Source organism: Pararge aegeria, chromosome 2 (assembly GCF_905163445.1).
Source record: "Pararge aegeria chromosome 2, ilParAegt1.1, whole genome shotgun sequence".
Lineage (NCBI taxonomy): Eukaryota > Metazoa > Arthropoda > Insecta > Lepidoptera > Nymphalidae > Pararge > Pararge aegeria.
This window is the reverse complement of record NC_053181.1, coordinates 12,535,169-12,607,257: the sequence shown is the minus strand read 5'-3', so window position 1 is coordinate 12,607,257 and position 72,089 is coordinate 12,535,169. Positions and strand designations below refer to the sequence as shown.

General features: G+C 36.3%; 5 protein-coding genes across 7 annotated transcripts; 2 read left to right on the top strand and 3 right to left on the bottom strand.

The window, feature by feature from the left end:
• Positions 1-17,370: 17,370 nt before the first annotated feature.
• Positions 17,371-29,301, bottom strand: LOC120634714 (agrin-like). Of its 2 annotated transcripts, none has more exons than XM_039905491.1 (15): positions 29,244-29,301; positions 28,158-28,394; positions 27,461-27,676; positions 26,961-27,173; positions 25,568-25,780; positions 24,999-25,099; positions 24,451-24,565; positions 23,625-23,864; positions 22,939-23,264; positions 22,392-22,533; positions 21,166-21,426; positions 20,236-20,382; positions 19,010-19,273; positions 18,113-18,671; positions 17,371-17,708 (listed from the first exon to the last, which is right to left on the bottom strand). In XM_039905491.1, exons 1-15 carry the CDS (start codon positions 29,287-29,289, stop codon positions 17,549-17,551), a joined length of 3,240 nt encoding a protein of 1,079 aa, XP_039761425.1. In that variant the 5' UTR covers positions 29,290-29,301; the 3' UTR covers positions 17,371-17,548. The 2 variants fall into 2 exon arrangements, with proteins under 2 accessions (XP_039761425.1, XP_039761430.1); XM_039905496.1 differs by having other exon boundaries at positions 28,314-28,394.
• A 1,533-nt stretch (positions 29,302-30,834) lies between these two features.
• On the bottom strand, positions 30,835-71,090 carry LOC120631418 (chromodomain-helicase-DNA-binding protein 1). The gene is given in 32 exon segments (XM_039900996.1): positions 30,835-31,809; positions 32,352-32,744; positions 32,913-33,133; positions 33,219-33,518; positions 33,596-33,814; positions 33,939-34,311; positions 34,391-34,553; positions 35,124-35,295; positions 36,124-36,293; positions 37,244-37,364; positions 37,445-37,612; positions 37,787-38,038; positions 38,516-38,890; positions 38,966-39,323; positions 39,419-39,699; positions 39,813-40,091; positions 40,168-40,418; positions 40,561-40,890; positions 41,183-41,367; positions 45,255-45,431; positions 45,524-45,883; positions 45,959-46,044; positions 57,410-57,560; positions 59,022-59,172; positions 59,596-59,707; positions 62,916-63,108; positions 63,953-64,161; positions 64,615-64,726; positions 65,215-65,437; positions 66,652-66,735; positions 70,018-70,187; positions 70,946-71,090. Coding segments are annotated over 32 exon segments (6,933 nt in total). The 5' UTR covers positions 71,032-71,090; the 3' UTR covers positions 30,835-31,601.
• Positions 51,242-53,952, top strand: LOC120631402 (CD2 antigen cytoplasmic tail-binding protein 2 homolog). The gene is made up of 3 exons (XM_039900971.1): positions 51,242-51,588; positions 52,285-52,603; positions 53,341-53,952. The coding sequence occupies exons 1-3, from the start codon at positions 51,397-51,399 to the stop codon at positions 53,832-53,834; spliced, it is 1,005 nt and encodes a 334-aa protein (XP_039756905.1). The 5' UTR covers positions 51,242-51,396; the 3' UTR covers positions 53,835-53,952.
• LOC120631397 (protein ALP1-like) lies at positions 59,826-62,190 on the top strand. Of its 2 annotated transcripts, XM_039900958.1 has the most exons (3): positions 59,826-60,226; positions 61,068-61,466; positions 61,638-62,190. In XM_039900958.1, the coding sequence occupies exons 1-3, from the start codon at positions 59,937-59,939 to the stop codon at positions 61,948-61,950; spliced, it is 1,002 nt and encodes a 333-aa protein (XP_039756892.1). In that variant the 5' UTR covers positions 59,826-59,936; the 3' UTR covers positions 61,951-62,190. The 2 variants fall into 2 exon arrangements, with proteins under 2 accessions (XP_039756892.1, XP_039756882.1); XM_039900948.1 differs by having other exon boundaries at positions 59,827-60,226; positions 61,068-62,190.
• Positions 60,217-62,381, bottom strand: LOC120631409. Its single transcript, XM_039900984.1, has 2 exons — positions 62,186-62,381; positions 60,217-60,935 (listed from the first exon to the last, which is right to left on the bottom strand). The coding sequence occupies exons 1-2, from the start codon at positions 62,355-62,357 to the stop codon at positions 60,241-60,243; spliced, it is 867 nt and encodes a 288-aa protein (XP_039756918.1). The 5' UTR covers positions 62,358-62,381; the 3' UTR covers positions 60,217-60,240.
• Positions 71,091-72,089: the final 999 nt, after the last annotated feature.

The following is a 72,089-nucleotide window of genomic DNA, read 5'->3' as shown; positions in this document are numbered from 1 at the left end:
AAGGCATGTCAATTTTGATATCAAGAATTGTTTTTGCCACGTGTCAAATTTCAACTTTTTACCAGTGTCGTTAAGTTAACATCTCCGGAAAACGTCCGTAAGTACCAATATTATGGAAAATCTGTGCGAAACACACTGCAAAACATGCATGTCCATCACACAAACATCTTCCAGTTGTGGGAATCGAACCCATGGCCCTAGATTCAGAAAGGACTTTCAAATATAGCCTGTTATAAATAAATAAATAATAATATATAAATAAATATACTACGACAATATACACCACCATCGCCACCTAGCCCCAAAGAGTGCGTAGCTTGTGTTATGGGTACTAAGATGACTGATGAATAATTTTTATCTTCAACTGATTAATAAATAATATACATCAATTCTTATAATATACAGGATAAGCACCCAGACACTGAAAAACATTAATGTTCATCACTCAGAAAGCAGGGTCGCTGCCCACTGCGCCAATCGGCCGTCACCAATGGTAATATAGTGTTATTTATGTATCATACGTAGCGGTTTTTGTGGGTCATAACAAACAAGGTTTATTTTTGATTGTAATTCCTAACTTTTAATCATAATAGCTTCTCGGTTAGTATCCCGTCTACGATTATTCTTTAGTCTGTGGATATATGGAATTTTATACTTTTAACTGGCCTCTGTCAGTCGCTGCTTTAATTGAATCGCACGTCAGCCTCGTGACATACGAGGGCCGATCAGCCGAGTCAAAACTCACGGAAAGCAATTTGGTCCGTTGCGAAAAATTTATCTCGAATATTTATAGTCCGAAAAAGCCTGGTTTACTTGGCCGCCGATTCTTTATAATGTTAAAATGGTACGTAAGTTATGTGTTTTTTGACATCTAATTTTATTTCATTTGATACACCTACATTCTGATTGTACGTCGCAGCAACTTTCAACAGATTACTTGGAAGGAAGTTTCTGTGTTTTTATACTACTTCAATTCAAAAATTAAAAATATCAGAAGTAGCAGTAGCAGTTTGATTTCACGACTTGCATCCATCAACGTTTTTCATCCAATCGTCTTCTTTTCGTTATCACAAATTACTACCAGGCCTTCCTCAGTCTCTATTACTTAATTATGATTATCTATGATTTAATCACAATGGTCTCTTTGTTACTATGTCTAGTGGTTACTATGTTCAACTATGGATCATGCGGACCTCGACTCCATTCCCGACGGACTCCTGGCTGGGTCAAAATTTGTTACATCTTTTTGGCGAAGAGAACGTGGAACCGTTGACCCTTGACTTATAATAGGCCGGACACATTCATTCGCTGGAGACAACACAGGAAGTCTAGAGTTCTAATAAACCATTCAACAAAAGGGCCGCATGCACAGGGTTTTTCTAAAAAAAACAGTGCATCCTAGTGCGAGCGTTTACGGAGCACTGTGGGCTTAACAGGCACATGTTGAACCTAAAGCTGCAGGACACAAATCTATATAGACTCTGCAAGGAGGCTGCGGACACGCCGCTGCATTTTTCTGGTCCTGCCCCGCGTTGATGCAATGTAGCAACCTTTTGGGGTAGTATATAATACAACCAGAACATGCTAAACTTCGTCCGTTGGCGGCGGAGATCTAGACAGCGGGATCACAATGAATCGTAACCGGTCGATGTGGCAACCAGGCGAACCTGAGCCGCAAGCAGAATAGGCCGCGTTGAACACGCGTGGTAGATATTTTCCCAGAAACAAAAGGTCTGCGCCAGAAGGTCTGTCTGCGGATGGTTATGATTAAATCTCATATAACAAAACATAAAAAACCAAATTGACTTTCATGTATTTATTCTTACGTCAAACTAATGTTAAGGATTACCATTAGTTCAATATAATAACTTAATTCAAATAATTGACGTCAATTAATTTGCTTCTGTCCATGATGAATTCTACTTTTTTTTCAAATTTAAATAAAAAGTAAATTTAAATTAGGTACATTTAAAAATTAAATAAAAAAAAAAATATATTGACGTTATTAAGTTGTTGCGATAATACAGAGTTAAATCTTTAAATAAGTCGCTTTTAAATGCTTAACTTTCTTTTGTAAATCTATTAACATATTGAGAATACAGTTATAAACTTAAAGAGGCTTGGTCTTACAAGCCGTTTTCTAGAGCTACTTAATGCCACTTAAGGATAACTTAAACCAATAACATAATTGGCAGGTAGCGGTGCGCAGAGATTGCTGATTGCGATCTGCACGTCGATGATCCATTAAGGGTGAACCATGTTTTACATTAGGCGCACGATCGTACAATTTCACTCAACTAATGAAAGCCGTATAGGGTTACAACTTAGAGTTTCTGATGGACTGTTCAATGTCCATCGATATTGGCATCACATGAAATGCTATATTGCAAGACTGAATCGCCGAACCTAACTCGAAAAGGCTGCTTTCGGGAAACATCATGACTCCCTTTTCTTCCAAAATACCTATCTCCCTCTAATAAACATGACGTCACGTCAAAATAGTTACTGTTTGAAACCAAAATTTGTAACAGTGCTTGTTGTCAGTGATGACTTATTGCTCTGAAACATGGTCGGTTTCTGTGTATGGGCCTAATGAGAAAACTTAAAGTAACTTATCGTTAATATTAGGTTATAGAAGAATATCTATGTGATCAAATCAGAAATGAGGAAAGATGATTGATTAATATATATGCTACTAGTATTTTTATATGTAAACAAAAGTTTTAGTATTAGATATATTCATTAGATTTATCTAAATACATGTATATCTATAACGAATATTAGATTTAAGAAAATTCTGAGCCTTGTCATATCAAACTTCATCATATCAACCTATTAACGGCCCAGGGTCTCCTCCTACAATGAGAGGGGGTTAAGGCCGTAGTCTACCACGCTAACCCAGTACGGATTTGTGGACTTCACACAACTTTGTGAACATTATGAAGAACTCTCAGGTATGCAGGTTTATTCACGATGTTTTCCTTCGCCGTTGAAGCAAGTAATATTTTAATTGCTTAAAACGCACATAACTCAGAAAGGTTGGAGGTGTGTGCGAACTCGGCCCTCCATAAGTGAAGTCAAAGTCCTACCCACTGGGCTATCACCGCTTAACAAAAAAATCTACTTTTCGTAAAACAATAAAGTTCTCTCCCGGTGACGCCGTAGCAACCCCTCAGGTGGTTATCGGCAAGTGTCCATCCGAAAATCTAAATCAAACAATAAAGTAGTAGATTGTTTAAACTTTGCAAACAGCATTAAAAGTCCTATTCTCCCATTTGTCGTGGGAACTTTAATGCTCATTTTCGGTTTTCACAAAATTAATATCGCGTGCCCGCAAACCGCGCAGGTAGGTACACGGAACTTCAACACATGAGCGAACTTTCTGGAGACACGAAAGGAGAAAATTTAATATTCCTGCGGCATGTACCCGTATGCAGTTATCTAACTCATAACACAAACTCACTCGGAAACTGTGGCTGAATATTACACATAATACGGGTCACATTTGAACTAAGGGGAGTCCACCGCACAAAAGTACTTACTTTTATTGTATTACTTCGATGGTATCAAATAATATCACACTTCCACTCATACTTGCACGACGTTGCTGCTGCGTTTGGGATCGAGTTTTTTTTCAAATATCAAGGATTACCACTGTAGAGGTGGATTTATATAGGTAGTATATTCGTACATATAAGGAGCACAAATAACCACTATTTCATATAACCACATATAACGAATTTATTTCCCCTCATTACAAAGTCCAATAGTTGCGATCGTACGAGGACGCGGTTTGATAGTGACTTCTGTATGCGTTTGCGGCTGACAATATTAACTGACTAAAGGTAGAGTCACTACAAACAGACAGACTTGACGTTTAAAAAGTGCTTATATTAGGCCTACTTGAAATAAATGAATTTAGAATTTCTGAAAGATGCCTACGTTGCATATGGTGTCTTGTCATGCATGTGTCCCTAAACTGTTCACTCCTGTGCCAGCAGTTAAGCTTGAATAAACTCAACTAGCTTTTGGAAAGAAACTTAGATGGTGAAAGACTGTTCCCACCATATGGCATGTTGTCTTAGTAACTTATCAACCATAATAATTTTAATATTTAATTGACATAATATGTGCCCTATAAAGCATACTGTTTTTATTTCAGTAAGTCATTCTCCATATCAGCTGTATCACGCACCATCAGGCGCGACAATCATCATCATCATATCAACCCATTACCGGCAGATTTCAGGACATGGGCCTCCTCCCACAGAGAGAAGGGGTAAAGGCCGCAGTCCACCACGCTTGCCCAGTCGGATTGGTGGAGTCCAAACACCTTCTAGAACGTTATGGAGTACTCTCAGGTTACGATTTTTTCCTTCACCGTTGAAGCATGTGATATTTTAACGTGCATGCTGGGATTCGAACTCGGCCACCACTCTACTCCATACCCATTCCGCTCCTATCACCGCTCTTTACAACACTACTAATTATCACTTAACAATACTAATAAAGTGACAATAATAATTACTAATTTATATATCTTTCTTATTTCTATAGGCTATCTCTTTCATAGGAGGTTTAGTTTTAGACCTTTTAACCCTCCACGCTGTTCCAATGTGGATGAGCGATAAACGCATATTATATGCATTCCATTTATACGGAATACGTTATAACATATAACCTTATCGGACGGCATAGCGTGCTCATAAAGGCACGGGGAACTGAGAACCTAGGGTAGGTACGGTACCAGAATGAAACTGAGAATAGACCAAAAACCTAGCTCGATTCTTGGATAATTAGTAGTAATACGTTCTAACTACTGAAACAACGAGACGCCAATGGAAAATGAAAAGTTATTTGTCATTGCTCTCTTCGAAAACGCAGACCTTAAGGTCTAGCTGCTTTATTAATTGCAGCAATATGCAAATGATTTAAAGCAGAAATATCTGCTGTCGCTAGCTTCGCCGCGCAATCAGTTCCTGTCACAAAACCGTTGACTGACGCCCCGCCCTGAGAATCATTACCGCCTACTTGTTTACGCAATACCTACTATGCAGTTTAATCAACTGCATTCATCTTGTATTTGTTGTGTCTGCTTATTTATTGCGATATACTAACTAATATTATAAATGCAAGAGCGTCTGCTTGTTTGTTTGTAGTTACGCCACGCCCTAACTAATCAACTAATTAACTTGATTTTTAGCATAGATTTAGTAGAAAACACGTAGAGTAACACAGGCTACAAACCAGGAAAATATACGGTACCCACGGGATAAGTAAAAAACCGATTTAACCCGGGCAAAAGGTGAGTTATCTTTATAATAATAAATATACTAGACAATACACACATCGCTATCCAGCCCCAAAGTAAGCGTAGCTTGTGTTATGGTCACTAAGATAAATGATGAATATTTTTATGAATAATATACAAAAATACTTATAATAAACAAATAAACACTCAGACACTGAAAAACGTTCATGCTCATCACATAAACATTTTCCTGTTGTGGGAATCGAACCCACGGCCTTAGACCCACAAAGAAGGGTAGCTGCCCACTGCACCAATTGGCCGTCAATACCTTAGTATATTAAACAAAATTGGATAGAAATAGTCCACCTACTAGGAACGGAAATAAATGCGCCTGCGTCGACACTATCATGTCAACCATTGCTGATCTTTTGAGGTATTGTGCCGCTTGCCTCCAGGAAGCCCCTGCGACCCTTCTGATGATTATTGTCAGCCTAGTAGAGGGTTTACCAACGCTGCGGAGTCGCCATATCAGCAACTTTGGAACACCGTCGCAAAGTTGCCTGTCTTTCGGTATTCTACAAGATATATTTCGGAGAGTGTACTCAGGAACTTTTTATTTTGGTTGCTTCTTCACTTTTCTACCAATGAACTGCAAGGCATCGTAAGGATCTACATCGTTACGTAGTTTATGTCCCTAGGACTCGTACAAAGCGTGTCGCTTCCTCGTTCCTTATTCGCACCGCAAAGATCTAGAACGTTCCGGCTTCCGTCTTCCCCGATACCTATAATTTGGTTTCAAATCAAGGGTGAACAGGCATCTCCTAGGCAAGCACGCTCCATCTTAAGTTTGGTTTCCCTACGGATATCTCCATTTCCCATTCGATCACAGTCTTATTTAATCATTGATTTTATAAACAAACTCACAATGGTCCATTACAAATGCTTGACAATAAAAGCTTCAGCGACCGTTTAATTGTTCAACATCGAACCCAATCAATAGGAACTAACAACAAACAGTTAAAAGCTTACCTTTTATCGCCGCTTCGATTACATCAATGTTCCGTAGAGTCAGCAAAACGGGTTCCATCACTAAATTCAATCCGAGCGAAGAGTCATCCCGATTTCTTACAGTCAAAAATATGGCGTAAGTTCGTACACGCAACGGTGGGCATTTAATGTTTTTAGAACTGTGCACTAAAACCGTGGCATCACTGAAACGTAACGATTCAGCTTTGCCGAACTTCACTCCAACACCCACATCATTCAAATCACCCTTTAACACCCTGCGAATAATCACTTTGTATAAACGTGTGCCATCCCCTGTACGTGATTGCACGTGGTAAACTTTACCGGTAAATATATATTTCGCAGTCAAGGTCACTTTTTTTAGTAGAACTTTGTCGTAAATGATATTCGCTTTGCAGCCAGATGCGCGTTGAAGTCTGTACAGTTTTGCCGCGCGGTATAATAATTGCACGTCCGTTTTGACAACGTTCAACGACAGCGTCAACAATATTAATGCTGCCACGAGCTGCATGGTGAACGGGTACAAATGAATGGAGATGATTAATTTAAACTTGTTATTAGGGTATCAGATGGGATTATTTACAGATCATGCGCGAATCGCATTCAATCGTGGCACTCGATTAAAAGATTAGAACCAGTATAGGAGCGTGCGCACGGGCGCAGACCGCGCCGGAGGCTGTTGCGCCTCGCAGGCTCTCACCCACTCACTCCAGACCGTTCACCTACCCCACATATTAACATACTGATTGGTCCCGCGGCAAATAACACCATACGCCTTGTAATAAGATACCAGATGATTGGAGAATACATCTATTAACAGTTCTAACTTGATTTGCCGCAGTTACTTGATCAGTAAATTATGAACTCCTTACGAACTAACGTGTGAATTAACGTGTTTAAGAGACTTTTATTTCATAGTCAGTCATAATGTATTTTTTGTGTAGTTATAAAAACCCTCATTTTATTTTATTAAGCTTCTATAATAGAAATAATATCTTGATATAAAATATAATATTATTTGAAAGTGACAAAATAGCGCTATCACCTTCTGGTCTTGTTTCAACTTAGTCACTGGCGTATTACCATCCTAGTTAAATAGGTTAATTTGGCTAATATATGCAATCAGTTTGCGTCAAGCGATCAAGACAACTAACTGTTTCATTCTTCCACTCCTATATTATGAATAAACTAAACACGAATTTCAGGCCATACGAAGTCGTTCCTGCAGCTAATTTTTCTCCATCATCTTCTTCATAGAGATCGTATTTCGAATCAATGCCTTAGTTAATTACACGTAAAACGTTGATTAGCTCGCTTAAGTTATGAATCGTCAAGCCGAATACCAAAATACTAAGAGAAGGACTAAAACAATATCTTTTCTTTTCTTTTTTATTTCACATCCATTCTAACTTAGTATAACGAATGAATCAATGATTGATTAGAAATGGTGTTCAAAACAAGTTACTTTACTATTAAAGTTTATATAAAGAATTAAATAAATATATCAACATAAAAATTTGATGATGATGAAAAATGTAATCATATACGTATAATGTGTAAAAGACGAGGCTACAGAAAAAGATTATACTTCGTAACATTACAGATGACCGATAAAAAATACTTTTTTTGATGTGCATGCAGACAACCGAGGCGGCAGAAAGTTATCACGGCGCGAGACGACATCAAAAATCAATTTGTTGCCTTTCAGAACGCCTGCCGGTGTTTTTTGCAGAAAAACAAATCTGTCTTGTTATAAACCTAATTTATTACAGCCAATTAGGGTCGAGTAGGCGTGACAGTTGATGTGATTGTGGGAGAATTCCACTTTGACTAAGTAGCCCAATGTTTATAATCTTATCATATGGGTGTGAGAAGATTGCTGGAATTACAAGTAAACAAACTTTAGCAAGGCATGTTATCCAAATTCAATATATGATTCGGTCAAACTAAATAATGATTTGACAAAATTATAACGAGCCTACACTTTGGAGCTTAGACGCCCTCTGCTCCTCCAATGTGATGTTTTAGATAACGAACAAGATACTGAAGATGTCAAACTGATCAAGTTAAAAATGCTTCGACTTTAAGCGATGTTATAAGACCCAAATTAAAAAGCAAGTACAGTGAAGTACCTATATTTTAATTATTTTTATTATGAAGTAGATGTGCCCTGCGGCTTCGCCCGTGTTAATTTTGAGACGCAGCCTACTCCTAGATAGTCTACACCTACCTCAATAAGTCAGATACCAAACCTTAAGTTATTTTAATCGCACAAAACCTATGGATATGAAGTGCAGATATAAAATATATAAATTTCAACATATTTATTGTATATTATTTGACATTGCTGGGTGGGTGGCCCTAGTCAGTAAATGGATGGGTGCCGTCTTTGGAAGTTTGAAAGATTATTTGGTACCTATCAGTCTCTCCTATAAATAACAAAGATTAATAATCGTTAAAGGAAAACCAAGAAATTTTCTAACATTTTTTATTTAGTGCTAGCACTGAAGTCCTTATAAATGTGGCAACATTTTATGTATTCAGTATCGTTAATCCTTAAGTGAGGTGCTTACTGCTGTCGGCTGAGGAGTTCTATCCGCTATCTCCAATTATATTGATAAGATCTTCACAAAATTTAGGCAGAAATAAACTGATGGTATAAACTATCCAGTACAAAAAATATTATTTAAATCGGTTAATATTTGACGGATATATCGTGTTAACTCGTCAAACACTTTCATCCCCTCTCCCAAAGGAACTAAGCTGAAATAAAAAGTATCCCATAGTAGGAACTCAAATCGTGCAAAGTTTAATTTGAATTCATTCAGTAGTTTCAGCGTGATGCGTAATGGAGGTAACAGAGAGATACGGACAAACATAAAAAAAACAATTACAATATCAATAATAGAGTGCCCTCCAAATAAATTATGTAAATATCTTCAATGTACAGAATTCGATGCGTTACAGTTTTATTAAAACTATAGATATAGATGTGCTCTCCGAGGACAGGTAAAGGCAAAATCTTGACTCTCATCTAATAACAGCCATAGATCACAACGCTGGGTAATCAATGCAATCGATTTGTGCTAGACCAAACCACTGTTTGGTATGACAATGTTTTTGACATTGTACTCTGTGCTATAAAGTCAATGAACATTAATTTTAACGAGCCACCAAGGCGTGCAAAAATGGACCTTTCAACGCGCACAAGGGTCGAAACGCACGTGGGGTCATTAAATTAAAATTCATGCCTACAAAGGCGCTCTAGTGGAGTTGCAATTAATATGAAAATCTCTGGACAATATTTATGACACCGACAGAAGCGAAATTATACCGGGTTTTAATATTTACTGAAGGCCCGTATTTTACACAACGAGGGGATTACTACGTGCAAAATATAAACGTAAGCTGCGTGATCCAAATTTAATGGACGCTATTTGACACTTGGTCATTCAAATTTCAACCAAGATCAAGTAGTTTCGGGTTACAGACATGGAAACACTTGCTTGCTTTTTAGCTTTTAACACCTTATTTCTGTTCTCAAAAAGAAAATTCAATTTTAATTCCTTAATGTGTTTCTAAATTTAAATGTACCTACCCGGTAATCCTAATGAACATTAACAAATGTATATCGTAACGCATTAAGTGTTTTGATATATAAAGTGTAGTAGGAATTAGAAAGCGTTTTGAGAGCTGTAGTATTTTAAAGAAAGTAGACTGTAATGATAGGCGAAAAAGAAAGATGTTTAAAGATTAGGAAAACACGTGAAGGACCAATCTGTATTAAAAGAAATCTATTCACGGTACCCCTTCGCGAATCCAGGGTGTCACTTATTTTCACTTAAACACAATAATTTCACCACCACAATATTCGTTATGCGAAACGATATTAATTTGTATAATTTTTTGTAACTGATACGGCCAAGTTTTTTGTTCACACGAATAGTACGTGCGCGCGCGACAGTAGTCGGAGGTCGATATTTTTATCATAAATTTTGCGAACCCCAAAGGACGGGTAGGTAAGAAATAAGATATAATGATAAGAATTTTAATGAGAGAGAAAGAGAAAGTGTCTAATTATTCATTTCTAATAGATGCGTTTTGTTTGGCACAGATTTTGATTGCCATTTTAAAATTGCGATTCCTATTATTATTGTTATAGAGATTTTAATGAAACATGTTTTTCGAATAATACGCGCTTTCGAACTTGACACGACCGTTGTCCATTGGGTGTTAACCAATGGGCGTCGAAGATAAAAAATCCTCAAGAAAGATAGACTAATGTTGTCTTTAGTCTATCTTATTACTTTACTTTCTTCCGTAACGAAATGTTCCGACGATGGATTTGAAAGAAGTTATAAAATTAGGACCATTTTAAGTTAAGTTGCTAAATAAAAATAAAAATTGACGTCGAGCAGCAAACATTTTTGTGAACGCATAATACAAAACTTCAACCAACAAATTCAACTTTTTTTTTTAATTTAGGGTTACTGAAGCCGGTAGAAATTATTATTTTAATCTCACCTTTAAACTGATAGCATACGCACAATAAGCAATTGTTTTTGGTTAGGAATGGAATAATAGGAGAAATTGGATGTCTCACGGCATCCGCACTCGTAAAATTCATTGAGTCGGTACTAACCTCTAATGAATATCAACATAAGGGTGCAATAGGCTGTAAGAATGTCCAAACACCCAGTCAATTGCAAATATCATCGATATTTCACACAACAGTAAATTGCAGCTACTGACTTTTCAGCTACTGACTTTCATCGGGGAAGCAAAGAGATCAAAACCTTTTTTAAAACGAAAACTAATATCTCACTATAGTCCAAATTTGTCTGCGATCCAATTTGCCTCAGTCTGCCCTATGGGTGTTTGCGTCACACTCATAACAAAGTTAATACATCAAAGTGAGTATCAAAAACAAAAACCGTAACGCATTCCATGTGTGCATTCCAAACCAGCTAATCTAAGCAACGGTAGGGTAGGTACGGATAGGAGGATTATTTCCAACATGTTTGCAGCGATTATTTTCACAACTGCCACCGGAGTGCGGCCGTGTGATATATGAGGGAAGCTGCGTTTACGTTTTCCAAATAATCTCTCCGTTCTGAAATAATAACCCACGAATAAACATAAAGGCTGCGCTGGAATAAGTGGAAGGTTACCCTGGCGACATTTGGTACGACAAAAAGCTTCAATAGTACTAAATAAATGAACGTACTCCGAAGCCAGACCTTTTTCAATTCCCACAGTCATAGTCAGATAACCTTACCCTTTTTCCCGTTCAGTGTCGTTGTTGACCTTGAACATACTTACAAATGATGGAACAATAAGCATAGTATATGCCACGTCACTTCCCATAAATAATAATCTGGAATCGATAAATTGGGTCTCAAAATAGTGCTATCAATTTCCAGAGGACACAGTATGAATGAGAACACCACTTTTAGTCCTGCCAATTTAGAGCATTGTGTACAACAAAATCGGCACTAATTCTCTCTGTGCTGTTTTAGGTTAAGTAGGTTCGTAGGTATAAACAATGAAATTTCAACTATTTTTTGTATCTATTTTAAAAATCAGATATTCGCTGTCTACACCGATCAATCTCTTTCGAGCCTTCTACGTCTACAAAACGCTGATAGTAGAGCCCAGGGCCAGGGAGGACAAATAGTTATGAAACAAAAACTCGCTAATGTGGCTTTTCACTAATTCCGCAGTGGAAACCCCGTAAATAATTGTCGTGGCTTTCGCGCTAATTCTGCGCCAAAAGAGAAATCTATGAGATCGCTCGCTTCCATGAGAGGTTGCTCGCTCCTATAAAGCCTGTTGCGCCACTTTATTCACAATTAGTATTTTATTACAGTGGACGTATAAATTAAAAACTCGCGGTAAAGCTACAAATCATGAGGGCAGGTTTCATTTAAAACAGTTATCTATGCCACTTTGGAACGCAAAGCTTTGTTACAAAATTTAGAATAGCACGCGTATCTTTTAAACATTAAAAGTCATACTTATACCTAAATTATTTAAGCCTATTGAGATTTTAATATGTTGATTTTATAAAGCTCAGTGTCTCATTGGGCGTAGAGATAGCCCTGCTCGGTGAATGTATGTTATCAATCAGATCAAAAATTAGGAGATCCGGATGAAAGACGATATAGCTTAACGAGAGTTATCAATGTAGCTCAACGCGTTGCGAATTTGGCGTGGCAATGGGCAGGGCACGTGGCTATTACTATTCCATAAGGAAAACCTACGCAGTCAGAAATATTAGACAGTTTACCGATGCCGAGACAGCAAGGCTTGTTTTTATAACGTACTTTCATGTTATGACTGTTGTCCGACGGTATAATGCTATGGGGCAAAGCTGCTGATATCGAAACTATAGTAGTACCTAGTAGAGCTTTTTGTGACGGAATTAGACAAGGAAAGGATTGCTGAGTTCCGGTCTGAGAGCGTGGTTTCCGGTGTAATAACAGACACATGAAGCACAGCACCTACCTACGCCTCAAGTTGATTGGACACAGTGCGGCACTTCGACGTGTTACTTGCATTCCCTGTAAAGTGCTCTGTGTAAAGACGACCATTTTTCTTTCACCATCTGCGTTGCCCGTCAATTGTTACCTACTATAAAAAAAAGTATTATTAAGTAAGCGCATTTTTAAAGGCGTGCTTAAATTCAAAAGATTTTTAACAGATTTTTAAAGTCACAGTTTTAACTAAAACCATCGGTTTGATGTAAGTATCTACCCATTATACCTAAGTAAATTCAAGCATGCGTAAAAAACAAGCAGACGACTAGGTGTATCGCAGGCCGCAACTCGGTACGCGTCAAGTGCCTCGGTAAAGGATGTCACAGCGGTAATTAAACATTCCACAGCTCCACTTCATATTAACTCGTTTGAAAATTCTAACAATGTCGTACCTCTATCTATCTAACAGGCGTTTACTATGAAAATGTTTAGCGGCAAACATTGTACACATAATAGAAGACAAAAAAATAGACAAATAGCTTTTGCTTTTATTCCAAAAATGTTGATGTTACAAACATAATCAATGTAACTAAGTGATTTTTTACCGTTGAACATCATCAAGTCCCTTTAATCTGTCCGATCTACAGCAACTACTAAATTGAGAATATTTGAGGTAAGTTTTGCATTTAGAGATTTGAAAACAGGTTATCAAATTAAGTAACTAGGTACTTACTAGAATATTTCTTTCTGCTGTATGAATCGAACGCAATAAATTGAATTGACACCGCAGCCGCATCGTGCCCTTACACTCGATATAGGATGCTTCTTGAACACCAAACTATTATTTTTTCATACATTTATTGTTTTTAATTTTGTCCAATGGAAAGATGGGTCAGGTGGTCTCTAACTTAATAGCTAAGTATAAATTGTATATGAGTTGGTGTTACAAAAAATGGCGACTAAATTTGTAGTGGGCTTCTTTTTCGACCAGAATGGGCTCTTCAGGAAAATTGTGCATGCCCTTTATTTCGTCCTAAACTCCGGATATTATACTTAGACATGGTTGTCTCGTGGCGCGCATGTTAGCCCTAATTGGCGCGTTCATAATTCTTCCAGTGTGATTTAGCGTTCCGATAAGATGTTGCGTAGAAACCGATTAGGGGTATGAGTTTAATACAACTGCAATTTAATACAACTCCCTAACAGATTAGTCTGCTATCATCCTAGACTGCATCATCCCTTAACACCGGGCATTGCAGTAAAAGGCTAATTTGAAGCGGAATAAAAAATAAAAAAAATCCTCCCCTATTGATGCCCCAACACTGGGCAGAGGCTACTGCTTTAAAACTAGGATTACAAGCTTGAGTCTTCCATGGTGCTCCAACCTAATTACCTTAAAAACTTACCTAATAATATAAGAAACATATAAATTCCCTATAAAAAAGGAACTACAGAAGCAAAAACTTTTGTTACTTAGTTTTAGTTTTCCGTGAAATAATAGCTGAGATAAATTTGAAGCTCGGCCGCTTTTATGAAGTAAATAGAGATAAGAAGGATTATAAAGGGAAGGGACGGAATGATAAGAAATAATGCGCTGACGTTGAAAAGGAAAACTGCTAAGTATGATTTTATTTTATATAAATACTCTATCTTCTAAAATTTAGTTAATAATTGAATTCATTTTAAATAAATACGCAACGACCTCCTGCATTAAGTTTTAACGTTGAACAAAGCAGCGTTTGTTCTCGTAACAAGTGAAAATACCAAATAACCAAATAGTTAATAAATAAGCCACCAAGCGGCCCTATAAAGTCCTATATATTTAATGTTAAGTTCATTCATTCAAAAATGTCGCTTGGCCATGCTAGCCGACCAGAAAGACGTCCGTCACTATGTTTACTATGCCCAGAATAGCATTCCGCAGCAGCTGCTGAACATGACAACGAGGAAGATGCGAGTAATTCACTGAGTTTCATTACCAGAATAGCATTTCGCAAGTGCAAACCGAAGTAGTAGATTAATTTGATCATGCTCGATGATCAAATTAATCTACTACTTACTAGCTAAGACTTACGCATTGCTACCGACTTATTTCAGCTCCATCCTAAGACTTGGAGGCCCCAGGCTCAGGCCTGAACCCTCTCATAATACTAAAAAAGCAATACAGGGAAAGATTTTCACAAATAAGTAGCTCATTTTATCTCGCTGACAGATAGAAAATCAATCGTTGTGAAGAGATTCCTATGTAAATCCAGAAACTGCATCAACCTCAGTCCAGTGTGTATATATTTTTTCCCTTCAATAATTCCGTCATAATAATATACAATAAAAAAATATCTATATGTTTGGTAAACAACCATGAAAAAAACACATCATTCCCCTGATGAAAATATATTGTATGTACGCTCTAAAATGAGTTTGTAGTTAATACTACAAAATGGTTTAAATTCAATCAAACAGATGAAGACCCTATTAACTATTACCACAGAATAAATACCTCCTCTCATTTTCACTTTGGGGATGCCGAGTTCGAATCCCAGCACGCGTAACTTTTCTCGGTTATGTTAAGTGAAGGAAAACATCTAGAGGAAACCTGCATGCATACAAGAAGATTCCTCATAAATATGTTCAGCGTGATGGACTACGGCCCCGACCCTTCACATTGGGGGGAAGACCCGTGCCCTGTAGTAAGCCGGTAATGGTTTCATATGATGGTTATGACGAAATAACCTTTAAGCACCATAATAGGTTATTTGGTCTAATTATTCGATGATAGAAGTTTTTTTTTTAAATAAATAAGAGAAACAAGATAATCAATAAATAGTATTCATTTATTATTCAGAGGATATATTATTTACAAAAGTCTCAAAATAGACAAGATAATATTGAAATGTAGACATAGTCAAGGTACCTAAAGTTTTAATATGTTCTTTTTAATGTTAACAATTTTCAAAGATATGCGATTATTCACAGTAAGTAAAGATAGACAATTTGAAGTATATCACAATTGAGTTACGTAATATTATTAATCAATAAAACATTCATGTTGAAAGTTAGTAATAGCCAAATATTTTTTTAAGTACATATTTTTACATATTTTCTTAGATAGTGATGGTGGTAGCAATACGTTATAATCCGACGATTATTTCACAACAATATTGTACATTATATTAAAACTCGAAACTAATGTTATGAGGGTTCTAAACTCAACGTCTAAGCAGAAACCTAAACAGTCGGGTAGTTGGAATGGACAGAATCTCACGATAAAGATCCTAAATAAGACTCAGAGCACCGTCAATCTTCTGACATAAAGCACTTGAAGAAAGCTCAGCAGTATGTCCCGATATCAAAATCGTAATCGCTGCGTATGTCTTTGAACACGTTATACGATGCATATAACAATGACATCAAAATAAATCTTACTAACTGGTATCCACTGCACGTATTTTTACCGAACATTTATATAGTAACATGGCTGACATTATATTTTGATGATATGATAATATATGAGGGCTCCGTATAACCGATTATTAACATGAATTTTCAAAACATTTATTGACAACGATGAAATAAAAAAAAAATCGCACTTTTACTAGTTATAAACTAGTAAAAGTGCGATTTTTTTTAAGCGCATAAAACTTTGTTCCGAACATGTAGAAAGATAAAAATATCTAAAATAAAATTTCTTAAACCTTGACAACGACCCAGAGATTTATTTATCTCGCAGTCTTATCTATATTATTGAGTTTATGACTCAACATAGTGATTTTATTAAACCATTCGTTACTTCCAGAAGTATAGATCTTTTTTTAACATATTGTTTAGCGTAGTTATATTTACGAAGATCGATTTAACAAGAAAGGTTGATTATATTAATATAGATCGGGTAACAATCTTATGAAAATATAATTATTAATATTTTATTCAGGTAAATTATTATATACGATGAACATTCAGTATTTTTAATGAAATTCTCTTCCTCATATCGCTTGTCAATCCTTTACGAAATCATGTTTTAAAGCGTTTTGTATTATATGTTGAAGCATGGAAATGCAATTATAAATTACTACGGCAAATCCAATAAATATGTATGAGAAATACCACGATATTTCCCGTAATATTTATTGTCTCACTTAACTGATTCTCGTTAAATATAAAAAAAATGATTGTATCTAAGAAACAACTGAAAACGCGCTCAAAATAAAAAACAACGATAGTTGATTGTTACGAAGCTCCGCTACTGCATTAGTGGTTTTTTTTATGACAATACTTTTATATTAATTCAACGCCGCGTATTTAAATTTTACTATTTTATTTTATTTAGAAACAATTATTATAAATTTACGACCGATTGGCCCAGTGGGCAGCGACCCTGCTTTCTGAGTCCAAGGCCGTGGGTTCGATTCCCACAACTGGAAAATGTTTCTGTGATGAACATAAGTGTTTTTCAGTGTCTGGGTGTTTATATGTATATTATAAGTATTTATGTATATTATTCATAAAAATATTCATCAGTTATCTTAGTACCCATAACACAAGCTACGCTTACTTTGGACTAGATGGCGGTGTGTGTATTGTCGTAGTATATAAAAAAAAAAAAAAAAATTACTTCAAAACATTAATTACAATGATAGCATCTGAACAAGCAAGAAGTAATCGAATCGATATACGCCTTATCAGAATTTGTGATAATGGTTGATTAAAATTCCTGATTTTATCATTTCCCTGCTTCATAAAAAGACACCCCCTATCATATTGTTCCAATGTGAACGAACTTTGAAAACGATTTCTCTCAAGGGCACACAATCTGAGCAAGGTTGTACGGAGTGCAAGGCCGTACCCCATGAGCGGTGATAGACAGGCCGCGAGAGGGAGGTATGACGTCACGCCCACTGACGCGCAATCGATGCACGCACCCCACAAATCCGTGAAGTGCGTGAGTGCCCGATAATCTGTTCAATACAAAATTATATACACAACCAAATATCTATAATAAATAAATTACCTCTTTTTGGGATCATTTTAAATATAGAATGTTTCAAAAACTTTTAACTGGCTTTGTCTGTCTTTGCACTCTCGTTTTTAGTAATCTGATTGCTAAGCACCAAAAACTTGACATATTTTATATAAGTTAAGCCAGGTTCATAAATTATATTCGGGTACATTCAACTTAGTATAAGTTTTGCCTACCTGTAAGTATACTACGGATATAAATAAATAAACAATTTTGACGAAATTTTTCAATATTTATAGCCTATTTTATATGACATGTATCGGCAAAATAAAAATTCTATAATTTCGGATAACTGCTAGATTATTGTATAAATTTCATAGTTAAAATAAAGAAATGTCTTACTTTGTGACATTTTCAGGTGGATGACCGACGTAAATGTATGGATCTACGTCGAGGGAACTCATCCGTCCATGCGTCGATCCTCTTACTGTAGTGGAACCTAATTTGAGCATTGCATCCTTCTTATACCTCCGTGCAGATATTTTGGACTTGACATCAAGTTTTAGCTTCCCCGAACGCAAGTCTAACGGCCCGTTTCCAGCGTCCCACCGCAATGCGGCCCTATCGTCTACAAAACCAAGCCATAAATAATCTCTTACACCTGAGGCACTTATTAAAGCACCCTTTCCACAAACGGCGGACACTTCCGCCCAAATATCGAATCGTTTAGAGGGCAACATAGCGCGAGCAATGATTCGAGCCTGCCCATCGAACAATGGCGTCTCGTATACTTCATTTTCATTTTCCTCAACGTATTCCTCATATATTGGATAATTTTCCTCGACCTCATTTGTTATGTATTGTTCCTCCTCAGTTTCATTTTCAATATCAACATGCTTTGGAATGTTTTTATTACAACCGCTTCCCCCTTCAATTTTCTTCGAAGTTTTATGTACTCTTTCTGTGAATTAATTATGATAAATATTATATGAGATTTTTTACATTTCTTGTTCCATATACTGCAAAGTCAATTTTTGTGTGACAATAACTACTGTTTGTGCAAACTACATTGTCCTAGCTAATTATAATTAATCTAGCGGTAACCAATTGGCGGTAGGATGTCGATGCAAGTCAGCTCGGGTTCAGGACTGTCGGGTTTGCCACTATCGCTCGTGTCTACTGAAGCGTCAGTGAACTGTATGTAATTGGTTTGGTACGTGCGTTCAAATTGGCCTACGGAATTATTGTTATCCTTTGGGTTGCGTGTGGGGTTCGAGCGAGCGTTTGCCGAACGGCTACCTCGCCTGACAGTCGGAGTGTCACCAACGCAGGGTCCAAATGCCTGGACCACGATGTCAGATTGGCTCCTACAAGCATGTGATCGTAGATGGCAAGCCGATAGGTAGGTCCGACCATCACTGCCACATACGGAGGGCGTTTCGTTCGCTGCACATTCTGGAGCACCACATTCACAAGTTGCTAGCCCACTGCGAATGACACAATATGCTCCGAAATAACACGTCATGTGTTCGCAGTCAGTTGCCGGAAGTTGCGTTGATTCCGCTGTTGAGAAAAAAAAACGCTGCTTAGCTAATTATACCGCGCAAGATTATTTTGCATAGTTAAAACAACATACAATGAACAAGTCTGTTATCATTTTAAACTAAAACCGCACGATAAACTTGTTAAAAATAACGGTTTTTCCTAATAATATGATAGGTTTTTGATTTAATAGGTTTCAATACGGTAAGAGAGTGAGAGTAACAGTTTTCTGTATTCTGGTGATTTCTCACCTTTGCAGAACTTAGCTAACTAGCTAAGCGACTAATAAAACTTTTATTAATTAAGAGAAAGTATATAAGTATAAAAGCGGTCATAGCCTAGTGGTATGGGCTAAGTTATGTGCTCTTTAAGCTATTAAAATATCTCTTGTTTTAACGGTGAAGGAAACATCTTGAGGAAACCTGCATGCCTAAGAGTTCTCAAGAGGACCAAGTGGAGTTTACCAATGAGCACTGGGTCAGCGTGGTGGACTACGGCCTAAACCCTTCTCATTGTGGGATGAGACCCATGCCCTGAGGTGGGCTGGTAACTGATTGATATGATGACATAAGTATATGAAAAATATACCTCTAGAAGGATGAGAAATATACCTGTCTCTTTGGTCAATGCATGTTTGGATCCCGGGTGACGTTAAACATTGTTTGGTATTTAGGTACTGTCTGTTACGAATTCTCAGTACCAGGCCGAAGTTAGGAAGTTGGCAGTGTAACCGCCATGCCTCGGAGAGTTGCTTAGCCGTCGTTCCCGATTATTTTCACTAACTTGGAATAATAGTCCTGCAACCCGCATTAACGAATCGTGATGGGTCAATACTCTAAAACTCTCTGTCCTATGAGAGAGGAGGTCTGCGCCCAGCAATGGGACTTTAATACGATGATAACACCTCATAATTTATAACATTACAAAAATACAGAATTTCGAAGCATTTAACAAAGCATGCACCCTATGAAAGGTAAACTTACGGTCGAAACATCCATTGGGACCGAGGGTGTGTTCGTGATTGGAGCAGATGGTACACTTCTGTCCTTGAATTCCAGACTTGCAGACGCAACGACCGGTCATTTGCTCGCAATCTTCCCGCACCGATCCAAAAGCCGAACAACCGCAAGCTGTCAAAAGAATACTAAAATATATAATAATAGTAAACAGGGCAGGAGACATAGGTATTAAAGTATAAGAATATATAATACCCTATGTCTTGATTAAATTGAAATACAATGTAGGTAAAGAATTTTTCAATAAGAGCAAGATTTTGTAACGAAAACTGTAAAAAAAAATCCTGTAAAGTTAACTGGTGTTTTTGGTGTTTTTTGCTCGACCGATGATGATGGTATCGTATACTAAATTGTGTTTTTATATTACACCTTGTTATGGAACCCATCGTGTGCAACGCTAACTCGCACTGAGCCAGTGTTTACTGGTATTTTGGTACCGGAAACTTAAAATCCAGTAACAGAAACAATAGTTATATCAGGTCCTTGGTGCAGGTTCTGCTAAATAAATAATAAACAAACATGACGTCACTACACACATGGCCATCGTGCCCAAAAGCAAACGTAGCTTCTGTTATGGGTACTACACTTTATAAGTACTAATATTTCCTTACTATTAATAAAAATAACAAAATTTAATTTTTGATGAAATAGACGACTACGGGAGCAAACATTCTTCCGCCCTAATGCGATGCCACGACAACAGGCGGCGCGGGCAGCGATATCTTAGTGAACAAGGCAGCGACTCGTCAAACAAAATATTTTGGAGGGTGTTTTAGCTGATTCACAACGACGACCTATATGGGTATCAAACAGCTACAGCATACGTTTGAAAATGTAATAAAAAGGATGCGGGAGAACATTAAAAAGAGGTTTCCAGAAAACTACACCTAAACTTACGTATACATCCAGTGTGACCCGTGCCAATCCTAGGCAAGCCCCAGTATCCAGGCTCACATCGGTCGCACTTCTGCCCCCCCACCCCAGGCCGACACTGACACTGCCCACTATCGTCACACTGCTCTGACACTGAACCCAGTCTGTGACATCCGCATTGCGAAGGGCACCCAGATCCCCCTGGGCCACGAGCCGATGTGACACCGTCAGCGCAGCACCCATACCATGACTCTTGACAATCTTTCTTTTCTATAACAGTTTTATCTACAACAATTAAGAAAAACACGCATGAAACATCAAAAACAAACCGCATCAAAGTGTATTACAGAGCAATTCGACGTATAGAAAGGTAGAATTTATCCTTTAATACACAAATTACTATAAAAACATATTTTTTGAAAAAAGAAAGAGATAAAGGCCATCTGTATTGATAACCACATAATATTACAATACTTTCAGGATCACCTCGACGCCACTATTTGAGCTAAGTTAAAATAAGAAAATAACATTGTCAACAATAATTAGTCTCTATCTCTGCTAATTCTTGTCATAAGGTAAATAAGTATCCCACGTACATTTAGGCGGTATTCAAACTTGAAGATGCACATGTTTTTATTATGACCTTAACATACCTTTTACGACCGACCGCATGTCTGAATTTAAGAAGAATAATTTTCGATGATAAAATAACTGTCACCATTCGGTTCAACGGAGTGGGATTGCCTTCTTATTCTTGTCTTGTGAAAACTTGATTAGCTAAACTCTATTTCTTTAATTTTTCTTATATATTCTGTTATTAGCTGTAAGTTTTCACAAATTAAAATAAATTAATTGCACGTTATATGGGATCTGCACATACTATAAACCTGAGGTTCACTCTTCACTAAGCGTCGACTTGAATAGTTATTAAGCATGTCGTAGCCTATAAGTTGAATCATTTGTGTTTCTAATATTTTAGGCTATTATCATTGGTCAAATACATTGACATGTGATTCTGTTGGTGGTGCTTTGAATAAATAAACAAATGAACATAGCAATTAATTAATACAATTATGTAAAATATATAGCCGTTCTCATCTCGCTGGTCATCTTAAGGTAACCTGCAAAATATACTTGCAGGAATAAGGTATTTATATATGCCATTTTCACTCACATACAGAGCTGCTTTTTCTGCTTCTTGTCTTGTGTTCAAAGTTTAGATTTATCCAATATATTAGCGACATACACACCTTTTCTACAGCACCGTGCAGCTTTGGCAGTATGATGGCAATAACTCCCAGCTGGACAATCCTTGCGATGAGGGCCGCCGCCGCAATCCATTGGACGACCTCCTGCGTCAGTTAGGGGTTCGTCATCTCCACAAGGCCGAAACTGGAACAAATATTGTGTAAATCACCTGTGTTTAAACTTTAAATAAATGTTCGCATGTATACACGTGAACAAGACTTTATAAAACTTTAAAAAATATTTTCTCGTCCTAAATCATTTCCCGTAGTTAACAGCTTCCTAAGTTAGCTGTGTGTGTGTGTTAACTGGATCAGACAAATGGACTGAACTACAGAAAATAGAACATTTTTAAAATTATCACATGAGAAAAGAAAATGAGTTAGTTATTTCGAAACCTGCATAATAGCTATAGATAGCGTAGATCGATATTACGGGTATGGAAACTGCCTAAGTAGAATAAATTAATGTAAAAAAGCACCAATCAAAGAAAATTTTCTTACCTCTGAGCTTCAGCACATGTTAAAGGACGAAGAATACAAACTCACTTACCTCCAAACCTCGGCACAACGCCAAAGGCCGAAGTCTCAAATCTTCTTGCCGTCGACAAGCCTCCAATTTCATATGGCATAGTGTGGGGTACATTCTTAAGTCAGATGCACAAACAGGTGCAGACGCGGCCGCGGCGGCCGCTGCACAGTCGAACAGACATGCGCACCTGGGTTGACCATTTCCGTCAACAGCACAGGTGGCTTCGTATGCACATTGTACACGAGCGCAAACGGCGGTCCCAGTTGTGGGCTCAGTTGAACCTTCGACATCATCTAGTGTGCGAATATCATTGCCTTGGTCCAGTATTTTGGCAGATTTGTTTAAACCTAAAAATTTGTGTGGGCCCATATTAATAAAACTTAGTACACTCATTACTCATATGAAACATAATTACAAACAGGCTATTTCACCTAAGACAATGTTATCCAGATTAATATGATCTTATACAGGTAATTCAAAATAGTATCGTAATCGTATCGTATAATCGCATGCAGATTTAATAGGTTATTACAGATCTGGGATAAGCAGTCCCTCTCTCAATCCGCGACGCCTATAACCAGCCTTCTTTGCTTGCGCGCTCGTACTCTCAATGAGTATACAAAGAAGTTGACCCACTATAAGCTCATAACTCATATGCTACTGAGAGGAAGAGAATCCTAAGGCTAAAATGCTATCAATTAACTTACCAGCGGTATCATTATTATCATGTATTCCAGTGCATTCCCCAAAATACGAAACTTGTGGGGCTGTCTCCCCACGCATGCGCGCTTCGCAGGCTGCTCTCTGGAGAGAGCACTCATTGGGAAAGGTGCGACGATTGTCAGCACACACGGGCTCCTTTGGTGCGTCTGCGCAAGTCGCGGCGCATGCGCATTTGCCTCGGGAGCACCACATACCGCTGGGGCATTGGATGCCGCCGCATGATTCTGTGAAAGTGCTGCTTATTTTTGGAACAATTCAAAATGGAGATTTTGGAGACTCTCCAAACAGTAGAATCGCCCAATATTGGACGTCGCAATGTGATACATTTTCTCTGATCTTCTACCACAAAAAGATAGGGAATTACAGAACTTTATCTATCATAAACCCAATGATTATTTTAAATAAGTATACAATACAAACCATAGTTTTAATACTCATTGATAGTATGTCATAAGAAAGAAGAGTCATGTTTATGAGAAATTATTACTGCTAACAAAGTAGTCATTTAGCTTGATTGTAAAATGGTCTAAGTACCATCCTGTACACTGCTAGTTTTAAAGTTAATACTTGGTTCCCGTCATACTTTTTAACACACGCACATGAGAAAACCACTTATGCACCAATTTGATTAAATATCTGTCAGGATTTCAATGCCATCTATAAAGAAATTAAGTAGACTATTTTAAAGAACTTTACAATGGAAAACCAAATTTCAGCTCAAATCGTTGAGGACATCTTAAGAAATTTGGACGTTAAGCATATAGGTGCTCTTAACCTTAAGATATAAATCTATAAGTTTATACAACCTACCACAAGAACCCATGTGTTTGACGTGAAGACCTGTTTTCTCTCGGCAAGCTACATCGCGGAGAGCACAGACGCTGCTATAGGTTTTATTATCATTGCCGCAAATTTCTTCAGTTTCCTGAAAAATAAACTAGCACTAAACTACGCCTTTCCAAACCTGGAAATTGGAAAGACTTAACATTAAAAAATTCTAGGTGTGTCCGCAAACAACACGTTTGCACCTTCTGCATAATATCTCGGAGCTAAGTTTTGTCTATATTGGTTTAGCGCACGAGCTGAACGCATGCAGCAAAATAAATAAACTATCCGACAAGCACTGCTATTAGCCCGGATATTAAAATTGGTAAAATCCCAAGAAAACCTCGTGCCTCGGAGGTACCTCGAAGCTAGTAATAATCTTTAAAACCCATCAGCTTCTACTGGAGACGTTTACACTTGGAAACATTCCTCCTGTAAGATATGAGGCATGTGTACTGTGTACATAAATAGGCTTGGAGGACATTGAATAAAGAACATACAGAATCCACATTCTAGATTATAAACTGACTTACAGTTCCTTCTTCACAATGTTTAGGGCAAACGCAACTTGCTTCTGAAACTCCATCGCTCTCGCAAACTGCGTAAAATTCGCACTTTTTATTTTCGCAGCCATCTGGGAATGCAAAGAAACAAGTTATTAGTTAAAGTACATTAGTTTTTTTATTGTGTCTTTACAGTGGCGTGTACTTAATAAAAGCTGCCGACGCTTTAAATTTTTACCCCCAAGTTAATAAAAGAAAAATATACAATATAAAACAAGTTAATATCTCTGGTTACCCTATTTGGAGAGTTTATGCACATCCCTCTGTCTATCCATCAATTGCTATTAAAGTCCACTGGCTGCTGGACCACTGGCTACTGGAGCTGGACTTAAGGCATCTCCCTACATGCGTAGTAGTAGCACAGAGGACGCTGCTTCCTGTTATAATAACGCCCGACTTATAACCTAGATTGCATCATCACTTACCATCAGGTCAAGGGATAACTTTTAGAGAAAAAAAAACTGTGAGAAAAAAAAACTGACCAAAAAAAACTGCAACTTAATTTATTTTTAAAAGATTGAAATATAATGTACACTTACTGCACGGTCCATCGTACAGCACTTGCACATGTCTGCGGTGGCGACATGCTTCCAGTTGAAGCTTGCATCGGTTTCCATACGAGATGCCGTCCGAGCCACAGACAGGAGCAAATTCATTTGAGCACCGCGGGCAACGGCAAACACCTCTACCACCTGACGAAACGCACTCTCCACCGTGAGGGCAAACGCGACCGGCGCACACGCCGTTCGAACCTGGTAAGAGGTATCAGTATGGTTGGAAGAGTAGTTTCTGTGATATTATACATGCGATACTTTATATTTATACGAAGCGGTGATAGGTATTAGTTATCAGTATCTAGATATAACATTGTGTTTATATGCCTGGAAGAGCTCGCTATCTATCGCCAAATTGTATACTTTGTGTTAAATTTGTAGGTATTTACAATTTTTCTGTATATTTATGTGGTGTACAATAAAAGTGTAAGTATTCATTCATTAATTCATTAATTCCTTCATTCATAGCCTAGTGGTAAGGGCCTTGGTTTCACTTTATGAGTGCCCAGTTTAAGTCCTAGCACGCACCTCCAACTTTTCTGAATGATGTGCGTTTTAAGCGATTACATTATCCCTTGCTTCAACTGTAAAGGAAAACATCGTGAGGAAACCTGCATGCCTGAGAGTTCTCCATAATTTTCTCAAAGCCGTGTGAAGTCTACCAATCCACACTGGGCTAGCGCGCAGCGTGGTGGCTACGGCCTAAACCCTTCTCATTGTGGTAGGAGGTCTCCTACCACAACACTACAGAACTGACTGCCCTGTAGACTGTAGTGAGCCGGTGGTGGGTTGATATGATGATGATGATGATGATGAATACTTTATATAGTGAGTTAATGGCCGCCCAACAGTGCCCTGGGTTTGCAACACGGCGGAGTCCTTCCCATACCTACGGATAGACCTTTCTCGCTTTTTTTACTTATTTTAAGAATTGTCTGTCGTCTGATCTGGTGGGAAACTTCAACCCGAAACCGATTGTTTATGCAACCGTGGTTAGTTACCACCTACTGACAAAGACGTGCCGACGATGCCACGTAGAAACCAATAGGAGTGTGAGTTTGATAAAAATACCACACCTTTAAAAGACTTTCTAACAGGTAGGATTGCAGTCAATGGCTAACTTCTTGTGGTACAAAAAAGCCTACATTGCAAAATGTGTCATGTTACATCCTGTAAGTATCCCCAAAAAATTAATGATCATTACCTAAGATATAAAAATGTATATCCTAGCTTATAAGTTAAAACGAATGTGGTTATCACCGTCACCTCAAGAGTGATTTCTAAACGCTTCATGAGCGCCTGTAATAGGCCTACATGAATAAAGAATTTTTGAATTAATTAATATTGAATCTAATTTTCAGTTTGAATTTATACTTACCACACGCGCCTGCGTGTACAACGTTCAGTTCTCTACCCAGTAAGCAACCGGCTCGTTTCAATTCGCACTCGCTGTCGTGCGTGCGAGCGTCAGACCCACATACTGGACGAAGCACAGGTTCGCAAGGCGGTGGGCATGCGCATACCGCACCACTGCCTTCTACCCTACACTCCGCTCCATGACGACACTCCACTTCCGCACATGGGTTAACACCTATAAAAGAAAGATGATATAATAGAGAGAGACAGAGTTAGAAGAGAGATATATTATTACATATTAATTTACTTCACCTAAAGTACAAAATTTAAGAGTTCGATTCCAGTTCCCGATAAAGTTTTTAAACCAATTAAAACTTCAGAGGGTGAAATTTCAATGTGCAAATCATAAGCCGGGATTTTTTACTGTTGCTCCAATAATTGAAAACAATGTACCTATGAATACCTATATTCCATTAGGTATTATAGGTATATTTCAGTGCCGTGAGGAAACCAATAACTTACCTGAGCTGCATTGTCCCTTGAAAATTATTTTTAACTGTTTCCTAGCGCGGCAGGACTCCCTGTGCATCTGGCATTCATTTGAGTACGTCTTTCCATCAGAAGCGCAAACTGGTGAAAACTCCAGTGGGCACGATTCAGCGCAACGGCAAGACGGTTCACGCTGCTCATCTAGTTGACACACTTCTGGGTCGGGACAGGTCACGCCCGCACAAGGGTCTGGCAAGAGAGAGACATTTTAAATATATACATGCTTTCCCTTCTTTTACAATCTGGATATCTTAAAAAAAAAAAGAGTAGATAATGATATTTTGGGCAAATGTTTATGCATCTATACAAAATCAAGGTCAAGCGATGTCTGATGGAAGTCAAGCGAGAGCTTTTGTACGCTTTAAACTTAAGTAATTTCTGAAATTTTGTTATGTTGAAACCATGTATATAAAAGTTGGTGGAGAATCTAAATCTGACAGTAAGCGTAAAATCAATAGGTATTCCCAAGGTTAGAAAAAAGCGTTGTCCACTCCAGTACATTGGTTAGGAAGAGTCTTGTGACCCATTTTTGCACGCCACCGTATGTTGTGCCTACTCCTTAGTTTTACCCTTGCTTCAGAGCTAAGCCTGTGTCTAGAGGAGAGCCTCTATCACTCGTAGGTTTACTCACAATAGTAGATAATAAATGATTTGAAAAAACGATACTCACCACATTTACCATAGTACTTAAAAGTTATATTATTGTTTGTTTCGCAGGCAGCGCGTCGCATCTCACAAATGCCAGGGTAGTCTTTAGCATCGCTGGCGCAAAGTGCTCTCGAGCCTTCGTGGTCCCCATAACTGGGGCAGGAGGAAGGGCACTCACAGTTTTGACCCTTCCCGTCCGCTGTCGGCCGACACAGCTCGCCGGGGCCACAAGTCACACCTCGGCAGGGGTCCGGCACGTCTGCCACAATATGCACATCAATTAGCTGCAACAATGGAAACGTCAATCTGGCGACACAACGTTTTATAGCTGGTTATATTACGATTGCATCGTGGTTCTAGAAGCTAGCGTGTTCTATAGCTTAAGTTTTATGTCATCTAACGCCACAAATACGATAGCGTGAATCTGTATTTTTATGGAGGACCGAACGTGAAGATTTCAATTCCATACATTCGAGCACAAATCCCTCCAATATTTTTAGTCATCTAGACCATTCCCCACGTTTTTCGGTTTTCGGTAGATCCATTGCCGGGGCCTTTAATGTGTCGTTAACACACATTATATTAGGTGCATCTTATGGTCTCCCAATATACTTTTCCTTGACATGGACCTATTGCAAATCTGACTTTCAGCCTATGATTCGATTTAGGACTTCTTGGTATGCTTCATAGTTAAATTCGTGTCATCGCTTCAAAGTCAAATTTGTTACCTGGGACAGACTAGGGCCTGTTTCTGAACGTGATCAGTGCTGTTCGTACTCAAGTTCAGGCTTATTTTAGAAAAATATATAATTTTTCGACCTTGGTGTCATTGAAACGTAGAAGTAACTACCTGGAGGTTGTAGCTCTAGTTGTTGGCCTTAATATTACCTATAATTTAGTAACTATCATAGTAACAATCATGTCGTAACATCAGACGGAATCTCGGTGGCCAAGTCGTGTCCCGCGGATTCACACGCTTTAAATAACAAAAGATCCTTATCAAAGTTCAAGAAGTAAAGCGTAATGTTAGCGTGTTCAAACATACAATACAAAAATAGTATACCTACCTACATATGATATGTGAGAAAGAGAAAAATAGTGTGCTTACCACTCGGGAATAAATAGCACCCAAATGCAGTTGCAACCAGCACCATACATGTGGTCGATAGAATAAACATTTTCTTGCGTATAATCTGCTATTCAAAATTTGGCTTGGCTGCCATATCCAAACCACTAAAAAGATAGAATTAACTTATAGGTAGAAACATACCCTACCTAAGTAGGTAGGTACTAAGTAGGTATAAACAAAATCAATAATTATTTTACTAACGTTATGAATTAATCTAATTTAGGACCGACCGTGACTAGAATTAATGTCAATCTAGGTACTGTAGATAAATTACGCTTGTGCCTACCGATGGGTTACCAAGAAAATATTACTTCGAACACTTCACTATCACAAAAGTTTCGAGAAAATTACAACAATATCGGGCTCCACATCTACATTTCAACTCGTTAATATCCACAAGTACACTACTAAAGTGTCGACTGAAGTGTGAAGCCCTTTGGTGTCTGAATTAAGGGGGCATGCGCAGTATCCGCCTTGTTCATTGAGAAATAAAATCTATAAATAGCAAAGAACGGAATGAATGAAAACTTACCATTAGTCTCGAAATTAATCAATCGTCAAAAACTCAATTATTTCTCTCATTATTATTAACTTCTTTGTCGTCAAATGTATATTTCTGTTAATTTTCAAAGTAGTAGAGCTCCTACAGATTATTAATAGCAAATTTCGATTTATTATAAGATGCCATTATGTTGACCTTTCGCTAGAAGTCTTTCATTATAAATTTAAGTAAGTAGTAAGAGATCAGTCTTAGAATCTATATCTACCCATCTATATCTCAACTCGTTCTCTCTATTCGTTGACTGTACGTGATCTATTGAAAATCAAATTCTATTCTAGGTATATGGTGTGTAATATATGAAATATATAATTTATGTATACCGACTGGAATTGATCATGAAATTTTATTCTTTACGTAATTCTAAAGCATAAAATTTTATTTAATTAATCATCAATCCCCAGTCACCGGCTCATACCTACTGAGCAGCGTTTTGGCCTCCATAGTCCACCACAACGATGGCCAAGTACGGGTTTGTAGAATTTACATATCTTTGAGAACGTTACAAAGCTCTCTCAGGCATGCAGGTTTCCTTACGATGCTTTCCTACATCGTTAAGAAAGTGGTTTAATTGCTCGTAATCGTAATCGGTCCCCCCGAAAGGGATACCGAAGCTCTAAACCACCTTTCAACGGCTATCACCGCAACCTATATTAACAGCAGCCATCAACACAAATAAATAAGCGGTTTCGCTATTTTGAAAACAGAAAGGCGAGTAACTAGGAGATTCATCCAGACACATTGGTACGAGGAAAAACAATTCCTTCTCGTGCCACTGGTGTAACAAATAGTGGCACGACGAGGAGCGAAAACATCACAGAAAACTGGCCAAATATTATCGAAATAGAATAGCGGATGTAAGAGCTACAAAATATTTTTACCCAACATGCTTTGGCACATAATATAACTTTACTATGAGTAAAGATGGCCGGGGACAATGAGACTATATCACTCAAAAAACCAACATGTTTACTTTCTGGATTACTAGGAGGAAGGAAAAAAATAACATACTTTCAACTTTAATAATGTTTATTATTGTGGTATACACCATCAAGACTCTCCCACTCGTATTACACTCATTAGCATCATGTAACAGAGAATAAGGCTTTACATAATTATGTATAAAAATAGGACTGTACGAGTCCCCACAAGGACTCTGAAATGCATGTACGAGAAAGGAAATACAAACCCAGCTCTTTCCTTTCCACTGCTAAAATGCAATGACAAAGTTTGTGTTCCTTTAAGCTATACACAATGTTCTGGATTGCACATGATTTACTTTACTATGCAAATCTACTAACGTATGCTATATTTTGTACATCGACTAAGGACTACGCATATCACCTGGCTGTCTCTTTCAAATTAATCACCTAAATTGAAGCGCTGAATAAATAGTAAATCAAGAGAAATTAGCAGATCACAATACCATTAATTCAATCCGGTAAAATTGGCAACAAAATTGGAACAATATAAAAAAAAAAATTTTATTTGTCTAACTTCTGTACAATTAACAAATAAATCGAACAGACTTGGTAATAAATAAATTCACTATACAGTCTCACTTACATAGTCATAATATTATTAAATGTCCAAAGTCGAAATCGATGACGCACTTCGCTTATCACGATAAAATCCACAGCACTATTTGTCACTTACACTTTACAGTTAATAGTCTAGATCAGCGTCCACAGAAAGAGATCTCTACGGCTATTTACATATTTTGTATTAATTAAAACTATATTTACAGACAGTTGATCAATGCTCATTGTATGAGCTAGTTAAGTTGGAGGAGCGCGTCGGTCGTAATCTCTTCTATAGACCTCGCGCTCGTAGTCTCGCTCATCGTAAGCGTACTCCGGCTGTGCGTAACCGCGCCAATCGTCCGGGTAGGGACGTACGGGCGGGAAACCCATGCTGGCTGGGACCACAGCGCCTTCAAAATAACCGCTGCCATATGGCCCTGCCATTGCTCCGTAGCCTCCGAACCTGCTGTTCATTAATATCTATTACACATCATTCCAATTACGTTATGTAGTCAATATAATATAGAATGTTAAATTCCTTTTCATAACATGCTTGAAAATTTCAGCATTATTTTGACAACCTTAAAATATATAAATATATAAATCGAAATTGCTGAACTGGTCAAATACATGCGAGCAGCGGCCGGAAAAATACAAATCTGTCGGGGATTAGCGGCAAATTCAATAACATAGAAAACTTATATCTGTCGTGTAATTTACATGGAACGATATTTTTTTCTGAAACATGACCAAGGAGGTAAATCATCAAAGGTTTTATTTAAATTTCAAGATGTGAAGATTAATAAAAATAAAAAAAACAATTTTAACGAAAAATTATCATTGTATTCTACAAAATGAGTTCAAGGGAAGCCATTCTTGAGAAAGTACTATTAATTACATTACTGCAGCGGCCGCTGCAGTAATGTAATTAATAATCTTAAGATTAGTTAGAACTGCATAAATAAAGAATTTAAAATATCTAAGGTATATTTATCATAAGCATACCTTCTCTTATCATGAGGACGCGCGGTCCGTTCTCCGCCTCGGTATTGTCTGGGCCCGGGGTAGGCAGGTGGAGTCCAAGCGGGATGCGTAGGGTGCGCTGGGTGCGCTGGATGCACGGCGTGGTCCGAGTGCGCGTGCTGCGCATAGGGCGGACGCACCCGAGGACCCCCGCCTCCGCTATCACGCCGCGTACGCGAACGTTCCCGGTCCCTGTCACGCTCGCGGTCCCGCTCACGATCTCCACGATCGCGGTCCCGATCTCGCTCCCGGTCCCGATCCCGATCACGGTCGCGTTCTCTCTCCCGCTCCGACCGGCTCCGCTCTCTGTAGATCAAATCGTCCCGCTTCAAGCTTCCTTCTCTATCTCTGCGATCCTTGTGCTTGTGTTTATGTCTGCAGGTATGGAAGCGAGATGGTGATGAGCGGGGAAGTTAGCAATGCAAAAATTGTTACCGTATGTTAAAATAAAACAATAAGAAAAAAGCAGTGGCATGTGTTAGGCTACAATTACCAGTTAGTGAATGGGGTTTTATTAATGAAGATGATGGGATGAATATTTACCTCTCGTGTCGTTTATTTTCGGTTGGTTCAGGGTCACATTCTCCTTCTTCCAGCTTCCTTTTAATCCCTGAGGCATGTGGAGACTTGTCATTAGTCTTATCACCTTTATCTTTGTCGGATTTCGGCCTTTTCTCTTTTCTGTCACTATCGTCATGTTTACTTCCTTTCTTATACGACTTGACATGATTATTTGAGTTATTTATGTTATTTTTTACATTGGACTAAAACAATAATATTATAATTTTTAAAATTTGAAACATTTTATACCATAAATTTATACTACAAACAATAAAATAAATACTTTACCTTATTTTCTTTATGCTTTCCAACCTTCTTAGTATCACTTTTTTTTAGACCATATCTATACAACCTGTACAATTGCTTTGCATCAAAATTTGTAAACTTGGACACAAAATACCACAGATTACTTCTCCATTCAACTTTTTTTTCTGGATCTGGGTATTCAGCTAAACATATATCTATTTGGCTGCCTATTTGAGTCAGGCAAGCTCTGGTCCGCGAAACCTGTTCCGATTCTGACAGTGTTTGATCAGGATTATCCAGAGCGCGTAGAGCTTTCTTCACTGGCCTCATTTTCTCTTTGCACTACAAGACAATGCATAATAATTAAACGAAGATCACACAAAACAAGTTAGACAAATTATTTTAAGAATGTTACATACCTCATCAAATACAGATGGATCAAGATCACCTAGCAATTCTAAAGCTCTAGGTTCATTGTTGGCTGTGAAGTGCATGGGACCTACTGGCTTTTTACGACTTCGAACTTTATCATTTTTAGTTCGATCTTTACCTTCCTTTTTTGAGCGCTTTTTGTCTTTCTCTTTTCTGTCATTAGATGTTTCATCATGTGTCAAAACATCTTCAACTTTTGATTTGCCCTGCAATAATACAAAAACATATGTAATTAGTCACTTTCGATAAAACAATCTATTGTATTCCTGTCATTACCAGAAAATGATCTCAAATACAGTCACAATTTTGAATAATATAATCGGAATCTACCTTATCTCCTTTTTCATTTTTAGAGTTTTTATTTCCTTTTTTGCTCTCAGCCCCAGAACTTAGATCATCTTCTATGATATCCTTGGTTATAGGTTCTTTGGCTCCCTTTTTCATTCTTGGTTTCTTCTGTTTCTGTTTACCGTTTTTCTGATCCAGTAATTTCTTTATTAACTTCAACAAATAATCTGCTCTCGATTGTAAATGCTTCGCCTGTGGCTTTTTGACTTCATTCGTGAGAATTTTATCACCTATACCAAATGACGAATCCATTTTGATAGCTTCCCATGATCCCATACCATATTGATAAATGCCTGCTAACAATTTCGAGTCATCTTCTACTCCCCATTCAGTATCGAAATTTGCCGGTCTCGTCCTAAAAATTATAGAAGATTAATTAATTATTTATTTGCTTGGTGTGATCCGAACATCTACATTCGTTATTATTAAGTTACCTAAAATCCAATTGCCATTTCAGTCTTTCTTCTTTAGTTTGTGGCAAGAAATCGTCCAAGGGCGCGAGTTCGTCCTGGCAGGCTGCCATTGTTTTGGCGTTAACAGGCACACCGCCAAGCTTGAAAGTTTTTCTTGCATTCTTACGACCGTCACTCTGCTCGTCTACAAAAAAAAAGTTATTGCGTGAAGCTGTGTTCCGTCTGTGTTTTATGAATAATTGCAAAAAAAAAAAAGAAGTTTGCAATGTCTTCATCTATTTCCTACTGCACCTACAGTATTATCTTACATTTGGGGAGCGCTTGAAAAGAAAATTTATTGAAACTAATAAAATATTTTTCTTTTAATTTAAAGTTTTAAACAAAAAAAATATTTTCCTCAAACAATTTCGACCACGGTGAACCTTAAGAGATTTTTGAACTACGCGAGAAATATTACGCAGCACAAGACATCTATTTCCTACTGCACCTACAGTATTATCTTACATTTGGGGAGGGCTAGAAAAGAAAATTTATTGAAACTAATAAATTATTTTTCTTATAATTTAAAGTTTTAAACAAAAAAATAGTTTCCTCGGCCATTTTCGACCACGGTCAACCTTAAAAAGATTTTTGAACTACGCGAGACTAGTTACTCACTGTCATAGTCCGATGGGACATTTAAAGAGATAGAGGATTCAATAAATAAGGGATTTAGTTTAGAGGGATTTAAAGTTCTATTAAATGTCCAACATACTGGGTACATCCTTGGTGTCATTCAATACAGTTTTGCATCTCTCTTGTAGTATTTCTCCTAACTTTTTCAGTTCAGCCAATGGTTTCTCTTGTAGCTCTGCATCACATGCTATGCTGTCCAAATGCTTTAATGGTGCAGAGAATTTCTTGTAGCTCTTAACGAACCTCCTTATCTGAAAATAAAAAGTAGAAATTTATTAAGAGATATTGCAGGCATCAAGGCATCTGCCATCGGTTAATCTGCGAAGAAGCACATTCACTAGATTGACACTTACTATTAGGAAGGATGCAGTTAAGCTGTAACTTACCATTGGATTTAAAAAAAACGTCGCGTTCCGATTTAGGACCATGTAAAATTAAGAATTAGATAAAGTAATATCATTACCGTACCAGCCAGTAGAGCCCTACGTCACTGGACATTTTTTTCTGAAAAATTAAGCTTAATTTGCTATACTCCGCGAAAAGCAGGGGAATCTGTATGGTGTAATTTATAATTTCTTCAATCCTTATACTCCACACCAAACAGATCATCGGCAATGTACCCTCTAGGCACGCTTCGCTCTGAAACCGGAGCATCCGCAGTGGAGGTCGACTTTATAATGAATAATTGTTACGTCAACAACTAAGCAAATTAGGATAAATTTTCATAATAATATATCATGGAATTCCGCAAAGTAACGCCTGCTTCCATACAATACTGAGATTTATCTTTTCCTCCTTTGGAGTTATTTCCATTCACATCAATGTTTCAGAATCCTTTTTAAGCTTGAGCTAATAACAGGATTAAGCTAATAAAGGATTAGGCTTAAGCTTTAGCAATTCCTCAACATCTTTCACTCCCTTTTTATATGGGCCCAGGCTATTTTTAAGCAGTTTGTATTGTATCCATTCTCTTAATAAGAGATCGATTGTGATACAATGCGTTCAATATTAGACTGGGTCAAAACTGTGTTGAGCCAACTACAACAATTACAAGGGTGATTACTTAGAAATTATCGTACCTCTTGATCAGTGAAGCCCTTAATTTTCTCCCTATGTGAAGCGGCAGGTCGACCGCGTTTCCGGGGTCGGTCGTCATCGCCACTCGCGTCGGGGTCCGAACCATCACTCTCGGCATCCCCATCCGCTCCCTCGCCGCCCTCACCAGTACTGCGACCTCGTCTCTTTCGACCTTCATTAGTAACTCAGTTTTAAAACAAAATGGATGATTGCAAGAAATCGCAAAGCTAATATTTTCACGAGCAGAAATATCGGAAACTAGACATGCCAGTTATAACGAAAGTTGCGTCATAAATGACCTTGGATAAGTTCACACAACAGGGTTACAGTTCTTACAACATTGTTTAATCAATACTGTACATTAATCAAAGATGTAAACATCAAAGGACACGGCCGGATTATGTCCCCGGAATCGTAAATAAATACATAAATGTTCAATCATTATTAATATGTGAAAATATATCGCAATTACCTTTCCATAAGGCAGGTGAGGAAAAATTACAAAAAAAATATGGATGTTAATTGTTTTGTATGATGTTTATACTGCACTTGCCTACATATATCATTGCGTTGGGATACACGCTTAGTACAAACACTCTGAAATGAGCAATTAAGTTAAGACTTAATATATAACACACCTGCTTTAGTCAGAATAGTTTCAAGTAAATTTCGCCAGTATACCTATTCAAGAGTTTGCGTGTACCCGAATTCAAAGTCTTAAATATTTTGACGTTCTGAGTACATCTTCCTAAGCTTTCATACAAACATATTAATCTGTGGATTCTACGTACATAAAGAATATTGTGACTATTGGTATTTATGTGATTCTCTTAGATAAATTAACTTGACCCAATACTACTTGAATTGTAAATTGAACTTGTTTACAATGTTGACTATTGAAGCTACTAAAAAATATTGCTAATCAAGACGTTTAGCCGCATTTTTTTGTATCCTGTTAAGAGCCTCTTGCCTGTTCTCTGATCATTAAACCGCGTAAGCTTCATTAAATCTGTGAACATGAATATTTGTTCTTAGGACATAGCTCTATACAAATTCCGGCCTGTCTGTCTGTCTGCAGTCTGCATCGCTAGAATTTATGATATTAAGACCAACAGTACTTACCGCCTTCAGCATTATTTTGTTGCATATTCTTTCTTCTAGGTGGTAAGTACAAGTCCTCGATTTCTTTATTTTTCTCTTGCTCTTCTAAATTTTTCTTAACATGTTCTGGAATTATGTCATCCTGTAACAGGAAATCAAGTAAGTATTCACCCAAACAAAACAGCAATATATTACGTTCCTGTTATAAATAAAATTCTTTACCCAGTCCTTTGCTGCTTCTTCTGTGCCATCTTTCTTGACTTCCATGACAGCTTTTTCTTCATCAAAAGCGAAACTAGCCACTTTGAATGCTGAAAGTAATTCATCACCCACCATAGAGGGCCCTTCATCTCTTGTTTCTGCTCTTTGTAAAATTTCATCTATGTCACACTAGAAATAAATAAAATGTCATTTATGAATACCACACCAATAATAGTCAAAGATAATTGTTTTCAGAAAGTATCTAACTCTAAGATTCCTTTTTTAACACTGGGTATAAACGAAGGGCGACTCTAACTTAAGATACCATAAAAGATAAAAATTTGTTGGTTAATCTGTACTTACAACAGGGTCTTCTTCATTTTCATCATCATCTTTGAACAATTCCTCAGCACCAAATTTCAAAATGGCATTCAAGTCTTCCTTGTTAAATGGGTTGCTAGCGTTGGTTCCTGCCGCGTCGCGCTTGTTGAGCACGGTACGCCCTGTAGTGTCCATTCTTTGTATCACAAGGTGATCGAGAACCATTTTTCTTTTTGCCCTCTCAACGATATCTTCTTCCACCGACCTGGCGGTTACCAATCGATAAATATTGACCTACGGAATCATAGTTCAACAGATTAGTCTGCATCTTAAATTAATGTGGATGATGGTACTCATGATGGCAACTGAACTATACTAAATCTACAAGTCTAAAAGTAGTGACATCCCTTTCATCATGTTGTAAGATGGTAGTGCAAAAGGATAGAACCATCTTAGTCTTGAGAATTTAGTTAATTGTTACCAATGGATTGGAGTAACTTTAATTTTAAATTTAAAAATTCAAACATGGCGACTGTTGCTTATAGCCATTTTGACATGGTCTTGCCTATCTTAAATATATTTCTGGATTAAGATTTTATTTACCCAATATAAACATAATTGATTAAGCATACATACAACATTTCCCAAATTTTTAAATGAGCTGTTTGTTAATGGCAATTACCTGATTTTTTTGTCCGATACCATAATTGATTAAGCATACATACAACATTTCCCAAATTTTTAAATGAGCTGTTTGTTAATGGCAATTACCTGATTTTTTTGTCCGATACGATGGGCGCGAGCTTGAGCTTGCAAATCATTTTGCGGGTTCCAATCGGAATCAAATATAATTACAGTGTCCGCAGTCGCTAAGTTGATACCGAGGCCACCAGCACGTGTCGACAGTAAGAAGCAAAAGTCCTGGGAACCTTCTGCATTAAAATGGTCAAGAGCCTGCTTCCTCAGTTCCCCCTTTATGCTTCCATCGAGACGTTGAAACGAAAAGTGCCGCCTTTGTAAGTATTCGGCCAATATGTCCAGCATTCTAACCATTTGAGAAAATATAAGAACACGGTGACCAGTTTCCTTCAACCTGCATAACAGTTTGTCCAATAACAGAAGTTTTCCAGAGCCCCGCAGTAGTTTCTGAAAATAGGGTGTAATTAGCTTAAATTTTTAGAACATAAATTAATTATATTTATGTGTTTTGTTAGTAGTTACCTCAACAGCGTCTGTAGTAGCAAGTGAAGCTCTAGTCTCAAACTCCTCTGGTTTAGTAAGGAGAGCATGATTACAACATTTCTTTAGCTCTATAACAATATTAATGAATGTATTTATTGAGCCTTTTACACCTTTTCGCAATGCGCTATAGTTTTTTGTAAGAATCCACTTGTAGTACTGTTTTTGTATTGCTGTCATTTCCACCCTTAATATTTGTTCCACTTTTGCAGGCAATGATTTTTCCACATCTTTCTTCTGCCGCCTCAAGATAAAAGGTTCTAATTGTTTGTGTAACTTCTCATAACCTTTTGTTGCTGCATCTTCATGATCTTTCTCGAAATCTTCCCATGTTTCAAACCTTAAATTATATGATGTAAGTTATGTTTTCTGAATATAAAAATTGTTTGATAGAAAAGTAAAAACAGTGTTACAAAATATTGAAATTATACTAACTTATAAGGCATTATGAAGTGTAGAAGCGCCCATAATTCTTTGAGAGAATTCTGTAACGGTGTACCAGTGACCAGCAATCTATGGTTGGTATCAAATTCCTTAAGTGCCTTGTATAACAATGAGTCGTCATTCTTCAACCTATGAGCTTCATCGACTAACAAGCAAGCCCAACTGAAGGACCTCAGAAACTGTCTATCTTTCAATAAAATCTCGTAAGTCGTAAGTATTGCGTTGAATTTTAATCTCTTCGAACTGGCAAAGCTCCACTCAAATTGCCTGATCTGTGAATTAAACATTTTTTATGCCAACATAAAAAAAAAAGGTTATAATCAGTATACTATTCAACCATTGTTTTTATGGAATTAAGATCTTATATCAATGTGTGTATACTCACAATATGCCTACTGCTTACATCGCCGATGTAAGTTACGACATTAATATCTGGCGCCCATTGCGCGAACTCCCTCTGCCACGCAGTCATTGTACTTAGGGGTACAACGCAGAGAAAAGGCCCGTATAATTGTTGCGTTTTAAACAGATAGTATAAAAAACATATTGTCTGTATAGTTTTGCCTAACCCCATTTCATCAGCTAATATAACGGAATTGTCTTTACACCAGGAATGTATTAACCAATTCAACCCATCCATTTGATAATCTCTCAGTATGTAAGTCTGAAATTAAAATAATAAATTATTGGAAAGTTGCTAAACTGTCTGAAAAGAAGACTGATACTTATAAACAATTTACCTGATCTTTGCCCATGTATTCTGGTTGTTCTTTGACTTGGTGGAATTTGGGACGGCGTTTTAAAACAGGACAATGCCTGGATGGTGTTGTCTTCGCCGCTTCCCTGTATTTGAAGTGTTCTACTTCTTCAGGCCACCTTTTTACTATAAGAGGTGAATCTTCCCATGTTGAGTCCGCGTACGGCAACGACTCCCACTTACAGAAGTATTCGTGGGCTGTTCCACCTCCTTCTAATTCTCTCGTTTGTTCAGCTAAAAAATATTAAGTCTTTTAGAGATTCTTGGATGTTGCATTTGCTTTAATTTAATAATGTATTCCATATTTAAGTAACAGTACAATAATTAAAGATACTGTATATTAATTTAAAAAACACTTTTTTTTTAGTTTGCTTACCAAATATTCTTTCGACGCTATTATATGTTTTGACTAGCTCTTGTTGTAATTCAGACTGACATTCAAAATAGTCAATATCTTCAGGGCATGCTTGCTTTCTCCACCAAGATAAGTCAGCTTCTTTCTTTATATAATTTTCCAACTTTTTCATGCCCTTAACTTTTTGTTCATTTAGTGTTTTCTCCGACTCCCATGTATTGTGGATATGCGACCAGCCTTTCCATTTAATCAGGTACTGTTGTTCAGTTGATTCCTCATCCTCAGGATCACAACCTTCATTTGGATCGCCATGCTCTTCTACATAGTAAACTGTAGTCACATTTCCCGTGACTGAACAATGATAAGAGGATATTAGCTAAAATTTACCAATTAACAACACTACATTGTACAGATTATTTAGTAAAATTAGACAATTTAACTGAAAATATAGGTTATTAATAAAAATTACCGAATTATTGACAATGCATAAATCAGTATTATTTCAATATTGTTTTGATCTTTCAGGCTTATAAGGAACTAACAGCTTTATACCAAATAGATACATTATTTAAAGTTTCATTTTAAATAATAATAAAAAGGATAACTTTAAGGTTTTTTTTGTTAATTATTACAAATAACTTGCCTCCTTTCTTTCCGCGTCGTTGACCCAAAACCCTTTCAATAGTCTCACTGTGATCTTCGAGCTCCGGTTCCGCTTCTCCCTCCCCATCTTCACCCCCCTCATTCTCCAAAAGATCAGACGAGTCAGTCTGTTCATCACTAGCTTCTTTGTAGCTTACTGCAGCCCCCGCACGTCGTGTTGCAGTTCTATTGTACAGTAAAAAAGCTAGTTCTCGTGTTTAGTTATGCACGAACGTAATAACTTAACTGCTTTGCCATTAATCACAGATGAATTTCTAAAGCATTTACATAAACAACTGAATCGAGGGGTGGTAGTGTAATAAGAGTTCAATGTTTTTATATTACGGAATTATAATCAGCAGTTTAAAAAGAAACCTAAATTTTTTTACCTCTAGAGTTCTAAAATAGGTTTAAAAAAGTGCGATAGAATTTTTTTTGCATATAAGATAATATTGCCCGTCCTTAAAATGTCTGTAAACTTCAGAAATGACTGGGTCTTATGGAGCTCATGTACTATAAATAAAGTAAATTATGACCTATCGCAACCCTTAGTAACTTTAGATAAACTTGAGGAATCTAATCCTTTTTTTTATTCCAATTCAAGTTAACCCTTCATCTCAATCGGTTTCTATTTTGGCCGCAGCATCGTACCCGAAAGCAAAATCGCGAGTCTTCACGTCTGTTTCAGTAGTTTAGTAACTAGCCACGACCGAAGCCTCCAACAGAACAGATCAAAACCCAGACCCAAAATTTTAAATTTATCCGGCGCGCGGCGGGGTCTTAGACTTTGCAAACTCCGCCTTTTTTGATATTCGGTTAAAATATGACTAAAGTATATAGGGGTCACCTTTATTTACTTTAGATTCCATACTAGTCTTTCCCTTCTAAGTTATAACCAATTATAGATAGTATCATTAAAATACTAATCAAAAATTGAGAAGTTCTTAAACATTTATTTTACATCTATTTCATTTTATAGAATAATTGAAACCCTCGTGGATGCTATAGCGTTTTCTTTCAATAGTGTAGGCTTAGGTGGGTTCTTACCTAATGCCCCTAATAAAGACCAAGACATTCGTTGGTTACTATCTTTTGGAATACATTTTGAAGATTATAGACGTAGATATCGTTTATAATACACAAATTAATAAAGGAATCATCTAATTTAGAGTAACACATGGAGACTTTAGTCAAGAAATTTCATTCCGTAGGGTTTCCTTATCTACAAAATTCGGGTTTGCAATTGACTCGACGAAGTAGTTTCTCATAGTTCGTACATACGTAATATGGCATATAAATAGATTTTACTTATTTATTTCCATTGTATTTATAAGATTTAGAATGTTCATGTAAGTACTTATTTATTATTACCTACTATTATAAAAATAACTGCGTTGGCAAGACAAACTCCAAGGTTAACGCAAGTGTTCATTGTGCAAGATGGCGGCCCCAATTCAAAATGGCGGACATACTGATTACATAGCGATGGTATCAAAAAGTAAAAAATCTCAAAAAACACTGGAAACAGTATTTGTAAAATTATTTTTTCCAATAAATGGAAAATACATCAATTAAAATTACTGGCCTACTCGGAAAAAATACTTTCTCAATGGGAATGTTGGAGTTGGAAATTATGGAGTAATTTTGGTCATATAAGAGTGGAAACTAATCCTCATCTCATATGAGGACTAGTTTCCACTTTCTTGGGCTCAAATAGGAAGAAAAGAGGAATTTTATGCGATTTACTGGATGGCTCGGAGGATTATTTGAATATTGGAATATGTTTAACCAATAGTGTGCCGTGTGGCGATGGCAGATCAGAATAGAATTTTCACCACCCCTCCTCTCCCCGCGGGTGTCATACGAGGCGACTAAGGGAATATAACAGAACGGGCAGCATCGTTCTCTGTGCCACAACTACCATCTACTGCAATCAGTAAGACCTAAATCACCAAACTGGGTAGTCGGGTACCGACCCGACCCACCCCCAGGGCAAACCCTTCCGTTGGGAAAAGCCTTTAGCCCAGCAGTGAACTGTTATACGCTATTCATGAATGATCATATCATAATGGTATTTATTGAGAGGAGTAGCGAGCGCAGAAACTGGTGTTATTATAAGGTACTTCAATAAGCCTGCAAATAGTCAGGCAATATATGAGATTTACTAGGCTACTCGGAAATATTCTCTTTTTGATCGAGATATCCTTAAAGTCATTTTATTTTTTGCCACCTGAAAGATCTATTAGACTGATTAGGAAATAAATTAAATCTGAGGCTCAAGAAGTACAAAAAAATAATTTAGGAGATTTGCTTGTTTACTCAAGAATGTTCAGATATTTAATTCAATAAGTTGTAATGCTAGTCCTTTTGTAACGAAAAAATTGGTGAGGGTAGAGAAGCATTTCAAGTACCGAGACGAAGTTAGCTGTGGGGCTGAAGTAGCAATATAGAGATAGATTTACTTAGCTATGCAAAAACATTCTTTTTTTTATCATAAATCTTATAGACAAAAACAGCGAGCACAAATTCTTATTAGTAGGTCAGTAATTAGCTTAAGAAGCAGAAGAAAAATTAGATCGAGAGATTACTGGGCTATTTGGAAAAACCATTACAATCACTTCTGATATGCTTCACCGCCAGTCAAATTGCTCTCTATTGATTATATATATATATATATTGAGATATATATTATATTGATAGCAGAAGGGAAATGTCAATTACTGGGCTACTTGAAAAGAAATAATTTTATTGAAATCTGTTTTTAAATTAAATATGTTGTACCCTTATTCATAATGGTATCAATTTGGAATAATGAAGAATGCAAAAGATTTATAGAGATAGGATTTCACCCATAATTATGTAGTTTTAGGGCAGACATAGCAGATTAAATAATATAAGGGGCTTACTAGGCTACATGGGAAAGAGTTCTTTTTAATCGGAATATTTTAAACGAAACATTATATTGGTATTTATCGAGAAATTAACACAGGCATAGGAGATTTAACATACTTATTTTATAATACTAATAAGGCAAGAGAGCCAAGAGCTGGCGCTTATTTAGCCCAACAGCTAAGTCTAGCAATTCAAAATATATAGCATAAAAGACCCTGGAGGGTCGAAGTGCATCCGCTGAAGCGGGCCTCATTACAAGATAGATAGCAATTCAAAGCTTATTATTATTTCCCTAGAAAAATATATTTATCGTTGGTTTATTAAACAGAGAAACAAAACGAAAATGAGTTTTACTGGTCTCAATCTAATCGGAATAACCGTAATTGTTTCAATCGAGAGAAATCGGGAGCGCCAAAAATATAGAAAATAAGACTCATAAAGCAGAAAGAGAATGAGCCTAAAACTTTCTACTCACAAGGTTAGATTGCACTAAATTTAGAAGGATCCTATCCTTCCTTTGGCCCAAGTTTCCTGTTTTCTTTGTAATTCATGGTCCAAAAAAGCTGAAGCTGAGTTTTGAACTTGTCGTAATTAGGCGGGATTTTAGAAGACCCAACTTCACCTGCCTTAAAGCGTTAAAGACTAGTTCTAGTGTTGTGTTGGGTGTTTTAGTCTCTTCTTGAGACAACACCCCAAAGAGTGTGCAACTATTTCTCTTCAATGTCTAACCTTCTCGTAAGCTTTGATTGGATTTTAGAGCCAGCATGTTTTCCCATCTACTACAGAAGTAATCTTCGGTCTCAATTATTCTGACCAAAGATTCAACATTTGTTAGTTGTCTATATAGAATTAGACTTGAGTACAAAGCAACCAAAGTATGCCTCAATCAGTGTTGAGCCACAAATAGCAATAAACCTCATAGTCATATGTGGCCTATCTTAAGATTTTGTAGATCTACCAAAAGAAAATAAATCATCATGGATGCATGAATGGCAAGGCGTAGGCAACATAATGATTTGCTGAGAATCAAAACTGAAAGTTACAGAGGAAAAATAAGACAAGACTTGCTGGATAGATTAAAAAACAAAATGAATATGAGCTGAGCTTTGTAAAGCAGTTCCAAATGGAGAAATTTGCTTCGTAAATTAACACCAAGAGAAAAAAATTATTTCAAATGTTACCTCTTAGTATCTTCATCAGAAGCTTCCGAGCTCTCATCTTCATCACTTGTAAATCTTCTTCTTGTTGGTTTCTTTTTTCTTAAAGGTACACTTCTTTGGCCTGGTCGTTTTGACGGTGGAGGTGGTGAACCTTTTAGGTCGCTATCACTATCTGAGGTATCTGAATTCCAAGAGTCACTGTAAATAATTTTAAATGTCAAATTATCTTAATTTTTATTTAATGAAACATATTTTTTGACATTAAACAAAATTGTATGGTTAAAATGTACCTCTTTCTTCTACTTTTTCTAGTATGACTTCGTCCTTTATCACTAGAGTCACTATCAGCGAGTTTTAATCTATCTGGAACTTTTCTTGAACGACCTGATCGCCTAATACCAAACATGTCAGGATTGTCTTCCCATAGATCTGATTTAACTTTACCATGATTGTTTCTAGATTTACGCTTTGTGATAGAATCGTCTGAAGAGTCTTTGTCAGTGTGATGATCTGATTTAGAAGAATTAGCATTGCTGTGTTTTGGTGATGATTTTGCATCATCACTCTGTTGTGATCTGTCAGCATTCGACGACTTGTCCGATCCTGATTGGCCAGGAGTCCCCGAACCAGAAGAACTTGAACCACTCTCACTGTTTACAACAAAGTTATAATTAATTGATTTCACCATGTTTATAATTTATTTAGTTATTACTAATTGTTGGTACCTTTCGCTTCCTGAACCTGTTCCACTGGAATCACTCTTTCCACCCTTCTCACTCATAGAATCACTTCCAGACTCATTCATGGAGCCCTTCTAAAAAATTATAACGTATAAAAATTATGCAATTCATAATGTTATAAGGGACAAATTTAATTGCAAATAAGTGGATCTGTAGTAACAGATCAGAATTTCAAACAAATATTTGTAAAATCCTTGTAAGGAGGAAATAAATAATGAAAAAAATAAAGTGAAACAACCAATTAAATTCACATTTACAAGTCAGGTAATAATTTTTAACGTTTGAAGATAATAGTTAAAGCACAGTGTACATCTTGGTTGAACTTGACAAATACTTTGCGAGTTAAGAAGAGACAGTTTGAATGAAACTGCAGCAAAATTAAAAAAAAAAATCAATATATTTCAATTTTTAAAAAGATATCAGGCATAATCTTCAGTAAAATATAGATCAAAATATTATCACTTCCTATAACATAACATAACCTGAAAACTTATTGTTTACATACAATTTTAAGGCATATTTTCAAAAAATTCTCCAAAAATCTAATCATTTGATGATTAAAGAAAGCACAATATATTGAAGTTCAAAGCACCTTAATTACAAAAATATGAAAAAATAATGGGAAAAGGTAACCTCAAATGCGAAATCCTACATGTACACAGCCTGATGAGACCAATTTTCAAAGCTAAATTGCAAAAATGGGTCCCTTTCCAAAATCAGTTTTCTTGGTCTCTATGGAAAGATTACGTAACAAAGCAATTGTGGAAACACTTTCTTTCGTGGAACAAACACTTTTTAATACATAAAACCTCGAAAATCTATTGTAAACAATCGTAGAATACCGATTTATTCACAATTACGACTTAAAAGTTATCCCATTTCTAGGGCCACACCCAGCACTTCTAGATAGTTCTATTAATATACATAACACGAAAAGAACGTTGATGAAGGAATATACACAAAAACAACGCCGAAAAAGCTTTAAAAACACTTACCATGAGCATTTTGAAGAAATTTCAAGGAATGCACTATATCTCAAAAATTTGCGAGTGAAAATAGATAAATTGTGGACAAATCATTTAACAAAGAAACCATGAAACACTTTTGGAAACATTTTTCGGAAACATATTATAATAAACTGATTAAAATTAAAAATTTAATTTGCAGCAAAATCTTGTCAAGCGACGCCATTTTGTCGTCGCGTGAATTCTGGTGACGACGGAAATGAAAAACCAGAAATTTCCCTACTGAACTATGGTAAAAACAAGGTAAACAGAAAGAAAGAGCACTAAAAAATTAAAATTGAGACTTTATAGAGCCGACGGAAATACTCTGTTCTTAGTGAAATTGATTTGAGCACCGCGCACTACTAGGGAAACTCGAAAGCTACGGCCATATTGCCATTTTACCAAATGCAAAATGCAACTGCTCGAACTCTGACAATGAAAAAAAAAATGTAGCCAGCCTTTATTAACTTTGAGATGACGTATTTCCGCTTTTACCAAATTTCAAGCACTTTGTAATAAAGAAATATAGTTACGCAATTCACTTGCCTCAACTTTATACTATAACACTATTTTTTTCATTTCTTTTTCGAATAGTGAATACCTAAAAAAGGAATAAAAAAAGTTATGTACCAGTAGTGTGTTTTAAAAGTAGAAAAAAACAAGACGTTTTTAATAATAAAAAAGATAAATTATAACATTTAAAAACACTGTTCATTTAAAACAATTAATTTTATTTTATTAGGTTTATTCAAGGTTTATTCATACGACATAGTATCATCAAAGGGTGGAAAGCAAGTTTTTTATAAGGGCTATTATAACTTTGTAGAATATAAAATATTATTTTTATTTCCTTACTAACACCACTAACTCACGACTTCATCCGCGTTGAAATTTTGATTTTCCCTGAAATTAGAAGAAAACCCGAGAACGCCTATCTAGAGCAGAAACTTAAAATCAGTTCTATGATTTATGCGTTATCAGGTCACAATAAGGCAGAAATACAAAATCAGGATTTATAAAACCAAATATTTAAAAAATACTGTTAAAAACTCCAAATAAAGGATATTAGTAGTGTGTGACTTAAGCGAATGCGCGTGACTTCATCAGCGTTAAATTCCTGATTTGCCGTAAACTTAAAAGATCCCCGTTGGCGCCTATGCCCTTCTCCAGAAAGAAAGCTACTGAAAAAAATTATTTCAAATGTTTTAATAGCTTATACGGTATCTACAATCAGACAGTAAGACAAACTTTGGAATTTATGGCTATATTAGTATATTGCGGGTTATAGACCTATATTAACCTAAGCAAAGTCAGATAATCGGTTTATCCCGCAAGCTCTCGTCCTAATTTGAACACCTTAAGGCATCTGTTCCTTCACCTGTTGTCTGTTGTACGTGAATCCCGAAATTAGTAGCCACTTTATTCTTAATTAATATTAAAGAATATAATATAATTAATACAAATTTTGGTGAACTTCAAAAACATAGCGTTTTCATCCAAACTTCCGACCCCTGTTTTACGCGTTTAAGAATAGTTTTAGATAAAATATTTTCCTAATATTTATATAAAGGCTTTTAAAGGAACCTATTTTCTTATTTTCAGGTTTGTAGCTAAGAAGAAAGAGAAATAACAAAATGCGTTTCCTATTTTACCTTCCCTAAAAAGTGAAATAAAAAAAAAAAATTACTATATGTATGTTTTATTTATAATTAGTAACCTTAATGCGAAATATGGTGTCTCTTACCGCAAAAACATACATAATACGACTTACTTCCAACGACTCTTTACCCCTTTTGCATAGAGGCTTTAAAAAAAACTATTTTATTAAATTTCAGGTTTATAGATTAAGTATTGAAAAAAAACAGTTAATACTTTCATCTCCTCTTTACCACCCTTAAGGGGGAATTTTTCAGAATAAATTACACATTTTTTTGCAATTTAAAGCAACACAAATGCTAATAATGACATAAATGCTTATTTTCACGTATCTAATATTCACAAACATAGACTTTCAACATCAATTTAATGTCGCGCTGGAATGTCCAAATAAACGGAAGAACATCTTCAGCATAAGGTAACGTTGCTTCTTGTAGTATATTTTTGTATTGAAATTGATCCATATTTCCTTCTGTCAGCTTAACAGGTCCAACATCCCACCATGCTTTAATGTCACTTTTGTGTATTTTAGGGACGAATGATTTATTCGAGTCGTACATAAGGTGTACCACCAGAACATACCTTATTTATCATTGTTTCGTAAGAAAAATGGTCTAGTCAGTCCATTTTTCATATTCGTTTCCAAACGCCTTCGAATTGTGCGTACTGTGATTGGTGAAGGGTTGTTTACACCAAAATATTCTTTTCTCAGCTCAATATACCTTATTAAAAGGATTTTTGAAACGAACGATATTTCGATCATCTTGACGAGAAGACATTGATAGACTCGGTTTTGGTACACGCGGAACATTTGAAGTAGCAAAAGTCCTCACAGCGTGGAACCCTAGGTTTTTTGGCATTGAATAGATAGATAGATTTATCACAACTTTTATTACTTTTCATATGAATCATTCACCGTTAAGACTTTTACAGCACTAAATGGTGCCCAAAATTATACGAGTCACAGAGCGTTCTTAATTAAGTGACCAGTCCGTAAATAGTATTACTAGGTTCACATCGAATGTAAAAAGTTTTTCTATTTATTTTTTAGCCAATCATGTGTATCAACGAGTATGCTGCTAGTATGGAAATGTTTTGTGATACCGAGAGAAACATAAAAATAATACTGTTAATTATTCGCACACACTTCAGTCGTTTGAATATGTTGAAAGAAATAGCATCGCTATCTATTAAGTTTGTACTTAATATCATACGTTTGTGTATTTGGCACTATCCGTAAGTTTTAAAAAATTATTTTTATTTCATTAATTATCTCATTTCTAGACATCTCGTAATTTACACGTTCGGAGCCATAGTGCACAGCTATTATTTAATACTAGCTGTTCCCCGCGACTTCCTCCTTGTTTGTTGAAGTTTATCAAGCATACCGTAGGAACTGTTTATTTGGGATATTAGTGGCATTTAAATATATGTAATTCTACAAATATTTTTAAGTTATGAAATCTTGTTAGTCTTGTCTCTAGTTTTAAACTCGCGATTAATAGTGATGAATTAAATAACTGATTGGAATTCCAAATAAATTTACTGCTACATAAATACCCTTGTTAATAAAACTACTTATTAGAATTAGTACTGCGATAATAATTAAATCCGGCGATCTAATAAAATTAGGGAACACAAGAGCTGCTATTGCCACTTAACTATGATATTTAGATACATGCCCTCAGGGACTTTTTGTACGTAATAATGAGTACTATTCATTATGGTGTACATTATTTTATTTATCATCAATAGTTGGCTCAGCGCACGCCAAGTAATCAATTTAATTGGCAAAATTATGGGTTTGGGTTACGTTATTGCATTTGTCTTATGAATCTCATTTTTTTTTGAAAATAAATTGTACACTATGTTATTTTGTTACTACTTTCGCTTTCTTTTGGCAAGAAAATTGTTAAAATCAGTTTACATCATTAATCATTCCTCTTTAGTATAGATAATATAGAATAATGATTTTAACGGATCTGACTCTTTAAGCGTAGAACTGATTAAAATCGGTTCAGTACTTTCAGAACTTATTCGGTACAAACAGACAAACAAAAAAAATCTTCTCTCTGTTTAAATGCTTTAAATTTTCTTTCTGCGTAATGCGTTAAAATAAAATACACTTTTATAACAAAAGAACATACATGTGAAAACCACAATTTTGAGGATTTTCTGTACTGTGTTAATAACGCACGTCAAAAACACACCAAATAACACTTTAAAACCTGAGATTTTGTAAAATAAGCGGTACTTATTATGATTACAGCTTTCGCAAGGTCCATATCGGGTTTCTCGACATCGACCTCTAGTATCTATCTCTCTCTGGCATACTGTTGTACTCTACGGTTGTACTATGTTCTCTCTGTCTTTTCGCCGAGCTTTAGTTATTTATGATACCGTTTGTTTTTTTGTTTTGTGCTTTTTTACTTATAGTATAACTAAATAGATAAATTTATGAATCCAATTACTGACGTAATAAGAAAATTCCGATCATTGATTTAAGTTCCTATCATAACAAGTTCACGGGCTTCGAATATGTAGATTTTATGAATAATAGAGCGTAGACATAGAACCTAAAGCCTTAAGAAAAAAAAATTGCATGCGTTATAATTAGTGATCTGTAGCCTTGCATCATTAACATTGTCTGTGCTTTCTGCTGTGTTTTGAAAATTTGGTGTGTTATAATTGCAATTATTTCATACAGTTTATTGAAGCCTACCTAGAGTAGAATACCTATTACCTGGTAGAAACCAGAAAATGTCGAAGCGGGCGGCATCGGTTACTTTTGAGGAATCTGGACAAAGTAAAAAGTCTGATAAAAAAGAGGGCAAGAAACATTCCCTAGACTCTGATGAAGAGGATAGTGCAGCAGAAGAGGAACAGCAAAATGTTCTTAACGCTGATGATATAGAGGGTGAAGAAGATGGCACCGGCGGTATGGAAGGTGAAGTAAGTGTAGAGTTATAGTTAGAAGGTTCAAAAACGAATTTGTATGAGCTAAACAGCATGAGGCTGCATTACAATATTCTTCAGACTAATGCAGTTCCTTGCAAAACCTAAGGAGTCACTAATGCAATCCTTGCTTATAAGGTTTTTTTTTATTTTCACAACATAACTAAAAGTTAAAGGTTGTATTATATCTTACTTTCTATAGATAAAATCAGTTGACAGTTAAGTTAAACATTAAACATTAAAACATATCCCTGTCTGTGCTGCCTTAGGTTAAAGAACTAACTAGCTAATCACAACTATTTCTTGGTACATATTCAAAATTAACTTTTTATTAGTTTCACTGATCAATCTCCTTCGTGCCTTCTTCATCTACAAGACATCGGCGAAGTACCTTGTGCCCAGTTGGCACAGAATAAAGCCATAAACAAGAATTGAATTGAATTGAAAACATGTCCCTGATATATTGTTATGATCCTTCCGGTAAATTGTGATGATGGCACTTGGATTAGCCAAGAGTTATTTTGTCTCAAGGTGTTGTATATGAAGTGTGTAAATGGTGACCCTGTGGCTAAGTTATGTTTTCCATCTGTCTGCCAGCGGGCTGTTTATCATAAATTAATAGTCACAGTCAACAAATATTAAAAATAATTAAAGGGAGTTTCTTGGTTTGCAACTATCACTTTATATTTTCAGATCACCATAACTCCATTCAACATGAAAGAGGAATTGGAAGAAGGGCATTTTGACACCGAAGGACATTACCATTGGAAAAAAGAAAAAGAGATTAGAGATGGTTGGCTTGACAATATTGATTGGGTAAAAGTGAAAGGAAGGCCTGAAGATAAATATAAGATTTTCAAAGATGAACAATCAACATCAAAGGGCATTTTTGATGATTCAGACAGTGATGAAGAACAACCAGACGAGAAATATGATATAATTGCAAACTACCAGGAAATTATACTGTTCATGAAGCCAAAGGAGACCATTGCCAAAACCTTGCAACGTCTTGGTAAGTTCTTTCTTTCTCGTGATAACTTCACTTTGCTTTTATTTTTAATAATGCAAGAAATAAATGTCTTCTTAAGTAAATACATTTGCTACGTAGCTTAATACATTATGTATAGAAATGTAAATAACTATTATATCTTTAAGTCAATCCATAAACTATTTTATGTAAATAATTCCAACAATCCATAAACTGTTTTCTAAATGTGGCAAATACTAACTTAATTTAATTTGGATAATAGAAGCCTAATTTTTATATATTATGTAATATAGCAGTACGCCAAATGAAACACCTCGAACTTAAAGACTTAATTCAATAATTTTAGGGCAATATTAGTGGCCTAATATAGCTATGTGTTTTTGGAGGATCTAACTGCCTATTATTCCCTGTGTTCATAGAGCAGTTTTTTCTAGTTATTTTCTTCTAAATCTTTAGCTAATAGTTGGTGCATGTCTGGTTAAAGGTTAAAGTTCAGCTGTGCCAAAATAAAAATTGCACAATTATTGTAGAATAATGATTCAATAATAAGAAAACATATCTGTGTAACATTATTATGATCAAGCAAAAAAAACAGAGATATACTGAAAAAACTAAATTGATGTAAAAAAAATACTAACAATATAACCTACACTATCCTTGTGTAATTTTGTGAATCAGTCACAATTTACAATAGGTACAACTTAAAAAACCACAAGCAAAGATGTTCTGTTATGTGACTAATAAAATAAATATGATTTCAGGTGCAAATTCAAAAATTTCAAGTGCTGAACGATGGAAGAGAAAAAAAGCTGGAATAGTTGATGAGAGTAGCAAGTCAGTAACCAGAATTACTGAACTGGCAAATCAAATTCTTACTAAAGAAGGTAACATGGATATATATCAAGAGACCTACGAAAAAATAAGTGATATACTTGCTAAAGAGAAATTTAAGAAAGATGATGCTCAATTGGACATGTATGCTGATGATTTTGATGAGAAGGAAAAAACCACTATTGATAAAAAAGATCAGGGTGAAACAAAAGAAAGTTCTGATAAGGATGAAACCCAAGTATTGAAATGGGAATTTAAATGGACCCAAGATAACAATGCTGAGATTTCGGGACCTCATACCACAGAGCAAATGCAAAAGTGGGTTGTAGAGGGTTATTTTAAAACTGGAGTATGGGCTAGGAAGTGTGGTGAGGATACACAGTTTTATAGCTCAAACAGAATCGACTTTGAACTTTATATGTAGTTATCTACTTTTAAAACAAAAGGATACACATTTGTACAGAATATTTTTTTGTCTTATAATGTTAAAGTAAATAATTTAAATAGTTTCATGTTTTTGCAATTAAACAGAAAAATGTAAATTCTTGCAGTTTTGATACTTTTGCCTTTTGGTAGCTCGAAACCAGTTTTGCAACAGAGGCATGCCACCTGTAAATTACTTTACAAGGCTGAACACTGGAAAATCAATTAAAGCGAGACCAGAAGAATTGAAAAACCTGTTCTTGGGGCGCAACATTTGCATGGCAATACATTTGAAAGAGTAAGGGTATATGAAAAAATATTCCTGGAAAGGCTTTACTTGATAAGGCTTCAATATTGGTGGTTCTGGTATGATATTCATTGATATAGTTGAACTATTAGAATTCATAAGATAAATAAATAGCACAGGTATTTTAATACTAGAAAGTCCATGTTTTGTTTCTTAAACAAAACGAATACTTACTTCATTCTCTTTTACTTACAGCAGAATAATTATATTTTGACAGCTGATTGGTAAAGTGGACAGCGACCCTGCTTTCCAAGGCTGTGGGTTCGATTCCCACAAGTTTTTCAGTATCTGGGTGTTTATATGTGTATTATAAGTAATTATTCATAAAAACAGTCATCTTAGTACCTATAACACAAGCTACGCTTCCTTACCGGACGGCGTGTGTATTGTCGCAGAATATTTATTTATCGAACCTTAACTTAAAATTTCAATAAATAGTAACATTTTTAGTCTTTAAAAAAATTATTGCAGAATAATTCTCTAAATTTATGAGAAGTTTTTGTCGCACTTGTAAAATTTTTTACAATTTCTGATAATAATTAGGTCTCAAACATGGTTTTTATATGAATAAGTTAGTGGTAATTTTTTTTACACATGACGATAGCTCGTCATGCTATGATTACTATTTTACATTCCCAAACAAATATGTAAATATTTGCGAATATTACAATATTGAGATGCGGTTGTTACATCAGTTTGTTTTGGAGCAAACTGAAATCTGTGCTGAGCATTTGTCATACATTTAACAACAGCCATTTGTAACATAACGATTTTTTCTCAATGCTTTGTAATTCGAGCATGATTTTGAGAACCTTCTTTGAGACAAATCGAAATTGCTGTACTGGCTACATACATGCGAGCAGCGGCTGGCAAATGTTGTATGAAAATCCGTATTCGTCGTTTAGCGGCCAAATAAATTAAATATTTAACTTTCGTGTAACTTAAAAATGGAATAATACTCCAAGACATGGCAACCAGGGAGGTAGGTAACTTATCAAATAGAAAGCTGGTTATTGAAAAAACAAAACAATTAAACACTTTACGCGAGAAAAATTATTCTTGTTCGTTTTTCGCCATTGATTTTTAAGAGTAATTGGTTTTGACAAAATGAGTTCAAGTGTCAACATACTGTTTGTTTGAGGAAAGTACTATACTAGCCTGTTTGTGTAATGTGTTTACACCATCAATGCCTCTTATGGTGGTCGCGACAGTAATGTTCTATATTTTTTTAATTTACCCACCTGATGATAAGTGATGATACAGTCTCTGATGGTAATGGGCTAACCTGTTAGAGCTATATTTAACCCATACCCCTAAGCGGTTTCCACGCGGCATCGTACTGGAACGCTAAATCGCACGGCGGCTCGTCTCTGTCGATATTAGATAGTAGTTGTAGTAGTAGTAGCTAGCCAGAGAAGACCAGATAATATTAGGAAATTATGAATTCCATTTTGCCCCTGGCGGGGATCAAACCCGGATCCGCCCACATATAAGATACAGCACTTACTAATGCGTCGTCAAAATGTGTTATAATCATTATAGTTAATTTTTTAGGCAATAGAGTATTGCAATAAAGTTATAAATTATTATTTAATACACCGCCTATTTCGCATCATGATAATCGTATTGAGATAGAAGGTTGCAATCATTGCATACATACTTACTTCCGTCGCTTAACTTTTTGTGGTTCTTGTTCCAGAAAGTAAGATCCTTATCTTGGGGATGTTAAGGTTAGGTTACGGTAGTCTCAAACCGTAATTTGTTTGGTTTCGTTGGCTTACTACTATTTCCTACTATTTAACCTCTCTCTCTACGTCGTGTTCCTCATTTCTGAGGGTCGTGACCCCTTCCACTTACAACCTTTTGGACGATTTTGTGCCATTTGACTCGGCTTTGAGCAACGTTTAAAGCAGTATGAACTTTGGTGTCGAGAGCACTGCGGATTTGATCCGACAAACGAATCGGGCTACGTCCTCGAGGTCTCTTTCCTTCCACTTCGCCAGTGACCACTATCTTTTCAAGATTGTCTCCATCTCTTCTGGGAATGTGACCGAAGTACTCAAGAATCCTCTTAACAGGTTTTCGACAGGTGGCTGATAGACTTCTTGTAATTTTAAGCTGTCTCAATATCGATACGTTGGTCCTGTGTGCCGTCCACGGGATTCGCAGCATTCTCCTCCAGCACCACATCTCAAAAGCGTCTATACGTTGTCTATCAGCTGCTTTAATGGTCCATGTCTCAGCTGCATTCGTAAATACAGGAATAATAAGTGCGCGGACTAGACGCACTTTTGTCTGAATTGAGATATTACTGTCTTTCCAAGTCCTATGTAGCTGTGACATTGCGCTTTTGGCCGAATCCTATTACCTAACCTACTCTAAACTCTAATCCTACTTCCTAAACTATTTAACCTATGGTATTACTTTATGGTGCCGTGTGGTGACGGCAGATCAGAGTACAGTTATCACCAACCCTCTTCCCGCGGGTGTCGTACGAGGCGACTAAGGGCGTTTTCTGTGCTACTACCATCTACTGCCATCACCAACCCGTCTGCCCAGCGTGGCAATTATGGGCAAATTACCACCTTCTCTAAGAGGCCTTTAGTCCAGCAGTAGACTGTTATAGACTGTTGATGCTGATGATGAAATAGTAGGAAATAGTAGTGAGCCAACGTCGGAATATGGCCAAAAAGATCACTTATTCAACCGTGGGAGTTCTGTGAGAGGAATGGAGGACGTATCAAACTTTGTCTAACATCATCTATAAATAATATTAATGGTATAAGAAAACAAACCTGTAGTTGTCTTATAACTTAAAAAACATAATGAAGAAATAATATATATTTAATATTAAACCATTCATAAAATACAAGCGTCCCGCTCTAGCTTCGAACGGGTTAATATTAACACTGGTTATTTCCTTTCCGCCTGTCATCAAGAATATTTATCAAGCTAGGAACTATGAACTCGCTTATGCATTTACCATATTTATTCTTAGCTGAGAGCGTATTATCATATTATTTTTAAGAAGGTATATTTATTCTTCGAGAATGTATTTTGAAGGATCTGTGCCCAGATCCTAGAAATATTTCTTTGCGTACAATATATATAACTACCCATTACACCTCTCAGAATTCTCTGATCGTTGCGGAATGTAAAAAGTAAAGTTTAATTTTAATTGTTTAACATGAAATAAAATAAAGTAAAGCAAGTTATAACAATAAGTTATTATTTATTTATTGTACTTCAATTACCTAACATTAGTTTACAAAAATTATATTACATTCTTAAGTTTTACAACGCTTAGAAGTTAGAGTAGTTATAGATAAGGAGAGTATGCCGAGAACTGCACTGCCTCCGCACGCGTATGTGAGAACTCCACGGTAGTACTGCGGGCAATCCAGCGCATCGTCACATTTACTAAAAAAATAAATAAGTATATGAATTAAATATCTGGATGCCTGATTTTCTTCTACTAAGTATTAGCAATAACAGATCATATCTAGCGCGCACTTGCAAATTAAATAAATTAAAAAACATGTAATATTTTAACTTGTCCCTTTCAGGCTTCGGGATTTCATTAAGATAGGTACTTATTTAAAAACTAACAACTAATAGGCTGTATGGTCAATCATCTTTGCCTGGCCTAAAAGGTACAAATGAAACAACAACTTAAAAAAATAAAGTAAGTATAAGAGTTTGGTTGCTCTGAACTATCTTTTTGGATACTATTTTACCACCACCACCATATTGGTAAAGTAATGAGGTGTTTTCCACCCGCAGTTTAAATAAAGAACGCCAATTTTCCAAACATAGTATAATACAAGATATGAAACATAAAGGATCCAACCCACATGGAGGTAGTTTTTAAACATTAGCCTGGGAAAAAAGAATACCTACCAATGAAATTTGAAGCCAGTTCTTAGTGGATATGTACTGGGGAACACCCCATTCTCACTCTCAAACTACGTACTCGGGGTTTTTATCGTCTCGTTTATAAATCGAGTGACACTTCTCAGAGTGTCAAAAAATACCTTATTCTTTTTTCCTTTAGTTCGTACTATTAACATATTTCTTACTCATAAATAAATAATTAGCGAAACAAATATTTTTTGATGCATGACAAATGATTCAATTGTTTAAAAAAAAAAACGATTGTATTGAGCGGTGTATACGTTTAGAGACGAATGTCAATGTACACAGTTATTTACATAATGTCTTTGTATTTCTGTACTAATATGAATAGCTCTTTATATTACCAACACAAATAGCATGAAATTGACTCATGCAAAACTCTTTGTGTTATTTATTATCATCTAAACCTTAAATTTAAGGGAAACACAAGTAAAGTGTTTTACATAAATTCTTTAATTTTAGTGTTTGCATACGTAACTAAATATAAATGCGACATTTGTAGAGGTAGGTATAACCTATCTATCTAATAATTTGAATCCATTCATTGAAAGTTAGTTACTTACTGTATAAAAGGATTACATTTTACTCGGCAACGACTTAAAGATGTAGAAAATGTTTATTTCTTGCTTTTTAGTTGTTTTACAAAGTCGTTCGTTTCATAAGAAAGTTACTACGTAAACCATCATTTCGATTTCTTTTGATGATATATATATTTATTTAGGCATAAGATTATCAGTTGCATCTTACAGGTAAAAAAAGCCAACGAAAAGAGGTTATGAATGTAAACTATTTTTGACATTATTAAGAGACATAAAGAACGCTGAACATCCATGTCCTTTAGATTCGCTCGCATGTTAGGTATTTGAAAGATTGTTAACAATTATTATCTCTACTCATTCTACTCTTACTTTCTTTTTCTAGATCTACATAAATTGATATAGCTATGGCTATGCTAAGGGTACTTACTAGTTTTCGATAGCAACCACAGCGATTCCTGTCACCAACTTGTCCGCAAACGTCACAATAGAGTAAATCAGCGCGCCCTGGTGTGAGTGTGGTCCTATCAAATCAGCTGTGACACATAGACTGGAGACTAGGGTAATAGAACTGCCAGCGCCTGGAATAAATGCGTATAATGTGCAATTAATATTGGACTTATGTGTTCCTGGTGCGGGTTTCCGCCATGGCTAGTCTTCAGCGGACGTTTTGTTGTCCTCTCTGGCGCAGCGGTTAGCGGCGTGGTTTTAAGTGGGAGGTTCCGGGTTCGATCCGCGGCACGGGCATTTTGGGAATAAAATTTCTGAATTTCTTTGGTCTCGTCTGGTGAGAGACGTGCCTAGGCCGTGGCAAATCCGAAGAAACCGATTAGGGGTATAGGTTTAATATAACTGTCACACCCCTAACTGGTAGGCCCGCTAATATCTCAGACTGCATCATCACGTACCACCACCACCGGATTGGAGATTGCAGACAAAGGCTAACTTGTAGTGTAGTAAGAGCAAAATGGATAAAGAAATAAAAAAAATTACTATCTACGTACCTATTAATGTTGCCACCAAATATATTTGTACTACATTTGCTTCTGGGTTTATTGCTAATGCAATCCACATACAGCTCACCAGACTGAGAAAGCTGCCAATCAGATACGCAACCTGAAAATGCAAATCATAATACTTTAATTCTTCTGTTGGTACGCTAGTTCGTCACCAAAAATGATTTCAAAATACTTTATGTCAACGTGACGTAGCAATAGTTTAAGAGCTAGTTCAGACATGGCGGATTCCGCGCGGATGCAAATCGCGCGGTTCTAAACGCAAGTGTTCAGACAGGCGCGGATGTACATGCGGAGTGCCGTTATTCGCATAGGGTGACAGTCCAATCATGGAAGTCGAAGAAGCAATATGTGTGTACTTGTTGCTCCGTAAAAAAGAAAGAAAGAAGAAACGGCAGTATTGGGTGCATCCAATATTACGCGATCGGTTTACTCATGGTCAGTTTCAGACTTTATATCCAAAATTAAGAAGTTTTGAACCAAAATTCTTCAATTATTTGAGAATGTCGATAAATTCATTTGATGAATTATTAGAAATGATGAGTAAACAAATTGAATCTAATGATACCCATATGAGGTCAAGCGTGTCCCCAGAAGAAAAACTCGTGATCACATTAAGGTAAGATATTTATTTTATACGTCAGAATATATATTTTGTACTATAGAAGACTGTGAATCGTCAGTGCTATTGCATGATAAAGGCGATGGAGACTCTCCTGGTACTATTGTAGAATATCCAGTGAAATATCCTTGTGGGTTTGAATATTGTTGGTTTTGCCAAAATACTGCATTAGGCGTGTTTTGCTGGCTCGTGATATGAATAGGCGATGGTAATTTCTGCCCTTTCTGTATTACCTGGAGCAATTCAATTTTAGTAGCCAATCGTTTATTTTCTGGAACTTTCTTTAACTCTTTATACAATGACATGCAAAAAAGTTTATCATCATCATCTTGCTTTGACATACTTTCTTGTATTTGTCTTTGTATTTTATCTCTTGATTCAATACTATTTTCTAATATGTTAGACAATCGCTCTTCTGAAGTAATTTTAGTTTTCTTCCTTTTATTGGGTACCGGTTGTATTTCACGTGCATTTACAAAATTATCTAGCTTTTGGTCAATGTTCCGAATTTCTTCATTTTTGGCTTCATCTATGTTTGTGATAGTTTCTTTGTTTTCTATCGTCTTCTGAAGAAAAGAAAGCCGGTCGAAATACATGTATTTTGAACCTTTACATGCACCAGAACCAGAAGGAATTGATTTGCCTTTCTTGAATTCCTTATTATAAGCATCACGGATGTTCTTCCATTTTTTTTGTAATGATACACCTGGAACAGAAATCACTATCTTTAACAAATATAAATACAGTAGCGGTTAGGTAATTCAAGACACTCATTATGCTTTAACTAGCGGACCCGGCAGACTTTCAAAACGATACAGATTAATATTTTATTTTTCAGATATCTGGGTACTGGTTGTTCCTTTGGAGAACTACATTACAACTTTCGTCTTGGCAAATCTACAATCACAGGAATTGTCCGTGAAGTATGTGAAACTCTGTGGGAAAAAGTCACAAAAAACGTCATGCCTGAACCCAGCGAAGATATATGGAAGAAAATAGCTAAAGATTTTGAAAAATATGCAAATTTTCCCAATTGCATAGGCGCCATAGATGGCAAGCATATAAGGATTACAAAACCCAAAGATTCGGGTTCTTTGTATTATAATTACAAAACTTTTTTTTCCATAGTACTGTTGGCACTTTGTGATAGTAACTATTGTTTTACTTTCATAGATATCGGATCTTACGGAAAAAGTAGTGATTCTGCAATTTTTAAAAATTCAGCATTTTATAAAAGGTTAATAGAAAAGTCATTACACATACCAAAACCTAAACCAATATCTGAAACAGATCCTAAACCATTGCCATACGTCATAGTTGGCGATGAAGCGTTTGGTTTATCCGAAAATGTAATGCGACCCTATGCAGGTAAAGGGCTATCATATGAAAAAAAAATATTTAATTACAGGTTATCAAGAGCTCGACGTTTTATTGAATGCACTTTCGGAATTCTGGCAAACAAGTGGCGCATTTTTCATAGGCCTATAAACGTGAATATAGACTTTGCCGAAGACATAATAAAGGCCTGTTGCGTGCTACACAATTTTGTTAGAACTAGAGATGGTATACAGTATGAAGATACTTTACATACTGCGCCAATGAGTAATCTTATTACATTACATGCAGGAAGGGGTACACCATCATCATTAAACATTAGAGACAAATATGCTAATTACTTTGTGAATGAGGGTCGTGTAGAATGGCAAGACACGAAAATATGAAATTAAAATTGTTACAGTTCGCGCCAAATAACTAAACTCAAGATGGCGCGTCGCGTTGGTGGGTTGTACATATTACAGTTAATAGCTATACGTTACTGTGGTAACGTGATAGTTTTCCCGCGCTCGTTACGTACCGCCAAACAACGTTATACACATTTCAGTTATTTGGGGTGGACTGTCTATTACAAAACATGTAAACTACCCTGGTAAAATGTATAATTAAATGTCTACTGACCAAAAAGAACCTTCTTTTCCAAAGAATCCTCATTTTCTCCAAAAATCTCCACCAGCTCCTGCCAAGCTCCGTTTTTAATCGTTTTGTTAGAATATTCTGCACATTGGATGTTCCACAAAGCAGGTCTTTTTTCCACCTCATCGATGAATAGCTCGGTGTCGAAGCGATCCATTGTCACCGTCCGATACGCGCGGCTTCCGCGGAGCAACTGAACGCCCTCTAGGTACGTCAAGTAAATAAAACCGAGCGGCGACCGCGCGAATTCATTTTCTCGGTTGAGCCGCGCGGATTGTCAATCCGTGCGGACAGGTATGAACGATTTGTAAGGCGCTAATGTAATTAGGATCCGCGCGGTTCAACCGCGCGATTTGCATCCGCGCGGAATCCGCCATGTCTGAACTAGCTCTTAGTAGTAATAGCTTTTATTATTTTAGTTATTACCTACCTAGACGAGTTTACCTACCTTCATAGTTTCTATATAAATGACATACAAACCTACAGATGGACGGACAGATACTATTCATGACGAAACTATCAGGACCAAAGAAATAGGTGCTGATTCTGTTGTTCAAAAATATTGCTGGGTAAGGTAAAACTAAAATAACAGGTGTGAAAGTACAGCTATTTATTTTAAGTTTTGTTTAGAGATACGAAGATTCGTGTAGTAACAACATAAAACTACCACTATGTAAAGCATGACTATAAGTATGAAGCAAGTATTTGATCATACCTGGTGTCCCAATTTGTTAATGTTGCTTTTTAACAGAAAGGAGAAAAATAACGACGAGATATAAAGTACGAGAGGTACGCTGGCAACTAATTCCGAGCCCTCAGCTGCGTTTGGATTCACTGATAACCGTTCCTCTAGGAAAAGAGGAACGTAAACAAGACTCAATGCCCAGTACAACCTCGAAAAAACGTACCTGAAAAAATATAAGTATAAATATTTAAATCTATATGTATGTATGTTTTTTATAATTATAATCGGCGAGTAAATGAACGCCAATTCAAAGTGCCGCCCAGTGTTCATCAACCTTTTAGCCTCATGTGTTAGCCTTATAAGTTGACAGAGTTGTCAAAAGAGGAACTCGCCATTTTGGGCCGCGGCCATCTAGACTTTGAAATTTGTCATAGTGTACAGTATTCTACTAGTCACGCGTTTCATTTTATACCCATATTGAGGAGTTGTACAAAATAAGGTAATCCACCATATTGTCGCGGCGGCCATCTTAGACCGATTTTCATGAAACATAGCTAAGATCACTCCCGATTAGGTAACCTTTCAAAAAAAAAAATCCGACAGAAAGACACACACACTAATTGACACGTCAAACTTATAACACCCCGTTGTTTTTACGTCAGGGGTTAAAAATTAGTCATTGTTGTAATTCATCCAATCACAATATTTACAGCCAATAGCTGCCTAATCCAGGTATTCCCAACCTTATTAAGCCAGTGGCGCACTAAGAAGTTTAGAAATTCGTCACGGCGCCCGCGTCATAACCTAGCTAGTCTTCAAAATTCAATTCAAAATTCAAATTTCAAAATGTTAATAATAAAACCATAATAAATAATAAGTTTTAATACACTACCCCGACCATGGGATGGCTGAGTTGGGTGACCTCCACACAAGTTTTAAAAGTGTGGGGACAAGCCGTGACACCGCTTCACAAAGACTATCGAAATATATTTTTCTTAATTTTTTGAACCTCAATTATCATTTTCCACTGCTTAGAGTTTAGTGTTCGTCAACTTAAAAATACTCACAATAAACTTGTCTGGTATAACAAAGGCATTTGCAAGAAATGCATTATTTTGGACTTTGCCGATAGTATTGTAGAATCTTTTTCACCGGCTTCCACTGAACGCCCATTTTCTTTAGGTTTAATCTCTTCTATAGGAGGTTTTAGTTTAAAGAATACATGGAATATTATACTAGAAGCTATTCCAATGCTTGAAATAATTAGTGATACGTCCTGTAAATAAAATAACAAGCCATGAATTTCAGATCTATAGTCGTAAAAAACTTTCAGTTCGACCTGAATGTTTTTATTTTTATTTTGTAGGTAGGATTAGTTACTCCATCGAGTCGAAAACGAATAGAGTTTTTATTATTTGCATGGAATTGTATACACATCTGATGGAGAAGTACAAAACTGCTTTAAAAACATTACTAGCCCAGTTCAGCGCACAGGATTTCTCTCGGACCGAGAAGGGCTAAGGCCGTAGTCTACCACGCTAGCCAAATGCGGATTGGTAGACTTCCCACGCCTTTGAGGACGTTATAGAGGACTCTCAGGAATGCAGGTTTCCTTATGATGTTTTCCTTCAGCGTTGAAGCAAGAGATATTTTAATTGCTTAAATTAAAACACATAAAACATGTAATTCAATAAGTTTTTAGTAATATTAAATAATCTATTGATTTTACCCGAAATTTGTAATCATCTGATGGTCCAATAAACGTACTGTAGTTAGTCGCTCTCAAAACGATCCACGTTATGAAGTAGACAGTTAGACTCGATATAACTGAAGCCATATATCTGAAACGGTTAACAGGAGTAAACAGGAGTTACCCTATTTACCTAATTCTGCTTTGCAGGCAATGTATCGCCGTACAAAAGCCGTATTTAATTAAACATTATAATTATGTAGATTTTGAAATAGGTACCTATTTGAACTCTAGAGTCTCCTTATCGATTATTTTTTATACTCTCAGTGTAAATTTAAATTGGCTCGATAATATAAGTAGGTAGAGAACCCACGTTATCATCATAGCCCTAATATTTTATAATGTTTTTTGTTGAATCGTTAAATGGAGAGACTGAAAAAATATGAGTTTTGTACGGAAGAGTTACCTTCTGAACAGCGGTTGAGTTTCGACATTGAAAAGTATTTATATAAGCTTATGTATCTACTTGAAATAAACAAATTTAAATTCCTGAATAAGCAGAAGGAACTACGACACTGCATTACATTGAGGTTGACCTTTCCTACTAGTACGTACTCTAATATTTAAAAAATAAGTCACCTTATTGACGTCAATTCTGAGCGTATCTGTAGATTGTCAGTAATTGATGGTATTATTGCCAAGTGGGAGATTTGCACTACCGCCCAACCTATTTGGAAGAATATGACTAGGATAGCGTAATAAAAAGGCATCCACCAGGACAGATATTCTGTGTTGACGCCGGGTCTGCATCCCCAGCATCGTATGAATAGTAGAGGAAACGTGCACGTTACCACTGCACAACCTGAAATGTTATCTATGATGGGGATTATTGATATTTTGTGAGATCCGAAAATCCGTTAGGCTAATATCCAGTTTTGCATACACTAACGGGAATCCATTAGGCTAATGTCCAATTTTGCAAACACCTCCTCGGTCGGGTCTCCTCCCATAAAGAGTAGGGTTGAGGCCTTTATCCACCACGCTGGCCCAGTGCGGATTGGTGGACTCACCACACACCTATGAGAACATTATGGAGACCTCTCAGGCATGCTGGTTTCCTTACGATGTTTTCCTTAGCCGTTGAAGAAAGTGATATTTTAATTACTTAAAGTATCATTTGCTTCAACATTGCAAACATATGGGAGCTGAATTTTTATACACTTTCAAATAAATAATTAATTTACTGCCCACTACAGGGCACGGATCTTTTCTTAGAAAGGTTTAAGGGATTGGTAGACTTCACCGGCCTTTGAGAATGACGGCCGATTTGCACAGTGGACGGCCGTGTGTTCGATTCTCACAACTGGAAAATGTTTGTGGGATGAACATTTATGTTTTTCAGTGTCTGGGTTTTTATCTATATTTTATATTTATCTATATCATTCATAAAAAAGTATTCATCAGTCATCTTAGTACCCAATACCCATACTAAGGCTACGCTTACTTTGAGGGCTAAATGGCGAAGTACACAGATGTGTATTGTATTAATATTTTTATTTATTTATTATTATTTTTAAATAATATTGTAAAGAAATCTCAGGCATGCCGGTTTCCTTAGGATGTTTTTTTTCACCGATAAACAATCACACACATAAATTTGAAAAGTTGGAGATGCGTGGCGGAGATAGATCTCGGTCCGGATGAGGCCGAAGCCCCATCATAAGAGTATAAATATTTAGTACTTATTAAAAAATATTGTTTTTATTTCCCTTTTCCAAGAAGAAAAAGGTCTGAAAAGGCAGTGAGCTTCGTTGGTAGGTTACGATACATTGTAAGAATTTTGATATAACACATACCTAGGGTTAAACACTAACCTAGCTTTGTTTTACATATGGCCGGCTTTACAGCTGCTATATACCTACTTGGACGAAGCTGTGCATAGATATAGCGTCCTGGTGATGTACATGGGATACTGACAAAGAGCTAAGAGATTTTTATAAACAGAAATAAACAGATAATGTAGGTAACAAGTACGCCTTAAAATTGCAAACCTTTAAAAATAAATCTTAGTGTTACCTATTAAATGCCAAAATTTCTTAGTGCTGTACTTATCAGCCAAAACGCCGACGACTGGAGTCGCGAGGGCATCTACCACTTGACCTGTAATTCAAGAAAATCATTTAAAATAGACTAGGAAGTAAATTTTTATGAACACATTTTTATTTGTCGTTCAAAATAAGTCATCGAAAAATAACTTTTTTTTATAATTACATAGTAATCGATGGAAAAAGCAGATAACCCACTAATCGTCATCATCATCACATCAACCCATTACCGGCCCACTACAGAGCATGGGTCCCACAATGAGAAGGGGTTAAGTCCGTAGTGACCCACGCTGACCCAGTGCAGATTGGTGGACTGATGGTAAAAGGAAAAACCATTGCCTATGAACATAACAACACACAGGGCATGAAAGAAATACATCCTGCGAATTGTTGCCCTGTGTCCACCTACCTGAGGCGGAGATATAAAGTCTTATGAACCTGTATTTAACATATAGCTAGACAGTTTTAACTTCTTAATATAGTTCAGTATTTTTATCACGCCAGATGTTCTTCTGCTACTTCCACAAACTGTTAGGTGTTGTGTATTTCCTATAAAATAATGGTCAGTAGAGGCACGGAGTTAGATAATTGGCGATCCAACCACCTTGTATATTATGGAAATTAAGCTTATTTGCTATACTCCGCGAACAGCAGGAGAATCTGTATGGTGTAATTTATAATTTCTTAAATCCGTATACTCCACACCAAACAGATCCTCGGCAACGCACGTTTCGCTCCGCATACTCAGGAGATGTTGACTTTACAATGAATAATTATTAAGTTAACGGTGTGGAGTATAAGGATTGAAGAAATTATAAATTACACCAAACAGATTCTCCTGCTGTTCGCGGTATATAGCAAATTCAGCTTAGTTTTCATAATAAGTATATTATGGATTTCCGCAAAGTAACGCCTGCTTCTATCCGATATTCCAACCACCTTGCCTCGGAGTGCACGTAAAGCCTTCGGTCCAAGTTACTATCACTTACTTGTGAGCCTACCAACCCGCATTAGAGCAGCTAGGACTGCCAGCGAGACTATGCTATAAAGTCTCTCCTATGAAAGCTGCGTTAATTAAGGCGATAAGATGGCCGCCACGTAAATTAATAGAAATAAGCAAAAAAATAATGTCCAACAATTAATTAATTTGAATAAAGAAACGAAAAAGGTATATAAAACAAAGAAACTGAAATACCATTTATTCAATAATAGAAGTGCAGTCGGCTTCGCCCACTGTACCATCCGCATTTACTGTATCCCTATTTTCCCACTGTTATAAATGTAATATGCAAAGGCGTTTGTGCGTTGAGAGGTTATAATAGAATAATGGACTAAATGCGTTTAGCTCTAATCCGTAAGAACTATGCTTTCAGAATAAAAAGGCGAGGAGGTTTGTGCCCAGCAATAGGAAGATCAAAGGGGGTAAATAATCAAATAATAATAATTAATTGTAATCATTTGTTGTGAATTATGATATAGCTACATTATAAAGCACCCACGCATGCTTTAGACCACCTATGTAATCAATTTAAACAAAAGTTGGGCCTTACGCCGCTTAACAAATACTTCCGGTCGTAATTTGCTGATGCGTCCCATAGAACACATCAAGTGCCTGAGTAGTTTTCCATCCTAATCTATCTAATAAGTGACATAATGAGCTAATTATGTATAAAAACTTCCTTCCTTGTTATCAAGTGCAGTTCAAAGTACGATATGAAATACCTACAAGTTTGTGATGTGTTTCGGTAAAAAGTAGCTTCGCAATATATTTATAATAATATAGTCTTTGTGAGACAAAATATTACTCTTTATAAACAAAAAGCTGAAATTAACAATCGACTTACCAGAAACGGACATAAATTAGTGATATCTGCATATCGTCTGCGAAAGGTGCAGAACTCCTTTGGGGGGTTGAGTATACGCTTTTACAACATGATTCCTAAGGAAATTCTTGACCTACCAATGCATACATTTAAAAAATGTGTAAAAACGCATCTAGTACAGCGAGGTTACTATACATTTGATGAATTCTTCAATGACAAGGTAGATTGGAAGCAGCCAGCCTCGCTCTCATCTCCCGCAAGATAGCAAAATGATTGTAAATGTTGATGTTGGAAAAGAGCAACTACTGAGTTTCTTGCCGGCTCTTCTCGGTAGAATCTGCTTTTCGAACCGGTGGTAGAGTCACTACAAACATACATACTTGACGTTTCAAAAGTGCTTATAAAGTAGGCCTACTTGAAATAAATGAATTTGAATTTGAAAATTTGAAAATTTTTTAAAAAAAATCTACCATTTTTGCATACGTTTATAATATAAGATTTATTAAAATTAGTTTCAATAAATTGTGGTTAATGCAGCAAGAAGTCATTAGCAAATAACCACCCAAAAATATATATGACTTCAAATTTAAAATCCATAAAAATGCGCTACGAAACTGCTACGAAATTCATATATTTTTTATCGCTCCGCAGTTGCAGTTATTACTTGAGATACAAGCAACGCATTTTTCAGTTTAAGCACACAGACGCATTTTTTCACCCTTTTCAGATCATCTTTCACCCGACTACGAGTCTTTTTTCTAGCAAGTCCGTCTGTATAATATTATACCCATAAAATAGTTAAGTGGTATATCACGATTATCATCAGCCTTAAAACGTCATAGACGTAGCTTTAGTTTTCGGTTTACGAATGTAGTTATCGCTATCACTGAAGGTACATATTTTGTATATAATTAACGCATCAAAAGTGCCATCTATTTGCCTACTTGAATAAAGAAATATTTGACTTGAACGCTGCTCCACGACGGTATTAACGTATGAGAGGCATTATGTTACGACGAAATCCACATAGCGGGCAACTAAACGAAAAATCGAAACGAAATACCTTTTTTTTATTCCACGAGGTACAAGCTAGCCTTCGACTGCAATCTCACCTGATAACGAATGATGCAGTTTAAGATAATAGTGGGCTAACCTGTTACGGGTATGGCAGTTATATTGTACCTTTTACCCCTCATGTCTTTCTATGCGATTGGCTGTACTAGCTACGGCAAAAGCCTCACACTAGTCCAAAACCGAGACTTACATATAAGCATTTCGTTTGGAACCACACAAAATGCATGATTGTGTATATTCCGAAAATAACTGATGGAGTACCTATTTTATACAGATAACATTCACCTAGGTGATCATTTAAAGAATATAGAGATGTTTTAGTTTTCCACTTTATCATGTTACATTTTATGAGGTTTTAACAAAGAATATAGTTCGATTGTATGTCGTTCGAAAATTTGAGCCGTTGGTCAATGACATGCGTAATCCGATATTCTACTTACCTAACAATAGCATCGCGCCGGCTACGACAGCCCTCATTTCAAGTACCGCTTGGAAGAACAGCATCATATAGGAAAACCACATTGCTGCACATAGGTCGTTGTACATATGGCCTAAGCCGTAAAGCAGATTTTGGTTCACTCGCCACCATCCTCGCCTCTTGCATGGGATACTGAAAACAAATACGGACACACAAATTGCCTTAACGCCTACATATTTTCCTTAGCGGATCGGAGAATCTTTAAAATATATCCATTGGTATGCGCATAATTGCAAAAAATATGGGTAATGATATCATCTTACTTTCCATTAGTAGGTAGATATGTGGTCACAAAATATTTACAAGATCATCCTGGACTTAATAGAATTACTTTAAACTAAAAGACCACTACAGATTGTTAATTTAAATCTTAGGATTAAAATGAAAAATCTGTAGTAGTACTTAAGAAGGTCGTATAATAATTAGAACTGTGGGGTTTTGCTTTAGGTACAATAATAAATCTGTATTTGTCAATTAAATATAGGACCAACTGCGTTAAATTTGGTGCACATGTGATGTTCTACGTAACAATCAAAGGATCTATCAAACCAGAATTCTTATTAAAAGAGTCCTTGAAACATTTAAATTCGAAGCAGCTTACTTCTTACTTAATTATTTGATTAATGTATCAATAGCCGTCTTATTCACAAATTAGGTTAATGTGCCAACATAAATGGTTCATGGTAGCCTAATTAATCAACCTAACAATACCTAATAAAATAGCGGATCTGTGTGGTTCCTACCAATAAAAAATCAAGCGAAGGAAGAACTAATATTTTGCACAATGCACACTGTACTTCACTTATTGGTCGCGTGTCACCAATTGACCATAAATGATAATTTGCAAGAATGTTTATTGATGGAGAAAATCTAAGGAAACCGAGCATTACCTCAAATCAATTTCCTTAACAGGGTCGTCCTCCTTTACACTGTTCTCTATAATTTCAGCGTTTGTCGCACCGTATTTAGCATTCATAGTTTGAACCTAAACGTAACTTTAACTTCCGTCGTCAATTTATTATTCACTCTGTGGTATTATTCGATCATAATACACGAATTGAAGTCTATTAACATTTTCACTTCACTATTATTGGGGACAGAGATATTGAGTTTCACAGTTCACTGGTAAGCCGACACGTGTGGCTTGAGAGGATTCCTACGGACATATGAGTTCAAGCAGTTGGTTTAATCCTGACAACCTAACTGAGAAAATTTAATGTCTATAAGCACATCAATTATTAACTGGAATTTTTGGGAGAAATGTGTCAATTTTAACAAACAGTTTTACTTTTTCTTTGTAATAATAATTGGATAAATTTAAAAAAATGCTCGCCCCTCGTACACCTACGAGTAGAACTCGCTCTACAAAGAATTGTATGCATATTGAGTTAGTTGTTATTTGCTATCTGGTTTTACATAGTATTTTATTTTAGTCCATTATGTAAATTCATACTTGTTAATGGTACCTGATATTAAATTTTATCTAGAAAAAAAAGAACAGCGCTTGAAAATTTGCTGTTTTTAAATAGCTTTTTTAAATTTCCACCAAATCTTTGTTCTCTGTACAATAAGGTCTTTCGTAAGCCAGAATAGAGTTAAAATGTATTTTACTGTCCAAACACTCCTCAAATTAATTCTACTAAATAAGTTCGCTAAAGGTATAAAATTGAACAAGATACATGCTACTATTGCGACCCTTCAAACCAAATGTTGCACCAACGAAAACATTCCAGAAGAGCCTTTTCCATTACCAGGCGGCCGTTTGTAAAAAGAAGAAAAATGATTTTTTTTTTTAAATATTGTACGTAAACACGTACGTAGGTATACTAATTACAAATCCAACCAAGTATTACTCAAGTAAGTCGAAAAACGAGATAATTCTATAATTCAATCTTCAATACGCTCCTAAAAAAATAAGTGCTATAGGTATATTTTTATGCGCTAAAATATACTTTCGATACATTTTTCCAGACGGCATTTGGAATCGATCATAAAACAACAATTGTCATATTTTTTAACTTGTTGACTAGTCTA

Excerpts from the sequence above, each read along its gene's own strand:
- LOC120631397 (XM_039900948.1), top strand. The coding sequence starts at position 59,937 with ATGGAAGTCGAAGAAGCAATATGTGTGTACTTGTTGCTCCGTAAAAAA. Across the intron at positions 60,227-61,067 it reads AAACTCGTGATCACATTAAG|ATATCTGGGTACTGGTTGTT; the intron begins GTAAGATATTTA and ends TTTATTTTTCAG.
- LOC120634714 (XM_039905491.1), bottom strand. The coding sequence starts at position 29,289 with ATGGTGCTGGTTGCAACTGCATTTGGGTGCTATTTATTCCCGAGTG. Across the intron at positions 27,174-27,460 it reads CAAGGGACAATGCAGCTCAG|GTGTTAACCCATGTGCGGAA; the intron begins GTAAGTTATTGG and ends TTTCTTTTATAG. Across the intron at positions 18,672-19,009 it reads CACTCCGACTGTCAGGCGAG|AAAGAGTACATAAAACTTCG; the intron begins GTAGCCGTTCGG and ends ATTAATTCACAG.
- LOC120631402 (XM_039900971.1), top strand. The coding sequence starts at position 51,397 with ATGTCGAAGCGGGCGGCATCGGTTACTTTTGAGGAATCTGGACAAAGT. Across the intron at positions 51,589-52,284 it reads CCGGCGGTATGGAAGGTGAA|ATCACCATAACTCCATTCAA; the intron begins GTAAGTGTAGAG and ends TTATATTTTCAG. Across the intron at positions 52,604-53,340 it reads CAAAACCTTGCAACGTCTTG|GTGCAAATTCAAAAATTTCA; the intron begins GTAAGTTCTTTC and ends ATATGATTTCAG.
- LOC120631409 (XM_039900984.1), bottom strand. The coding sequence starts at position 62,357 with ATGGATCGCTTCGACACCGAGCTATTCATCGATGAGGTGGAAAAAAGA. Across the intron at positions 60,936-62,185 it reads GGAAAAGAAGGTTCTTTTTG|GTGTATCATTACAAAAAAAA; the intron begins GTCAGTAGACAT and ends TTTCTGTTCCAG.